At 40.1% G+C, this 72,089-nt stretch overlaps 1 protein-coding gene across 1 annotated transcript; it reads right to left on the reverse strand.

The window, feature by feature from the left end:
• Positions 1-11,115: 11,115 nt before the first annotated feature.
• On the reverse strand, positions 11,116-53,353 carry LOC121303531. Its single transcript, XM_041234285.1, has 16 exons — positions 53,086-53,353; positions 40,292-40,478; positions 39,244-39,408; positions 37,829-38,001; positions 36,669-36,782; positions 34,037-34,228; positions 33,358-33,448; positions 33,113-33,238; positions 31,092-31,165; positions 18,904-19,000; positions 17,951-18,091; positions 17,699-17,734; positions 17,267-17,430; positions 13,509-13,625; positions 12,590-12,781; positions 11,116-11,663 (listed from the first exon to the last, which is right to left on the reverse strand). Exons 1-16 carry the CDS (start codon positions 53,143-53,145, stop codon positions 11,598-11,600), a joined length of 1,995 nt encoding a protein of 664 aa, XP_041090219.1. The 5' UTR covers positions 53,146-53,353; the 3' UTR covers positions 11,116-11,597.
• Positions 53,354-72,089: the final 18,736 nt, after the last annotated feature.

Here is a 72,089-nt window from a genome sequence, read left to right on the forward strand (position 1 = left end):
TAATGCATAACATGGAACTCAAAAACCTTACATGTTACACAAACATGCTTTTCCTACCATCCTGTGAAAAAATGTTGTCAGAGGAGGGAGTGAGTGGGTTCAATAGCTGGATCTTTAAAGAATATTTTGAGAAAAATTAAGAAAAAAAAAAACAATAACTATTTTGTTCAAGTAACTTGTACCTATAACACATTATTTTTTTTAAAGGAACTCCATCAACACTGTATCCAAGGTATAGCAGGAGAACATTCCCCACACCAGGAGAATGCGAAATCTAATTGAGGAGACCGGTCCTTAGAAAGTGCTACTGGTAAGTTCTCAAAAGATAACTCTGAGCCCTGTTTGAGAGTGCGGAGTGTTACTCTTGTGTGCGCTAAGACACCAGTGAGGCAACATGAAGTAGTGTAAGCTGCCTTTTTGACAGGCCCTCAAACTATAAGAAGTCAGACGTGTGAGTCAAGAAGAGGTCATTCATCCCTTATGGATCAAAGCTCTTCCCGTTTCCCTCTTGTGGAATAAACAACCACAGGCATTCAGAATGACCCCCCCCCCCAAAAAAAGCTTTGAGCTCACATATTTCACAGGTGCTTTCATTTTCCTGAGTGAGAAAGTGCATGCAGACCTCTCTGTTCTGAACTTGTTTACCTTTAATTTGCACATACTGTACACCTTTCCTGTTCAACCCTGTCCGGGCTGCTGTGGAATACTGCAGCAAACCAGAAACAAATCCAGGTTACCAAATCATCTCATTAAGAACTTGATCCTGACTCTTGAATACATCTCATTAAGAACTTGGTCCTGCCTGTTGAATACATCTCATTAGAACTTAATCCTGACTCTTGAAAACATCTCATTAAGAACTTGATCCTGACTCTTGAATAATTCTCATTAGAACTTAATCCTGACTCTTGAAAACATCTCATTAAGAACTTGGTCCTGACTCTTGAATACATCTCTTTAAGAGCTCGGTCCTGACTCTTGAATACATCTCATTAAAAACTTGGTCCTGACTCTTGAATACATCTCATTAGAACTTGATCCTGCCTGTTGAATACATCTCATTAGAACTTGATCCTGACTTTTGAATATATCTCATTAGAACTTGGTCCTGACTCTTGAGGTAATATTATATCAGGACATCCTCAGACACACGTGAGTGTGTATTATTGCATTTGTTCTTTAAATGCAACTCAGCCATTTGAAATTCAATTTCACAAAAGTACATGTAGAAAGTATTAGTGCTTGAGCTGAATATGCTGCTGAAGTGCTGCCCTGAACGTGCCCTGCAGGGTAGGGGTGGTGTTACCCCTAGCAAGGTGAGAAGAGGTGCAGCGCTCCCTCCACTCCTTCAGTTCTGTTTAATTCCAGGTTTCACAGCTATATTGATGCAGTGATTTAGGACCTGGTTGAAGGTTTAATAGGTTTGATTTAATAATTAAGATAAGGCTGCAACAAAGACCTGGTCTGGTAATGCCAACATTGCTTCCCCTTTCCCAATGGTTTGTACAGTTAAACACATAGGCTACACCAGCCAGGATGGGAGTGCCCTTGGCCAAGCTCAGCAAGACCCTGCTTTAGGCTCTGTTTCTGGCTTGTTTTTTTCTCACCTGAGGCAGGGTACGGAGAATTGAGAGCTAGGGTGGCAGATGAGACAGATAGACAGATGAACAGACTGAGAGGCTGGGCATAACTCCCAAGGAGATGTATTACTTCTTGACAATAATACAGGGCTCCCCCTTTGTCAAACCGTGGGGTAACTCGAGGTGGTACTTTCGGTAACTTTTCGGCGGTACACAATACTTTCTGTTTCCAGCAGAGTGCGCAAAATAGCGTTTACTAATTTGTATATCATTTCGGCAGTACTACGTGCTGACGTGACGTGGGCTAATCTTATTGTACTTTTTTTTTTTTTTAACGATATTTGTTTAATAATACACCCTCTTGGCTACTGTATTATTTTCATACTGTATTTTTCAAATACGTGCAATTTTTTTAAACAAAAAATCTATGTTAAAAAGGTTTCTGCTCATATGAATTGCCATTTAAATAGCAATGTTATTCATGGCAAAAGCACAATAGTGTGGAAATTATTTTACAAACCTACAGTACTGTACAGTACATATGGCATAAAAACAACATATATATAATGTGACCAATATTGAGGCACAACAACACCAATATCATAATTGATGCCTTCAGTTTGAGCACCACGAAACTATAAATGCTATACTTTTTGCCAAGTATTCAAAATAAACACCTGCAATTGTTTTGGTCCAGTTAAAGCTTCCCATTCAAAGCTTTGTGTCTGAATTGTTTCTCATGGATCGAAGCCCTGTCTTTAGAGCACACCCTTATGAACTGTGGTGGTAGAACCCTACAATCTTCTTCCCTAGTCTTGGTATCCTAGGTAAAGCACAGAATGGGGTTGTTTTCAACGTATTTCTTTGACAGTGAACAGTAAAATCTGTAGTTTCCTAATCTTACCACTAAATGGCACTGATTAGTCAAGCAAACAGCAGCAGTTTGAGAGATGCTAGCAGCAAGGAGTTTCAAATCACAGAGAATACTTAGCTATTCTCTTACTCTACAGTGCCGTCACTGAATATGAGGATGTCTAGTTATTTGAAAAAAAATCTAAAATAGATCGCCACTTTGCTGGGTTATATAAACAAAGTACTACTGCTTCTCTTCCGTAACTAACACCCAACAGTGTTTAAAGACACTCAAATAAACTGCAGAAGTTCATTGACACTTGTGAGCCTTCAGCTCCTGGTTTTCTCCTCGGAGCATGCTGGAGGTGCTGTGGTTATTTTTGGATATACAATATTTGTCTTAGGGGTTCTAATCAATTCAGAGCACAGATTCAAAGGAGAGGTAAAATGTCTGAGAGATACAAATGGCAAAATCATTTTGCAAAGGACGATATGGACGACATGCCCCACATGTCAACCTGTTCCTATCCAGTTTTAAATAACTTTAGCATAACGGAGGCAGAAGTTTTAAAGAGACTAGGAGCTCTATAAATAAACAAATCCCCTGGGCCGGATGGGATCCTCCCAATAGTACTCAAAGAAATGAAAGAAGTCATTTACAATCCGCTAACCAAGATCATGCAACAGTCTCTTGACACAGGGGTTGTACTAACAGTCTGGGGAATTGCAAACGTAAACCTGATCCGCAAAAAGGGAAACCAAACCGAACCTAGTAACTACAGACCAATAAGCCTGACTTCTATTATATGTAAACTCATGGAAACTATAATACGATCCAAAATGGAAAATTACCTCTATGGTAACAGTATCCTGGGAGACAGTCAGCATGGTTTTATGAAATGGAGGTTGTGTCTAACTAACCTGCTTGACTTGTTTGAGGATGCAACATCGACAATGGATAACTGCAAGCATATGAAATGGTTTATTTACATTTCCAGAAAACTTTTAACAAAGTCCAGCATGAAAGATTAATTCTCAGACTGAACGCAGTAGGGATTCAAGGAAATGTGTGCACGTGGATTAGGGAGTGGTTAACATGTAGAAAACAGAAAATACTGATTAGATGAGAAACCTAAAATGGAACAAGGAAACCAGTGGAGTAGCACAGGGATCAATATTAGGTCCTCTGCTCTTCCTAATCTACATTAATGACTTAGATTCTGGTATAGTAACAAAAATTGTTAAATTTGCAGATGACACAAAAATAAGAGGAAAGGTCATTAAAAATGATCAAGACAGCATTCAGAACTGGGCAGACACATGGCAAATGACATTTAATAGAGAAAAGTGTAAGGTACTTCACGCAGGCAATAATAATGTGCATTATACTAAAATTGAAGAAGGCATCTATGAAAAAGACCTAGGAGTTTATGTTGACTCAGAAATGTCTTCATCTAGACAATGTGGAGAAGCTATAAAAAAGACTAACAAAATGCTCGGATACATTGTGAAAAGTGTTGAATTTAAATCAAGGGAAGTAATGTTAAAACGGTACAATTCATTAGTAAGACCTCATCTAGAATAGAGCGTTCAGTTCTGGTCACCTCGCTACAAAGGATATTACTGCTCTAGAAAGAGTGCAAAAAAGAGCAACCAAAATTATTACGGGTTTAAAAGGCATATCATAAGCAGACAGACTTAAAAAATTTAATCTATTCAGTCTTGAACAAAGAAGACTATGCAACGATCTAATTCAAGCATTCAAAATTCTATAAGGTATTGACAGTGTTGACCTAGGGGACGTTTTTGACCTGAAAAAAGAAACGACCAGGGGGCACAAATGGAGATTAGATAAAGGGGCATTCAGAACAAAACATAGGGGGCACTTTTTTACACATAGAATTGTGAGGGTCTGGAACCAACTCCCCAGTAATGTTATTGAAGCTGACACCCTACGATCCTTCAAGAAGCTGCTTGATAAGATTCTTGGATCAATAAGCTACCAACAACCAAACGAGCAAGATGGGCCGAATGGCCTCCTCTCGTTTGTAACCTTTCTTATGTTCTTTCTCTCTCTCTCTCAATTCAGATTACAATTAAAATTAAAAAAAGGCTTTATTAGCACGACAAAATAAAATTAGGTTTTGCCATACACATTAATAGAGACACCATGTTACCCCCCACATCTCTGCTATAGAGGTAGAGCTTTGATCATTAATAATCTGGTAGCTTCCGTGTTGTGGCACCGTATGGCCTGTATTCCACAGAGCCTGTGAGTTGGAGGCCTTGAGCCTTTGCTTTCTTGAGACAAGTAGGGGGGCTGGGGTATGACAGACACATGTTCGTGCTGGACACTGGAAAACTGGACCTCTTCTACAGTGGCTTGCTGCATGCCTGAAGCCTATGTAAGGTGGAGCGGGCTGTGGAGGCAAACAGTATGTACTGGGGCTTAGAGGAACCCCTGGTTAATAATACAGCCCTGAGGCTGGAAGTGCTGGACTCGCCTAGCTTCATCGCTGTGCTGGTGAGAGCAGGAGTGACCAAACTGGGAGCCTTGTGGGGCCCGGGGATGGTTGGCTGGAGCAGCCCTGGGAACATGGCGGCTTTGCTGGGGATGCGATCGGTGAGATTAGTGGGGGCATTCCTGGATCGGCTTCGCTCAGCACTGTCAGCCCAAGCTGTGCGTAAACTGGACGGGGTGTTTTGCTTCAGAGGAACCCTTTCCCTCGCTGATGGTGACTCCCACTTTAGATACTCAGCTCAGACAAGGGGCGCTGCTGGACCCTGCCAGGCTCAGCAGTTTCTCCTTCTCTGTGGCTGAGATGAAAAGCCTCCTGATACACATCGGAGGGAGCAGCTGGGGGTGGTGAGGATGTGTGGCCAGCATGGTGGGCTCTGTACAAGCCCCCTATTCCTAAGAGATCTGGAAATTTGCAGTGGAGGAAACTCCACACCATCATTACCATCAATTCTTTTATCACTATAATAACCCCTGGAGCATCAGACACATGTCCTTTTTGTGTGGTGAAGGAGAGAGTGTTCCATGCCTACATGGCCTCTCCCTGCCTACAGCCTCTGTTCACACTGCTAGACACCTTCTTTCAAAGACCATGTGTTTCAATGAAGGAATTTTTATCATGGGAGTGCAGTACAGGCAGAGCCAGAGAGGTGCATGTCAGCTTACAAATTTTATTTTGGGACAGGCCAAATTGTCAGTTTTAAAGAGCAGAAAAGGGAAAGTGGCTGGCAATGATAACATTACCCTGTTCAGTATTTTTAGATTATTAGGCTGGAACACAGTTTCTTTAATATAGAGCTTAACGTTGAAGCAACAAAACTCAGAACCACTCAGACTGATCGGAAACCGTAAAATAGAAAGGAAAATAAGAAACCTAAACAGCTATTACAATTACATTTGAAACTATTCTCTTTGATTGAATCAAAAACTTTTTTATTAATCCAAGACAAACCAAAATGAATGGATACAATAATGATCACATGTATAGTGTATTCAGATGTAGAGGCTCATGTATTCCCTCTTCTGTAAAGAAGGCTCTTGTGTAAGACGAAGAAGTGGTGTGGGGGATTGAATGAGATTCAAATTGAATTGAGACGGCCCCCCTCCCACAACCACACACACGGCTCCTCGGCTTGCAGCATCTACATTATAATATCAGCTGCCATCTCCATGACCCTCTCACTGTCTCAAGTGCTGCAGAGATAGGCTGTTGCCATGGGTACCTGGTTGAGTCTCCACTCCAGCACTGAGCCATCACTGAGGTGAGAGGAGACAGCTCAGCACAGACCCACACTCACCTACATTACCTGAAGACACGTACTGGGGGCAGGAAGCTGCACATAATACATGTCATATGTAACTCTACTCTTGAGTAAATGGTGTTCTGTAATGTATAAAGAGCCAGCTCTGTGTGGAAAGTCAGTTTCAGTCACAATGGGCATGACATCAGACAAGACTGATGGAGGTCTGAAAGTAGGTGCTCTGTGGAATGTGCTTTTATATTAGTGATGTCTAAACAGAAATGCTACTGACAATTTCTATCCTCATTTTAAGGAATGTGGTATGAGTTGATAGTGTTATGGCAGATGTTTGTAATTCTTTTGTCTAACCCTTGTAGATAGTGTAGTTACAGTTAAACACATCCACCCACACCGAGAGGCATACATGCACACACACGCAGAGAGACAAACACTTGTTCTGACACAGACATGCTGAGAGAAAAACACTCAGTCTGCCATGCTGATTTGCATTGGCTATTGGCTCTGCAAGAGAGACTACCGGTCGGAGTTCACTGATCTCTTCCAAGTATGCTCTGAGGATGGCAGATCGGAGATGGTTTTCCTTATAATGTTGGTATTTTGCTGCTGTGCTACAAAGTTCTGCCTTTCAGACTCTGACACATCTCTGACATGACTCCATCTACATCAGATCAGGCTTGTAATCAGAAATATCAGCGCGATCTGTCACCATAATAGGGATTACAGGATAGTACTGTCGTCAGTAGTAGCCTGTAATCATAGAATTAAGAATAGGGTTTTATAGGGAAATATCAGTTATACTGGTGTGTGTATATATATATATATATATATATATATATATATATATATATATATATATATATATATATATATATATATATATAGTAGCGTTTCAGGGGAACAAACAGAGCCAGTTGACCGCAGCAAGATCTCATTCATCTGTTTATTCATTCAACATCAGGACGCCACAACACAGCCCCGAGCTGCTCACAGGCAGCTCCTAAATAGAGATCCCCCCAGAGCCCTGTTGGCTCACATGCACAGGGGAACATTTACATACACACTGATCAAGCGCACAGACCCTCAGTCCCGCAGAAGCAGCTGACTGGCGGAACCAAACACAAATCACAGAGCAGCAAACACAGACCCAATCTACACACAGCTGCACTGTGCACGTGATACCCCAGGCAGTGCTCGAGCACTGCCTAGACACAAAACACCCTTTACTCACAGATTTACAGGGTGACACACAAACAGAGGGAATGACAGGACAGCACACACACACACACACACACATATATATATATATATATATATATATATATATATATATATATATATATATATATATATAGAGCCCTCATTTGTGGAATAACTACAGCACTCTATGGATGTTTAGGATGTATCATTTTATAAAAATTTCTAGTAGTTGTCCTCATAAAAAAAAAAAAAAAAAAAAGTTCTCACAAGTAGAAAAACCTGTGAGCTGTTTGCTTGTAGATTTAGAGACATCAAAGAACAGCTTCTTGGAAGGAATTCAATGTTGCTGGGGTGGTTTTGCAACTTTCTGGCTCTTTAACCCTTAATTTCCTGAGGACTTCACTCGACTCCACCAGACAATGAAATGACTCTCTGAATTGGCCACCGAAGCAACTTCCCCTCTCCAAAAATAATCTGAATTCATACGTAGTTATTAATGAATCATCTTGTTACCATAGAAACAGCTTCCTGGATTAGAGACAACACACAACTTGCAGGCAAAACAGCGGCTCCCCTGCTCCATGACTGCACAGCCATGCTGACACCCTCGCTGATCTAGATGCTATCTACATTTTGGCATTCTGACCTTTAAAATTTGTAAACAGGAATCAACAGTAATTGTCCTCACACCACCTGCTGGCGTGTTCTAATTCTGACAACTTAATCTTGTGCCCATATTGAGGGTGGCTAGCTACAGTCACAAAATGTTTGACTAAATATCTCTGCATCTTCCCTTTCAAGTACAAAATGTAACTACTGTATTACCGTATGGGTATTTACCTCTTAAAGACCCAAAAACCTGGATAAGATAGATCAATGCTGCTTGCACAGCCTGCGACGCAGTCATGGTCCGTCCCGGGGGCATAAAAATACTGTGCTCACAGATCTCAGGGTCATTGTTCCCTTCAAGAACTGACCTGACAGGAAAGCCTGGTTCAGACACGCAGTTGCACAATTAACAGGTGAGAGGAGAACACAAGGGCTTGAAATGAGTCATCTTTTCATTGTTTAACAATCCTGCAGGGAAAGTCCTACTGTATTGTAGGTATTGATTTGTTATAATTTTCTAACAGTGCATGAAATTACAGAAGATAGGTGTTAGATCCATAATTGTCTAAACGAAATATGAACTGGTTACATTCTAGATATCGTTTTATAAATAAAGTCCCTGAGATCCAGACCCCTCTGCTATGGCAGTGCAGTAATACTAAGGGGCAGCTGCCATTGTCAGAATGGTACCACTCTGGAAACATGTTCATATTTTTACACAGCAATGACATCATCACATCATCAGTACAGACTGAGTGCAATATTTGTTGCTTTTCACATAAGCACTCAGCTTCCAAAGTAAAAAATCATTCTTTTTGCGAGGGAACTTTAAATCAATGTTTATTTTTTTACAATGATTTTTATATATATATATATATATATATATATATATATATATATATATATATATATATATATATATATATATATACACACACACACACACACACACACACACACACACACACAGTACCAGTGAAAGTTAGAGGACACCTGCTTGAAACCATGTTTTTCATTATCTATGCTTTTAACTGTATAAACTTGTCTATACATTATATCTATATGTGTCTTTGTTAGATGAGTTCTCTGAGTTAACTAGCATGTTACCTAATTAACCTTTTGTCACAAATTATTGTTAACAGATGAGGGTCCATGATGACTATATAGGTAGCATAGGCACAAGTTTGTCATTCCTGAATGTAAGGGAGCAGAAAATGGCAAAATACGCTCAGTTAAGCAAAGAAAAAAAGACAGTCTGTAATTACTTTAAGAAATGAAGGTCAATCTTTAAGATTAATCGCAAGAACTTTGCAAGTGTCTGTAACTGCTGTGGCCAAGACCAACAAACGATTTGAAGAAACTGGCACTACTGAGGACCGAACAAGGTCAGGCAGGCCAAGGGTGACCTCAGAACCAGAGAACAAGTTAATTTGCTTCACAAGTCTGCGAAACCGGCGATTAACTGCCCCTGCAATACAAGCTCAGCAAAATGCTATTAGAAGTACAGATGTTTCAACATCAACTGTTCAGAGGAGATTGCGTGAAGCTGGCCTAACTGGAAGAACTGCTGCAAAGAAACCATTGTTAAGAGTGCAGAATAAGAGGAAGAGACTTACCTGGGCCAAAAAAACACAGAAACTGGACGTTTGAGGAGTGGAAGTCGGTCTTATGGACCGATGAGTCAAAATTTGAAATATTTGGGTCCAACCGCCGAGTATTTGTAAGATGCAAAGAGGGTGATCGCATGAGTTCTACATGTGTGGTTCTCACTATCAAGCATGGAGGAGGCAGCGTCATGGTCTGGGGTTGATTTGCTGGTGACAAAGTTGGTGATCGCTACCCACAAGTGCCCTACATCTCTGGGAATTGCTGCAAAAGAGCGGGAAGACATGTCGGGTGATTTCCTGCTGAAACTTGTTAACCGAATGCCTCGTGTTTGTGAGGCTGTTATTAAGGCAAAGGGTGGCTATTTTGAGAAATTCAAGATTTAGAGACAATTTTCAATTTTCTTGAACATTGCTTTGATACTCCTTATGTTTTGTTTCGTATACTGTAACGTTTTCAAGTATTTACAAAAACGTGTACGGCGTAAAACATTGTCAAAAAAACTAGTTTCCAGTAAGTGTACTCAAACTTTTGACTGTATATATATATATAACAACAATTCATATATATTTATACAGTTCTTATATAACACCGATAGTTAGGACTCTTAAGATGATGTTTAAAGAACGGATTTTGACCCACCACTTTTATCCCTGAAAATGTCTTTGTTTGATTGTTTGAGACAGCCACTCCGTGTATGTGTCCTATGATGTCTCCAATAATGCACTTGAAAGCAAGGCTCCTACACACTCTCAGGTCTCTTGTAATGATCCAAACAGAGATAGAGATATTCACTCAGCAGATATATTCATTTAACACCTGAAAATGTGTAAACCTGGGGGTCTTCATTTCACTGAACGGTTGATTCTCGCAAGTGCAAGTGAAAATCCGAACTGTGTTTTTATGATAAAATGCAGGCTGATAGCAGCTGTGGAAACATCAGTATAACAATTCTGTCATGAGTGTGTAAAAGGCGTTCTGTAATGAGTGTGTATGTTTTATTTATTATTGATCTTTGATGAAATGTAAGTATCAAACACTAGACAAGACAATTTTTGTACTGTATCGATAACTATCAGCAAGGCAGAATTTATCAAATACAGTACTTTAGTTTATAATTCTTTCAAAAAATGCATTTTTGTGTCTAAAACTGTTTCATGGTATCCAGTCTGTGACTAGTGACCTCTGAATTCCTGAACAACAGGTGTACTGTCTAATTCAAAATCACCACTAAAAAAAGCCTTGTGTTTCACAAAACAGTTCACTTAACACACTGCTCTGATGTATAGCTGAGAGAAAATTTTCAGAGGGACCCTGTCTTGTTTTATATTATGATCGCACACACGCAGCAGCAGATCCCAGCGTTGCGTCAGTTAGGAAGGTAATGTTTAATGAAAACAGAACAGGACTGAAGGAGATGAGATGGACAGCAAATGAGAAAGAAACAACAGGGATCACAGAAACATGACGCGATGAGAGAACCTACACAAGAAAAGATTAAAGGGTATTTTTAATTGGCAGTGGTAGTAAAATGCTCAGGACAGTGGCAGCAATCCGAGTACTCTTTGCTTGTAATCAACACACTGAACACCTCTCATCTGAAGGCATTTAATAGCCTATTCACACCACCTATATAATCCATGACCATCACGTTAAAATATGTTGTGTTGGGGGGTGGAATCCTTTCACTTCTTATGGTCTATCCTTTGTTCATGGCTGCATTTTTCACTTAAGTAATTACAGATGTGCAGATAAATACTCAAAGTCCAAAATCAACCCCCTGCGTGTATGTGTGCATGCTTATTTTATATTGTGCCGCGGCTCTCCGGTTCTTGATCAGGGTCTGTGCAATGGTTAGGGTTGCTGCGGTAAGGCAAAGATTGTCTCTTAAGGTCTTTCACTGAATTGCGTCCGACTCATTGTTGTGTTCCTGGAAAGGCGGTTCCTCCCCTGTCCTCCTCCTCGTCTGGTTTACTACAAGGCATCAAGAGCTTTGGAGACTTGGCCAAAGACATCATCCACACTGCCCTCTGCATTCATCTGAACGAGGAGAGAGGCAGAGGTTAGAGGGCAATCTGTCATATAACTGAAACGTGAGGTATGTGCACATACTCTGGTGAATGAAATACTAAATATAGCAGTTTATGTTAACTCCTAAAATGTCATGATGGAAAACTTTCTGTTGGATCACACAGACCCAAAAAATGACAGACAAATCAATTATACTTAGAGAAAAGTTTGTGAAATTAGTGACGTCTACAAAAAGTTTGACTGCCTAAAAAGGTAGATGTTTACATGTATTTATGTATATTAAAACAAATGTTAACATATCTATATATTATTAAGCTAACACCTTTTCATACTTAATCAAAATCTGTTGATTTATATTTGCGTATTAACTGATTACAGTACTGGAAAACTGGAGTCAAAAGGAACTAAAAGAACACAGAAAAAAAAAACCTTGCTTTAGAAAGAGCAACATAATGTCAACTACCAAACTCTCTGAAAACTTTGGATGCAACATGATGCACCTCATTTGTGCATTTGATATGAGGGACAACTTTTTAAAACTAAACGCTTAGAAAGGTTTGCATATAGAAAACTAAGGGCACCGTTTGATGATTCCTTGACTAACCAAGCAAGTTCCAGTGTATACAGTGGGAGTGTTAATTAAGTGAGCTGCTCAGTGAAAGAACCCACAAAACAGCATGCTCAGTTCAGATCCTCCTGAGCAGCTCAGAGCGCTACAGGGCACATTTCATCAGTGATGTGACTTAGCAGAAATATTTTCGTGCAGTGAAAGAACCCACATAACAGCATGCTCAGTTCAGCTCCTCCTGAGCAGCTCGGAGCGCTACAGAGCACATTTCATCAGTGATCTGAGTGAACAGAAATCTTCTCGCTCAGAGCAGCTCAGTGACTGAAGGCCCCCTGTGTCTTATACAGGAGCCCCAGCTGCAGCCTACCTTCCTGACGATGCCACGGCCCTCGTAGAAGGCGATGACAGGCTCGGTGGCCTTGTAGTAGGTGTCTAGGCGCTTCTTGATGGTCTCCTCATTGTCATCCACGCGGCCACTGGTCTCTCCGCGCTTCATAAGCCTCTTCACCATGGTTTCAGCACCGGCATCAATGTACAGCAGCAGAGTGGGTGCACCAATCTGGAGAGTGGGGCAAGGGGTAGTGCCACTCAACACACAACTCTACAATCACCCCAGGGTTTCTATAGCATGCTCACTAACAGGATTACACCAGAAGGCTTCCACTGCTATCCTTATAGCGGCTTTTCAAAATTTGACAAACACAATTCACATGAAGACCTAACTGATACTGCTGGCACTAAATACAATTCACATCGACATAACTGATCCCGCTGGCATTAAACACAATTCACATCAAGACCTAACTGATAACTGTGGCATTAAATACTCCTGCACTGTAACTGTAGTTTTGTTATTTGGTACTGTATTTTCTCAAAGCCTCTATAACTGTAGCCCCACAATGTAAATGTAATCCTAGGATTCATGTTGCTATGGTATTGTAGCATTATCATATTTTCATATCATATTCATATTTTATTTCTTATAAAATAAGGAAACTTTAGTGCAGGTAAGGGCAGTTTAATCAGATCTCTTTAGTGCAGGTAAGGTTAGTTTAATCAGATCTCTTTAGTGCAGGTAAGGGCAGTTTAATCACAACTCTTTAGTGAAGTTAAGGGCAGTTTAATTACCATTCTGAGTTGTTGTTTACTGCTTTATAACATCCTTTCGGAAAAAAAATGGAGCAAACTTTCAATATGTTTACAGAAAACCTTTTAAATCTTATAGAGTTGCAATTTTGATTTGACCACATCCAGTTCTGGATATCCTTGCCTAATGCCACACATACCTTCTTCTCAAACTCCTCTCCCTGCTTGACCTCGCGGGGATAGCCGTCGATCAGGAAGCCCTTGGAGACGTCAACCTTGGCGATCATGGCGTCCTTCAGCATGTCCAGAACAGTGTCCTGCAGACCAAGCACAGCCGGGTCAGGGTGAGCTACATTCACCGTGGAACTAAAGATTCACAATACCATGTTGAACTAGCTTGGTTGCCTTACTTTGCAATGTAGTCGTTCACACTACTCAGTACTTTGCCACATTGCTGTTTTACTCATTTTTAAAATGTTTGCAAAATGACGCAGAAAGATAATTTTCTGCATACAAAAATGCACTTTTGGATGACTGGTATAGTGTTAGAAAGTGGTACATCATCATAATGTGGTATGTGTACCAAAACTTGACCGGTATAATGTCAGAAAGCAGTACTCTGTCAAGTTTTGGTAGAGGTGCGATCTGATGGTTGTTTTTCTATTGTGAAATTATACAATCAATTTCTCTAAAATGAAAAAACAATTCACGACGAACAAGACAAAACGAGAAGTCCACCACTAAGTAGCACAAGTAAAAAAATGTACAAGACCCAGTGTCTTGCATATGATAAATACTATTTATCTTAATGGAGGAAAAATCTGATAAATTACATTAAAAATAATGTAAACGACTTGAAATTATGATAAATTAAATTAAAAAAAGGCAGAAAACAGTATAACATAGCAGATTTGAATGGGCACTTCCGTGTTTTCTTAGCGAAAGTTGTTTAGGCAAGGCGTTCCATAAAAGCATCAAACCTCTCAAATGTACAACATGATGTAGCCGAATAATATGATTCTCAGGAGGGTTTGTATCCGCTTCAGTGTTGAGAAACACCTTTCTGCCTCTGCTGTAGTCATCTGAGTGGTAATAACTATCTTCAGTAGCTTTGTAATCTCCAGAAGTGTTCTGTCTAAGTTGCTATATATCATCAATTCAAACATATATAATGCATTTTTTGTCTTTTTAAAAGCTTTCATACCCTGTTTGTAGGTCAACATGTAAGGAAGTCTTACTAAGCAGTGAATATGCTGGAACTGTTTCCTCTAGCACACCATCCATGAAAGCTGGCTGATATTCATCAAAACAGTCACTCTGCTACAGTGCTGCAAAGACGAGGATCTTTCTGAAGGCAAACCGGTCCTTTGCAATAATGTTACAAATTTACAAGGCAGCTCTGTCATAATCTTCTGTAGTATTTGGCCCCCTTTGTCTTTTTAGCATTAGTGGCAGGTTCTCAGGGAGGCTGGATTCCAGTATTTTAACAGATGCTTGGATGTCCTAAATGCTTTGAATAAATTAAGTTACACATGTAATATTCCTTGCCTGGAGTTTCCCATACAAAATATCCACCTTCATTATTATCTTTTTGGAACAAGTACAGAAAGAACAGAAACTCTCTGTCCATGAAGCTATGGGAAAAACCATTAGCTTCTCTAACTATGACACTGTCAAAGTCTCCTGAATTAATAACTGTCTGAAAACACTAACAGGTGATTGTGCTTTTCAAACACTGTCCTTACTGCGGACTACCAAAATTCCACTTTCTTTGAGGAGCAGTTCCAACTTCATCCAAAACAACAGTTTTCTTTGGAGAGCTAGAGAAAAAAAGTTGAAAAACTGGCTGCTTGTCTCACTACATTGAGTTGATGGGTGTAGCAATGGACATCATGTGCATTTGGATATTTTTCCCTTGCAGACTTCCAGACTCCGCCAGCCTCGCCACACATTACACTCGCTCCATCATAGTTCTGTGCAATTATTTTCTTCTGTGAATATGGCACCTAGCTATTGCAACTAGTACACTTTGTGAAATATTTCTAATGTCACTGGTTTCATCAACTTGAATAGCGACATAATCAGTCTGTCAATTCTTTCACAATGTGTTCCCTGCAAACCTCCAACATGCAGCCTAGAAGTTCATTTTGAACAGTCTTAGAGGTGCCTTTAAAGGCTGTGGCCATCTTCAAGTGTGTTTCCACTGCTTGATCAAACTCTGAAACAAAACCTACCATTCCAAGAAACACTTCAGGATTGGAAGATGCTGATGATTCATCAGGACCTCGTCAAGCCAATTCAAAAGCGCCACAGAACTTCATGCATTCAGTAATGCGTGTAAGCGTGTGTTGGTTTATAGATACTTCTTCATTGTGCTTCTTTATGGTATTTCGATAAGCAGTGCTAGGCCGGACAGCAATATTCCCTCTCCTAGATGCATTTCACATGTCTTATGAACTCCTGAGTTCATGTTTTTTTTTATTTAGAGGAGAGATGTTGCAGTTCTGTAACTCTGGTTCTTGACCATGCTGCATCAGTGTCACCCCGAGTGGAGGCAAGAAAAGCAAAACAGTGTATGGCTGTTTTTACGTGCAAAACCCCATGGCCTAGCTTACCCCATGACTGGTTACAACCTTTTGATCTGCAGTTTCTGCACTTCCTCCATTGTAGCAAAATTATTAGCAAGCAAAAAAAATCTACTGTATTCATGTCTTCTGTTTTTGATTTACTTACAATGTTAAAACATGGCAACAACTTACAAACAAAAAAGGTTAAAAAACAAAAACACACCAAATGGACTCAGAAAATGATATTTGTATTTTTTTATTTTTTAAATTTTCAGGAACCTTCACAGAAATTAACTGCAGCAGATAATTAATTGCAGTTTGGATGGGGTTGTTTTGCATATTAAAATAACCATTAAATGTACTATGAATATTGAAGGTACAAAAAGCAAACAGCCTTTACCAAGCAGATTATAAATCATTAACATGTACGTAGAGTGCAATTGTGCATGTAGATTGTCCTGCTCGCTATTCTGCTGCATATGTGTTGTGTAGAACGTTGGATTCCACTTCTCTTATATATGACAGATAATATTAGTTTAAGTCCTGTCGATGTTAAAAATTAATATAGGGGAAAAAAACTACGAGATCATGCAAATAAACTATATAAAGAGACAGACATAATGTGCTCTAAATATATTTGCACTGCAACACACAGAAAATGTTTCTTTAACTCATCTAAGATCCTGTTATGTATTTTCCATATACTCCCCTATGGGTTAGTTCCCATGATCAGTCTAGCATGGTCCACTTGATCAGATCAGCTAAACTAATTCACTTTCTGATCTACTTCGCTGCAATTGGTACTCATTTTGTTCTGTTCCTAGGAGTTCTCTACTCCTAAAGTTAGTACTGGTACAACTGGCCCTGTGGCTTTTCAGTTTAAAACAATGGGACCTGTGACCAGTAAAGAAAAAATAAAAACAAACTGTATTTAAACACAATATATATTTTTTCTATTAAAAAAATATTTTAAAGATAGATAGTTATTTTTTCGAAAATCCAATCTGGTACAGTATCCACCAGATTAATAATAATAATAATAATAATAATAATAATAATAATAATATAATAATAATAACAACCAGACTGCTATTTTGAATGTTCAGGCCTGTGTCAGTTTCATTCAGTTGCTGAGCTGTACTGAGGTTTATAAAATAAAGCCTTTATAAAGTTGGATTTATCACAGAATATACCAATTCTGTACTGGGTAAGAATGTCGTAAAATATACAGACTTGAATCTTTAAAAGTGTGGCAGTCATTTCCACTACTGTATAACAAATAACAGGCATTTGTGTAATGGCCTGAGAGGCATTGATCTGCATCTAGTGGACACTTTGTGCAAACGCCATCTCTGGGGAAAAGGGGAGGGGGTGTGGTTTGGGTCTCTTACCAGGGGGACGAGCTCGCCCTTCTCCATAATGGCGGACAGCTTCTTGCCTCTCTCTGAGCCTGAGCTGACCTCTGCCCTGAGCAGGTCACCGGTGGACAGGTGGGTGTAGCCATACTTCTGAACGATCCTTTCGCACTGGGTGCCTTTGCCAGAGCCGGGACCACCTGCAAACAGAGATGCACACACACTCTCCTGTAATAGTTTTCAAAATACTAAACCTTTAGAAACAGTTTAAAACCAGTGATTTCATTTGAATTGCTCATCCCAAAAGAACTGATATTACTACTTTGTAATTATGTATAAATGCATGTTTATAAATGCAAATAAACAAGCACCCTGCATAATAAAAGAGCACCCTGCTGTGTTAGTCCACAATTGGCTATTCTGAGAGTTAAAACAAGATGGAGTGGAATATAAATCACTGCGACTTACCGACTACGAAGATGATCTTGCTGTTCTTCAGTTTATCTGGAGGGAGACACAGAGAGACCATTTAATGTAATTTCCCCCATAAAGCAAAACAGAAACACTGTTTAAAAAGTCAAAAACAGGGTGAGGTCCTGCTGTTGAAGCCTCCTCCTTACAGCGAGGGAAAAACTTCACTGCTCACAAACAGCAACAACTTCCTCAGTGTCCTGCGACTCTTAGCAGAGCCTGCGACTGCCTGATTCCACACAACAGTACCTGGTTCGGAGACAGACCCAACCTTTGTCGCTAAACCAGAACAACAACTGTTTCCCATTTTGATGGCCGACTTCCTCTTTTCTCTCTCCTTGCTTTTCTTTTCTCCAGAGCAAATGTTGTCAGAAACAAATAGAACTGCTACTTAACTTTTTCCTCCCCACTCTGGCTACAGTCAAACAGATGTTGCCATGGTTACGGTTGCTAACCTGACAGGCCTAGCCCACTTCAAAGGAACACAACTTGGCAGCTGAGTTGTGGAGGGCTGGACAAGGTTAAGTTGTTATTCTGTGCGTTCGCAGAGTATGTAGTCTGAAAAATATTTTAACTCTGCATTTTTATATAGTCTATTTCTTACAAAAAAGTTATAATACTAAAGTTTATTTAGTAACTTTGTATTATAATGTAACCAGAATAACTACACCACATTATACTCTGTACTACATAAAAAAGTGTCCAAAATAACTTACACAACAATTTATTGCACTGATACAGCACCATATTTTGTACTGAGACACTATACAGATTTATACTGTATTTATTTATTTATTTATTTAATAAAACCAATAAAGAGATTTCTTCAGGTTTTGAAATATTACTTTAGGGGGTTAAAAGTTTATTTTACTTTTATACTCCTGCCACCCCAAATTGTGAATTTTTTATTTAAAAAAATTAAAAGTCAGACAATACAGGGTGTCCCAATACTTGATAGTGGGTCGGAAGGTGCAGGAAATGTGTCACATATAGCTGGTCATGTTTACTTTGAATATTCTTTTTTTTTTTACCTGACTGAAATAAAACAAAATCTGTCTCCCTTCTGGGTTCTCCCACACTAGCCATGCTAAAAAAAGCCAAAAGCAATACTGAAAGTATAGAACACATCTATTATTAATGAACAGGTGCCAGCATTTCAGCCATTTCATTGCAGGAGTACCAGTGGTGTAAACTGAGGTTACCCAGTGTGGGTGGCATAGCCTGGATCACAAGCCAGGCAGCAGCAGCTTCTCTCTGGGAACCCGATCCTGTGGTGTGGGCTGAGTAATCATACTCTCCCTGAATTCCACAGGCGATACAGTCAGTCAGTCTGTCTAAATTTACAAAACCACCCTCCAACCCTGTCTGCTCCACACCCTCAACTGGGGGGCTAATTATAGCAGAGCTAGGGTGGGGCTTTTTTTCCCCTGGATTATTAGCAGCAGCCTGACTGCTTACACAGTGATATGTATTTTGATACACCTGAAACTTTTTGTAGTTTCAATACTCTGTAATAAAAAACAGTCCGATCTAGTATATTTTATTAAATGTCCTGAATCCCATCCTCTTTTGAAATATATCTAGCGAGTAAAAATATATTTTGGTAGATGTGAAGTTAGCGCATCTAAAGCATTCCACTGTGTGAATTTGCTTTCAAAGCATATTATTTTAGTATACTTTATTTTCCCTACATTGTGAATGAACACACACACTGGCACACCTCACAAGACCTGCCCTCCAGCACTGAAAGCCCAGTCTGTCCATCTCAGGGTCACATGTTTACCTGCTCAGTGATAATTCATAATTTAATACTGAGAGAGACAGAGAGGCAAGGTTGTTCCTGGTCTCTTTTCTAACATACCTCAGACAAACATCCAGTCAAGCTGAGCAGTCTCTTGTAAGATTTTCTCCACTGTGTACACAGTACTGTCCCATAGCTGCTGCTCCACAGTACATTCTTGTTTTGTGGAGCTCGTAAATTAGGCAGGCTGGCAGTACTGAAGAGTGACAGTTCTAGCTGATTACTCTAAGACATGATTTCAGCAGTGATCACCCCTTTAAGCCAATCACCTCTTTACACTCTGGAACCTGTCAGCTGATGTAGATGAGGTATCGCCCCCTGGAGGACAAAGGCCATCCCTGCAGGTGTCTGCTTAAGCTCACGAGTGCCTATCCAGTAGGGGACGTTGCAGGAAAGCGATTCCCTGACGATTTTGCTGCCCTAACTTGCGGGAGATGCAGGGACAATGCAACACTCCCTGTGGAGTCTTTTTATGGAATATGTTAATCAACAACCATGCCTGGGCACTAAACAAAATTAAACAGCAGCAGTCAATTTATCGAAAATGAGTTTGAGAAAACTGTCGGGCAACAATCTAGTGCATGTGCCAGGTCTATAGGATCTACTGTTCTCATTTTAAGCACACCAAAGTGTCAGTGAGTGAAAGGAAACCCTGTTACTCTCTGATGAATAATTCACAACTCCTGAATCTCACTTACAATGTTACAGACACCACAAACGAAAGCTCATATTTACCTGCCATGATGAGCTGATCTGTGTGTAGAAATCCTTCAACCTGAAAACAGAAAGCATAAAGTAAAACAAAAACAGCAAATATACAGCACTGAAGCTACCCAGCACCACAACCCTGCTTCCCGTACACTAGCACTTGTTGGCTCAGCCTATCAAATAACACGGAATGAGAAGGGTACCAAAAGGTCACTCACTGTATCTGGTTATACCTTCTTCAGTGTTAGATCCTTACAAGCTGGGGTGAGACAGGGTGTTTCATAAGTCCCAGAACACAGACTGGCAGTGGATCGGGTCCAGGTTCCAAGGACCAGAAGCACCACACAGTCGTGACTACCCGCCCTGAGGTGGCAGAGTCTGTGGCATTCATTAAAGAGATGGACTGGAAGGCCATTGTGGAGGAGCTTAAAGCCGCAATGCACACGGTCGGCAGGAACATGCTGAGGAATACGTCATGGCTCTGTGTGCCACACTGATATACTGGATGTGGAACCACTGCTGCTCTGAAACTTGTGCAGCACCCGGGGTCTGTAAGGGTTAAGATCTGATGCAATGTGTTTCCAAGTTGTAGCCCATGCAGAATAATCTAGGGGAGTGCTTCAGCTCCTCTCTCAATATTAATAGCCCTGTACAAGTGTAAACTGACCTGAGTGTGAAACTGAATCCGAGACACTTACAGATTGCAGTTTTTGTACTGTAAGGCTCCACAGCCACCCCACTCTCCTGTATTCATACCTATACTTCATAAATACTTTATATAATGTATACTGTCCACACAACTGTGCAAAATGAGGCTGTAATTCTATCAAGGGTTTCTACTTACATATAAATCAGGAGGGCACTAGCCCAGACAGAACAACAGCCTTACATGTACTGTTTTGGTGTATATTATTTGTTATAATACACGGTGACATAAGTTATAATTTACTATTAACAACTGAAGAAGTGTTGGGAGTAACACTGAATTTAAAAAATGTAAAACAACTAAGAATCAGAGTAGGAAATTCACTTGGCTTTTTTGGAGGGTGGAGTTGGGTGACTCCCTTTGCTTTCTGAATCAGTCTATACTACATAACGTCCCACGGAGGGCATATGGCCGAGGTCATTTTTCACCAAATTTATCTTGCTTATTGTTTTTCTAAGAATATTTGCATTATTTTTCTCTTCCACAAATGTCTCCCTGTTTTCTTTAAACTTTAAATTTGCAGGCCATTGTGTTTGGTATTGATGGTGGTATTTATTTATTTTTTTTAATTGAAGTCAGCAGTTTTATCATCATCCTTATTATACACAGGTCTCACGCCACCACTGTGTATAATAAGACTGTAAAACAAAGAAGTTCAATGAAAATGATTGCTCACCATGTATTATACACTCACCACCGCTTAGAATGGACACGTTTGTGTTAAAGTGATTCACCTGCAGTAAGTGATAAACTCCCACACAATAACCCGACGTTCAAAATGTCCCCCAGTCACCAGTATAGTAAACAAAACAAACACGCGTACATGTGCAAAAAGTACAGTGCAGGGAGGCTACATTACTGCTACATTAGCGTTTCCAGTGAAGAACTCTGTGACATGCACCTGGACGATCTTTTTTTGCAAGTATGGACGGCAATCCTTACGTCATCTCTGCCTGTTTCAGGCAGACCGTCCTGGTCGCCAAGGTGGCACAGCTGAGAATTCTTCCTCTGACATTCCCTCTGGTCTTGAGAGTTTCAGTTTCGGTTGTATTTTCGTCAGCACTCTCCTCCTCGACTACAAAATTCCCAGCTTTTTTGAAGCAACGTGACATTGTTTGCTGACTGACAGAGGTCCAAGCAAACTTCAGTAAGCACACAGTACCTAATAGACATTTTATTTACACACTGATGCTCATCTGTTTTCTCTTTTCAGCCATCCTTGCTATTGCAGTCAGTGCTGTTTTTTCAAACTGTAAACCTGACACTGCATACAGGGATTAAATAGCCAAGGTACAGTACAGGAGGAATCGCTCAGTGACGAGGTGCCTTTTTACTGAAATCTATGTGAATGGCAAGGTAACGAGGTGAAAACAGCTGACTGGTGGATTAGTAAGAGCGATTACTACAGTATAAGCAGTGTGTTTATTATTTTAATTTATTATGTGAATGGCACATAACGAGATCCGAACAGCTGAGTTTGCTTGAACTATACGGCATGCTTAATACTGTATAAATGATGCCTTTGTTATTGAAATAACGGGAATGACACATGCTATTTGTCCGATATAAACGGCTGCCCAAAACAGCCCTGTATGGTGTAAGTGATGGATACTACATATAGAATAATAGCAGAGGTGCAGGGAATTATAACAAAGCCGCTTGCTTCATTTTTATATAAAGCAGATTTTTAATAATCTTGAAGAACTTTGTTTCAAATTTAAGAAATTATGATTTCATCATTTCTGATTTATTTTGCATGGGCTAATGAGCAAGAATAAGACCGACACACTTTCAATGTATTACGCAGAAAGTCATCATTTATGTTTGTTTAACTATGTAAAATGCATTAGTAATGAACAGTGTGTAAGATAATACTGTATGTTGTATGTAGGGTCAGACAGTCAGTTACAAACACAAAAACACTTGTTATGTTTAATAGTAGTTCCTGTGTACATAAATCAGGATTTCTATGTCAAGGGCAGAATGGCTCTTATTACAGTAGTCATCATCTTGCACAGTTTGATACTGTCTGGTACTGTGAAATAAAACAATGGTCAACAACAGTGCTCACAGTCGTTGAAGCTGAAGAGTAGAGTTTCAGATCAATATGTAATCCATTGTTTATTTATTTATGGATTTTAAAAGCTTGCTTTAGCTCTCCTTTAAATGTTAGAAGTTCTATGTGTCGAGTCAATTTATTTTGTGTGTAAAGTATTAGCATTGTTACATTTTGAACCTTTGTATTTTGAATTTATCTTGCGGGAATGTATAATGACACTACATTGAATTATCCTGGTGAACACAGTTTTAATAAGTCACAGCAAACTTTAATCAAACATTTCTGTTTAAAAAATATGGGACTTCACTACTGTAGTACTTAAATTTTAGGATGCAATTGTGAACCCAGGGTGTATTTCAACAAAATAAACATCAGGTGAGTGCCATTCTGATCTATAGAACAGATTTCATTAAGTGATGGATTTTGTATTTGCTACAAAGTCGAATGACAACAGTGATGATGGAGGAACCACAGTTAAAACATATCTAGCCAGTACGGTATGGAAGGTTCTGCATCAACACTCCAGCAACAGGACTCCCTAGCACTCTACACTAGAGACAGAAAGGCACTACTGAGACTCACCTGCACTGTAACATGCTTGATCTCCATAAACTTGTTACCATTTTAATTAATTAGCACAGTGGCAGTATTTATTTCGATCAGTTGCACAGACCCCAAGAACTGAATATAGTAGAGCTGTTTTAGAAACTGACAAATTTTACTTGTGTTTTCTGAACTATTTCTGAGATCGAGACCCCACACCTGACTGCAGCTAGTGCCACTGTCCCTCTCCTTTAAAATATCTTGTGGATCGAGCGTTGAGTCCAGCTTATCAAGATGACCTTTGTCTTTTAAATGCCAGCCCTCGGTCAGCTGTAGGCCTCACTGACAAGCTGGCTTGCCTATTTTGGACTCCTGGCTGGAGGCACCCATGGCTCCTTGGGATTCTAAATATGTCCCTCTCGTAAACTGATTCAGATACCTGCTCCCTCCCCAAGATCTGCACTGTACATTGTGCCTTTAGATAAATAAATTAAACAATAATTTAAATGAAAATCAAGAAATGCAATAGGAGTATACTATTTTTGGAGTAATATTTTTCATTTCTCATAGGAATTAATGTTACTAAAAGCAAGCTGTATTTATTGAGGTGCTGTTTTTGGAAGTGTGAAATTAGATGAATGATAAATCAGCTATAGTGGTGAATGAATTTCTGTTTTTATATTATTATTATTATTATTATTATATAAATATCTGCTTTGTAGTAAAAAGCATTGCTTGCCTTTGAATTTCAGTGAAGGTTCTACCAGATCATTTTTCAATTCTGACCTAAAGTCATTTAACCCTTACAATATTTAGTAACAATGCATTCCATTCCATTAAATATGACCTTAGTAATAAAATAAAATCTACAAATATCCAATACAAAGTCAATCTTATATGAATGCTAAGTGGTTTCCTTCATTACAGCCATTACGCCCAGTCACTCAAAGGAGATTTTCGTCTCTCCTGAAGTTGTGTTAATGTGCATCTTGATTAATGGAGGTACAGTATGTTCGATCCAAATGCAACTGTTAAGGGTTGGGGTACTGTGGCAGAGCAGGGCTCTGCCCTTGGAAATACTGGCAGGGATGGAGTTAAATGCTCCTCCCTGCCCAGGTTGATTGCCCCAGGTGGGAGCAATCAACTAATGTAATTATTCAATTATCATTTAGCCACCTCGCATAAAAGGAGGCCTCAGCTTCCCAGTAAGGAGGAGGTAGCTGAGGAAGCAGGTTGGTGGTTGTTGTTTGAGATTTTTCAATTTTGCTAAATCCAGTGAAGGCATTGCCCAGCCTGGAAACCTTTATTTTTGTGAGGTTTTGCTTTATTTGTGTTTCAATCCATCTGTTTTGGCCCTTGTGCCCTTTCATTTTTGTGTTTATTTATAATAAGTTATTTTTTTGAACTGCAGTCTGTCTCTGAGCCTCTATCCACTCACCAGCCTGCCACAGGTACATATTACTGTTATTATACACAGACCGCTTGTCTAAAATTGCTTGACTAAAATTCTCAGGACAGGCTCAGATTTGTTTGATTAACAGGAATCTGGCTACTTTTTAAATAGCACAATAATTCATACTGTACATGCAGAACAATGTCTTTGGAATGTTTAATCTGTAATCAGGAACCAACATGGGATTAGATAAACTACCTCAAACTGCGCCATCTAGTCCAAATATTCCCATGTAACCGCTTCATCATGGCTTTGAACTAGGATCTAGAGGGCATTGAGTGCACAGGATTTTTCTTTTTTGCAACCTAATCTCTCTCCCTAGCAGAATGTGGATGTTAAGTGTTTCATACCTAAAACCTTTACCTTGGGATTGGTGCTAATTATGATACTACTATCATTTTAACAGCTTTTTGAAAGTACCAAAACAGCTTAAATTATGAAATGATAACACCTCAGAAGCAATTTACTAGTTATTAGTTTTCTCACAATTTAAATGTAATTCTAAATCCACCACATCCATGTGTCATAGTTTCACTCAAAGCTTTCACTTGGAAGTCTATCAAAGAGTTTTCATTGAGTAATAAGAAAAATAAAAACTATTGTGGTACTGCACTGAAACCCCTATCATTGTGTGTGAGGCTCCCATGATCTCAAGCCACTATCTCACACTTTTATCTGAAATCCATTGACAAGGAGCATCCTGTAATAAAAGTGTATAGTATAGAGCAGTTACAGACAACAAGCAGAACTTCAGAATAGTACACGGTCCATACAGTCACACAGTCCATATACACTAAGAGGAAGGAAGTGCGTGGAAACCACATACACAAGCTGCTCAGTACTGCTGCTTCTCTAACAGCACTGGGCTATAAACAGATCTGTGGCCCAGAGGCAGCTGCATATTAATAAACCATGCCAATAAATGCATGCAGTTCAAGTGCATTACCTGACACGCTGAATGCTTATGCAAAGAGCCCAGAAGGCCCTATACTTATCTCAATATACTACCTATTGCATAGCAATATTCCAGGGTTTTTTGGTGCTCCTAATTGTAAATGGACTGTGCAAAAGATGCATGGTGAGTGTCTCCCACTAAATCTAGCACAGCTCCAACAGGGTAAGGGCGATTTAACATCTGCCAGTTATCAGTCCCATAACTTACCAAATGATTCAAGGAACTGAGTAAAACCTTTTGTTAGTAATGGTCTTTTGAGAACAACTATCATTTCCTAAACAACATTCTCTATACTATATATACAGTATGTGTGTGTGCCACATGTGTCTATATATATATATATAGTATATATATATATATATATATATATATATATATATACATAATATATATGGAAAATACACGCAGACAATTGCCTCCTAATACTGCCCTACAGCTGTCATCAGGAAGCATATGACAGGAGAGAACAGAGTGAAGGGTTTCACAGAGGCTCCTACCAACACATGCCTGCTATATACCTGCACATCAACAACACCCAAACAGATATTACTAGCAAACCAAAACACACACACACACGCCTGCTATATACCTGCACATCAACAACACCCAAACAGATATTACTAGCAAACCAAAACACACACACACACACACACCTGCTATATACCTGCACATCAACACCCAAACAGCAATTACTAGCTTGGAAAAGCAGCTCAAACATCCCCTCTTTTCTAACCCCCTTCCCATCCTGACCTCCAGCCTCCCAGAGACGGGGAAAGACTGCACTCCGCCTCAGCCTGTTCCTCCTCAGCACTGACCTCTCAGAGAGTTGTGAGCTCTTGTCCAGTGACCTAGGCTGCTCCCGTCTGTCTCTAAGCTGTCGTAGTTGCTGCATGCACCCCCCTGCTTCCCTCTCCAGGCTTTATATAGAACTAAGGAGGCTCAGCCCTGCTGCATTATGGGAAGATGTGTGTGTGTGTGTGTGTGTGTGTGTGTGTGTGTGTGTGTGTGCGTGTGTATGAATCTCCTTGTCTGGGCGGTTATCTGACTCCAGGGTGCTGTTCCGCATATCAATTAGAGAGAGAGTTGTGCTGCAGAAAGCTGCTTCATGCAAGGTGCAGGGTGAATGCAGCTTGAAGATCACTAGTGCATGAAGCTTCATGCTACATCTCGCCTTCCCTCTCCCTTTTTAGTTTCTGCTTGCTTACACACACACAGGTCTATAAAATCCAAAGCCTTCTAAATCTAAATACTGCGATGATTACAAGTGCTGACAAGGGCATTTTTGTTCAGATTGTATTTACTGTATAAAAGGCATGAGAACTGCTGTTGTTTCGATCAATTGAACTGCACCCGGTCTCCGTGAACTCTTTTGCTTTCGGTCCCCCAGTTACTCCTAATTCACTGCTGTGTGAGTCTGGAGAGTTATTGATTTTCATAGTCCCAGAGGAAGGCAGAACATGATTGTACAGTTATGCTTTTTTTAAAAATCAATATTACACACGCTCATGGATCCTGGGTCCATGAAAAATCACACTGTTTGTTGGATGGGAAAAATGTAAATGTGCATGTAAAGAATTAAATTATGTGAAGACTGGAACTGTTTTAGGCTACCAATAATCAGTATAATAATTAGCATGAACAGTAGAACGTGCTGAAGTGTAAAATGCTGCCAATCTCACTGCTGGGTAGATTGTCTATAGAAAGTTTCCAGCCCAGAATAAAGAAAAGGAGACTCTCACTCTAAAACTAGGAGGCCTATCCTTGCCTGTTCTTGTGAAATATTTTTTTTAGCTGCATGGCTATATTTGGTCCAATATTGGATTTTCAAACATGTTAATGCCTTTTGTGCCCAAATTATGAAATAATTCGGGAAACAATCTGACTATTCACATCTCCTAACTGGTCCCAAAGAAAAGTGTTTAAACATTTACAATAAAATGTCTGATATAACGTTTAAAAAAAATGTTAGGATTACACAAAGATTATTTAAAAAGATATATCATCCACAAAAAGAGAGAGGCAAATAACAAGGCCTTGACGTCACACATTCAGTGTAAGGAAGAACATCCTTCCTGGTTTTGATCATCAGTGTATTATTTAAGAAGAAGAAAAAGAAGAAGAAGAAGAACAACAACAGTCATCATAATCTATATGTTAGATCGTGTCTTTCAATATTACACTATAGTATCACAGATCACATACAGACATCACAGATCACTGAAATAGAAACAAGCACACAGAATGCATGATTAAAAACATTACAAAGTATCAGGTCACAAATAAAAAAATAACATGACAGAATGTATGCAACATAAGAAAGAACAGAATGCTTTATATTATAGCCTAGTAAAATGGGTGTATAGTGTCTTATTAAACACTGATATGATATTAAATAACTTTCGCTATATTGTAAGCTTTTACAATTATTTTCAGTAAATCGAGATGAACGCAGGATCGATGATGCAGGCAGTTTGGTCAGCTGTCATGCTAATTTTCAATTAGTTTACTTTAGAAATGTCTTAACTGACTCAGCACGTTATTATCATGTGATAACATTCTTTACAAAAAAAACAAACCAAAATGTACCCGCCCAAAACAGTTCATTTCAGTACAAAGACTCCAGTGACTGTGTGCTCCAGAGAGCAGACGCTTACGCAATGCAAGGAAAAGCTGCGTCAGGAACATTAAAGGCTGAAGTATTGTGGAGAAATAAAATAGGCTACTATTCAAGATAAATAACAATGAAGAGTGTGTGAAAAATGCCATTTCACCAAAAATAGTCGGTGCACTGAGTCCACCCTTCCAAAAAAGAGAATGGACCGCGACCACCCTCCACTCTAGAATAAAATAACATGACTACTGTTTTTTAAAAAGGCAAACCTTAAATGAATTAGGATGGGTTTATATTCAGATCATCTACAGAATCACATTAGTGCTTTACGAAGTATGCTGCTCAATTAGGGGCTATTCTGAGAGGTATGTCCTGAGATGCATGGTGTGTGCAGAGTGCCAGACCGGTATTAGTGCCTGTGGGGGTGAGACAATTCCCCCAGCACAGACTGATGCCTGTTTTGCATAAATGGCTCATTTCAATACAGGTTTTGTTTGTTAACATTTAATAAACACAGCTCTTAATAAAAAGTAAGTGGTCTCTCTCTCTCTCTCTCTCTCTCTCTCTCTCTCTCTCTTATATATATATATATATATATATATATATATATATATATATATATATATATATAAAATTTATTTATTTTTATTTATTTATTTATTTATTTATTTTTTATTTTCAGTTTGAGTTGTCTGTTGCATTTCCAAAAATTCAAAAGCAAACTCCAATGCAGCTGCTCACTAGATGGACACTTTGGCTGACATGTGTCTATAGCAGCACAATAGAACTAGAGAGGAGCTCCTGAACTCAACAGCAGCCACTGCATAAAAAACACTCAGGGTGACCCATGTGAGCATCACAAAAAGATCAAACAAAATCATTGGAAGCAACTAACTCTTGTTGGGAGTATCTGTGTGTGCTCACCTGTAGTGCTTACACAGTTAACAAGGTAGAAACCTTGACATAGTACCTGTAATGTTTAAAGATATATTCAGAACAGAAGAAATTGTTTTAAAGGAAAAATGTTACTGCAAGAGTATTTATTTTACCCCCAACATTCACTATTCTGCCAATCTATGCCCCTTTGGAGTTCAGATCAGTAAATCTGCTATGTCTGGCTGGTTGTGTGTGTGCATGTCAGCGAGTCACTGCGAGCGACTGGCTGGTTGTGTGTGTGCATATCAGCGAGCCACTGAGAGTGTCTGGCTGGTTGCTGGAAAACACTGATTAAGGCTGTTGCAGGATGATAAGACTTTCTTGCCTCGACCCACGTCACATGGGAGGAAATTAAAAAGATACCACTGCTGTGTCTATATACTTAAAAGCATCGTTTTCATTATGAAAGTATCCAAATTATATATAAAAAGCCTGATAGCTGCCCTGTGACCACATCACTTGAACATGACAGTAAGAAACCAGGATGGAAAGACACAGTGGAGACAGAAATAAACAGTGGACTAAGTCAGTCCTCAAAGCAGCAGAAAGATGAAAGTAAAAAGGCTTTTTAGAATTCTGTGATGTTCACCTGATGAAGGCTTTGCAGCTGAAACGTTGGTTTCTTTCTCAATACATTTTGAAAACTTTTAGGAGTGTGCAGCTTCCCTTTACACATGAGGAAGAGCACAATAAATAAAGAGCTATAATACATATCTCTATCTATATAGTACATGAAAGTGCATCACTTTGTCAAGCATGGCTTTTCTATACAGTTTGGGAGCTCGGTTCTATAGCAATATTAAATTTAAATGGTCTGTATTAGAATCTGGGAAGGATGTAAACCTCTGCCTGTATGCACATCATACTTACATTCTGATATACTGCATCTCTAGAAAAGTGTTTGTGCAATTGTGATGAGACTTGTCAAGGACATTCTTCAGCACAAGTGATTGAATCTGGGGGTTCAGGGAGCAAGCCGTATAGAAATAGCCAGTAGGCGGTTAGTAGGGGTGGGCACTGGTAATTTCTTCCCCTCATAAAACTGTGAGCCCGATAAAGATTGAATGTAAATTGAAAACAAAATTACATTTAAAACAGCAAAGTTTTTTGAACTGTTATAAAACAGACATGACTGTCACTCCAGCCTAGAAAATGTAATTTATAGATACCGTGTAGCCTGTAAAACAAACTTGCTCTACATTTAACGTGAATGAATATTCAGATTATCTAACAGATAACTAATAGATTGTCTGTGTTCTGTCAGTGATCTAATATGGTAATGGTCATATAGTATTCATTCATGTTGAGTAATGCACATTAATTTTAACTATTGTAATTATTCAAATTAATTAATTGTTTAAATTAATTATTAAATACACTAATGTAATTGCCCCACAGTGTTTAGTGCTGGGTGCAGGCTGTGCACAGAGATCTTGTGTGTTTAGTGCTGGGTGCAGGCTGTGCACAGAGATCTTGTGTGTTTAGTGCTGGATGCAAGCAGTGCAGCAGACTAATGGTTTGTGACTGTAGGAATGCAATATAATGAGCTCTGGAAATGTTTCAGGGTCCCTTGGTTAAACTCTGCCCTTACAGGAATAGTGCTGTAACCACCCCTTACCTGCCTCTCGGCATTGTCAAACTCGCCCTCTTCTTCTTCGTACTGCTCCTGCAGAGGATCAGGGTCTGTGAAACCTGGAGGACAGGCAAGAAGGCAGGAGAGAGACAGAGATTAGACCTGTGCTTCCCAATCAGGAACTTCCTAAATGCAAGGACCACTGCAATGTAACCCTATAGGCCTGGTTCTTTAAAATAATTGTATCCAAGTACAAAGTAGCATACAATAACAATATGCTCATTTGGAAAAACTAGAAATAAATATTTAAGAAGGTTAATTTAATTTCACCTAAATTAACAATAATAATCTGTACTTTTATATAGTGCCTTCCATAGTAGACCACAATCACAAAATGCTTTTCAGAGGTAGGCTGTGAACTGTGCATTATATGCAGAGTCACTTGCAATAGGACATTGTTTTAATATCTCATCTGTAGGATGGAGAACAAGGGTGTTAAGTGACTAGCTCAGGGTCACACAGTAAGTCGGTCAGTGGCAGAGGTGGGATTTGAACTGGTGACCTCCTGGTTACAAGCCACAACATAAATTACAACTTTTCCACTGCCAAAATATGATAACTCCAATTTGCTTTGTTCATTTTATGAGTTTTTCTCAGTGCTTGAAATGGAAGTTGTGCCCATTGATGGCTGACAGCTAGCATTTCTTTTTGAAGCCAAAATGTAATGGTCTGACTGCAGCTTGGTCATTGGAATGAGTCTGAACTCCAACACCTGAATAATTACCAGGAAGCAGCAGCGTCGCTACTTGAGGAACATCATAGGGTAAGTTGCTATGGTGATTAATTAGCATTGATAACAGCCTAGTTTTTTGATATATTTTTTAAGTCACTGTATGTGTGACAGTGTCCATATGGACTAGGTTGAGACCAGAAATCAGTTTCAGAGCTGGATTCTAACCCAGAACTCCAGGTGTTACTATAACATGCATCTGGGTCCCTCCTCTATGTCTCTGCGGCAAGGTGACAGATAGGCCGTTCCTACCTGCACGACGAGCGCCCTCTCCTCGCCCTCAGCTCTTGCAACTTGTACGGTCCCAACAATTTTAAACACTGACATGTTACGCACCCCAACGTTTTGTTCTTTACTAGAAGCCATTCAATTGTGTGGTGGAAATACTGCATTTGCTCTGTTGCCCAGCAGTCTGGTGGATCTGTTGCAGCTGCACCTCTGTCGGTGGCATTGCAGCTTTCCAGACACCTTTCTGAAGCACCTTTTCCCATCTCACATACGGCAATCTTGGGGTGAGAATCGGCACTCTGTCTTATTTCTGAGTCCTCTTCCTGAATCTTTCTTTTCGTACCACCGCCCTTTATCCATGTTAACAGGCTAATATCTAATATGAGACTCAACACAATCGTTCTACGTTTTTAACTGAAACAAGTCTACAAGCTGTGCTATTGAGCAATTTCCCATGCTATTTTGCAATGCACTGGGGGAGTTATCTGAAGTCAACCGCTAACAACTGCTTGCTAGTTTGGATAGAAAAGGGGGTGGAACCCAAGCCTTTGCTTGTGATAAGTTTCAGTGATGAAAGCTAAAACCGGTCCATTTACAGCACTACATTCGGAAAGTGACGTTAGATAAGTCTTTTGAATTGAGACGTGCCGGTACTCAAATGTTTGGAACTGAGAATTATCCCAACATCTAGCATTGTGTTAACTAAACCACATCTCCATTTTAAGCCTGCTTCTATGTACTGGGGACCAGTTTGTGCAGTGCTGCATGACTATACAGTAATCAAATCGAATCAATTGATCATCATCAAGTTGCCCTGTGGTATTTTGGAACCTGTTACATTTTCTACACCTCACTTGGCACAACCAAGTAGCTCAGTATTTAAACATTTACAAAACAAAAAAATGACCCACTGACTATGAGGAGACATGTCTCAGGAATCATTAGTGCTAGAGAGCAAAGACATTCTGAATCTGACGGACACCCAACTCTGGGATTTATTTTCCAAGCAAATCCTGTCAGCCACACATGGAATGACCCTCTGGCTTACCTGTAAACCTGTATCTGTGATTGTGGGACCTAACACAGTGGGTCTGTTCAATTGAAACCCCTATTGGGGCTGACAGTGTAGACCTCACACTCACAAAGCATCCTATATGTTTAAACTGCACAGGGTCTAAAAAAATAGATCAAGTATGTTAATATCAGGTTTCATGTTTTTTTGTTTTTTTTTAGATTTAATGACAATCAAGTTGAAAGTGTACTTTCTCTTGCAACAGGCAGTCCCTCCCTTACCTTCCACTTTGATTCCCTTGGGGAACAGCCTCTCTTCGACTGTGGCACTGATATCGGCGAAAATATCACCCTCCTCCCGGTCAGCATCGATCTGCAAAGAGAAGCGGAGTGCAGTGAGGAGCTGATTTCCTGAAGGCTAGGTATGCTAGCCTTTTACTGTGTTGGAAATCTATGGTTTCATCATTTGTCTTTCTATGTTAATTCAGTATATTAAATTATATCAAATATAGAGCTCTGAACTGCTGCTGTGCTGCAGGTCACATGATCTGATCCTGGTGCCTTTGTTGTGCTGCAGGTCACATGGTCTGAGCCTGGTGCCTTTGATGTGCTGCAGGTCACATGGTCTGACTGCAGCTTGGTCATTGGAATGAGTCTGAACTCCAACACCTGAATAATTACCAGGAAGCAGCAGAGTCGCTACTTGAGGAACATCATAAGGTAAGTTGCTATGGTGATTAATTAGCATTGATAACAACCTAGTTTTTTTATATATTTTTTAAGTCACTGTTTTAATGAGTGATAACAGAAGTATGTGTGACAGTGTCCATATGGACTAGGTTGAGACCAGAAATCAGTTTCAGAGCTGGATTCTAACCCAGAACTCCAGGTGTTACTATAACATGCATCTGGGTCCCTCCTCTATGTCTCTGCGGCAAGGTGACAGACAGGCAGTTCCTACCCGCACGATGAGCGTCCTCTCCTGGTAGTACTTGGCGATGAGGCCGATGTTCTGTTTAAAGGTCTCCAGCCTCCTCTCAATGGCGTGGGTGTTGTCGTCAGGGCGACCCTGCTGAGACGCTCGCTTCTCCAGGCGCTGTCGCAGCTGAGGGTTCGAACAGGCCAGGAGCACCACCAGGTCAGGAGAGCCGATCTGTGAGGGGACACAGACTGACAGGGTGAGACACACAGACAGACAGGGAGAGACACACAGACAGACAGGGAGAGACACACAGACAGACAGGGAGAGACACACAGACAGACAGGGTGAGACACGCAGACAGACAGGGAGAGACACGCAGACAGACAGGGAGAGACACGCAGACTTACAGGCTGACAGGATGAGACACACAGACACACAGGCTGACAGGGTGAGACACACAGGCAGACAGGGTGAGACGGGGAGCCCTGCCTCTATGTATATATGGTGCGCTTTTTTTATGTTTTATTTGTATTGTATTATTATTTGTAGTTATTTACTATCTGAGACCGGCGAAAAAGCCAGACTCAGAGTGTAGCTGGTGTGGGTGGGGTTGAATCCCCATCCCTGTAAAGCTCGTGGGAGTGTGGCTTGAGCCTTAATAAGGTCATTGTTTAATAGGTAATTAAGGCTCCAGCCACAGATATAAAAGACCCACTCCAATCTCATTATTGAAGGGTGTTCAAGACTGGAGAACGAGTGAAGGGTTAGGAGGTAAAGTTATTAAATAGAGATAACAATTGCTAGACCTGCTTGCTTTGCACCAGCACAGCATGCCTTTTTGTTTGTGTAGTTTTGTGTTTGTTTAAATCTTTTATTTTCTATTACTTATTAGAAAACGATTGAGTACAAACAACCAATCAGCTTCCAGATCTAGCGGGCTTCTATTTTGCATAGATCCCCGCTGGAACATTGAAGTGCTTAATTGTGAATTATATTTAAAATCAATCCGCACAATACCGGCTTTTTCCCTTAACATTCTATTCTACAACTAATTTGATAACATAAAAAAACTACTTAAACATACTTTCTGATGCTGGTCTAGAGACGAGGGAAATCATGTCTGTGACAGGACAATGTAATGAAGGCTCAATTCACAGCTACTGGACAGCAAATCAACAGCGAAAACACAATTGGGCACAATTCTGTCATCTGCTGGATCCAAACAACACCCTCCCTCAAAACCAGCCAGTCAAACTGCCAGCCCTGTTTCAGTTCTTTCCGCACCAGCCAATCCACTGCCTGCCTGCTTGAATGAAGCCCCGCCTCCAACAACAAGTTTCGAGTCAGACTCAATACTACATGGATTATTCAACAGTTGTACATGCCCAGATAAATTATAATAAGAAAGAGTAAGACCCCAATAAATAAATAGGTTAGCAATAATAATAATAATAATAATAATAATAATAATATTTTCTCTATGTGTATGTCGTTTATCTATTCTAATTATGTTAGGGACTATTTTCCTCAGCGGAATGTTAACTGGCGAAATATCAGAGGTTCAAGGTAAATATAGGTTTTAACATTTTTTTTTTTTAAAGAGACAATAAATAAATAAATAATTTTCTAATAGCGATAGAGCCCTCTCGATGCGGCTTCTGCTCGGGACACAACTCCAGTCACGGTCATCCACCACACGGTTTGTCTAAGACCTTTTTGTATAATTCTTTTTATAGCACAGCTACTGCACAGTGTAATACTTCTTAATACCTATCACTTCAGGTTTAATTTAAAGAGTTATATTACTGTACATGACTGATAGATGCAGAGGGTACAAAGCTTTCAGTGTTTTCATGTTCTTTTTTAAGGCCTATTTTGTATCGTTTACCGATTTTAGTTAAACATTGGCACTCAAACAGGCTACATTTTTGTAATGTTTACACCTGGCTGCGCACAGCAGTACCTGCACTTTTGTGCTAAGAATTTCACCCCTGCTCCTAACAACAGAAATCACCATTTGTGCTGAATAAAACATACTTAATTATAAACTCTGAGGTTACGTTTTAAGAAACTTAGCTATGCTCAGTCGGGACAAGTCACAGCTGGGTTTTATTGGATCATTTAGAGAATCTCCCTGGATTGCATCCACCTCCTGTTTGTGGTTATCTTGGGGTTACTCTAAAAAGAAGTGGTTGATGTAATCCTTGTGGATTCCTCGGTACTGTTAAATGAAAACAATCACCTGCAACTTATCCTGGTGAGGTATATGGTGATGAAATCAACCAGTAAATTATATAGACCACTGTTTCGTCTAATACCTCCATCAGGTACCACTGTAAGAAACTAAGTGAAGCAGATAAATGATTTGACTAGAGACTTCTTCAAATCTAATATTCACCAAACACAGCTTCATTTGAAAGCTTCCCAATGAAGTGACTGTAAGAAGGTTCTGCCTCTTGGCTATGCTTGTATAATAGGGCAGAGGCTGGGGAAGAACCAGGGACCCTGCACACTACAAGCAAGCACTTTAACCAATATGAACAAAACCCAGGCTCTTCTGCATTCATGGCTTTAGCCTCATCTTATCTCACCGACAGGGGAGAGAATCTGCAACGCAGTGTATCACACAACACTGCCCATCACACTTGAGGGGTTGAGCGAGCCTCTCTACCTGCTCCTCGAAGGTGAAGGCCTGTGCGATCTCCCGCGGGAAGCCGTCCACGATGAAGCCCTTCGCATCCTGATGCTTGATGAACTGCTGCTTGAGCTCCTCAATCGTCGTCTCCTGAGAGGTGGCAGAGTAAGACAGTGAGATAGAGCGATAGACGGAGCTGTGCAGCTGAGAACATGCCACGAGGCTGGAGCAGGCTTACACACGACACAGAAAGACATGTAGGTGAGGCACTACTGCCGAACTACTAATACTGTAATGCTGCAGTAGAACTGGACATACCAACACTGTGCTTCTACATATTCAATCAACCCTTACCACCTAAAAAGTACTCATACTAGTTAATTAATTACATGTCATTATCTTTCAATGACAATAAAATGCGTACTGACGCACGTTTTTCACTTCCTTGATTTGTTAATGCATGTTAGGGTTGAACAATAACAGATTATGATGACATTATTGATCATTTGTTTAGTCTTGGTTATTTATTGTTAATGCTGGGACAAATATCTGCTATTCTGTGATTTTTTTTTCTTTAATAGTGTTACGTAGTGTTATGTAGCGGCTTTGATTGCATTTTACAAATGAAAGAATATTCAAATAGTCTGAATTCTGAAGGGATATCCCAACAGGAAAATGTTCATTCCAGCTCTATTTATTGTACTGAAAAATTGTTTTTAAAAATCAAATATTATCATAATCCTGTTTCTAATCAACACCACTGTTTCCGAGATGTTTCCTTCCACTCTCTTCCTGTAGACAACAGAATTTTCCATGAAGAAACGTAGAGCTGTTAGGTGCCATATAATTAAAACGGACATCTGAAAAGTACTCAGTACCTCACTCTACTGTGGAAGAGAACAGAGGTATTTTAAAAAGTGAAAATCAGGCCGGCAAAAAAGAACAAGAGTGTGTGAGAATTACTAACTAGGGAGAAAGTCAAAATGAATGACAATAGTCTATAATTAAGAATGTATTTCTAATCCAGCCTTCTAGCACGTACAAGCTTTTTTGCACAAGTCTGGGGATATCTTTTGCAGCTTTTCTCAATAGATCAGTTTTAACTGACCCCAGTGAATCATATTCAACACTTATTGTAGAGGAGAACGTTACCGAAATGAGCAGACGTCACATTCTGTTCAGCAGACAGACAATACCTGGGGAGCGAGCTCTCCGTTGGCGATGATTTTTGCGATCAGCTCCCACTTCCTGTCGCTGGGGGCGTGATGTAGCATCTGGTTGCGCAGGATCTCTCCCACAGAGACGCACATGAAACCGTAGCGCTGTGCCATCTTGGCAGTCTGTGTGCCTTTTCCACTGCCAGGCCCACCTGGCCAATGAGAAGAGAGAAAGAATCTATTAAGGGAAGGACCCAGCGAGGGGGAACACGGACAAGTATCCAAATCAGCACTTCTACTACTGAGTGAGGCGCTGCAAACGCAGCACTGTCTCCTTCCCTGCTTATCACGTTCGCAATCACTGTGACTGGCTCTTTTTGTAATTACTCAAATCTTACATTATTCATTGTTTTCATAAGTTTGTGTCAAAGTGCTTTGCACACACTGCTTTAAAAGACACTTTGAATGCCTACATCACTTATGACAGGCCACCAGAACTGAACAGCAGCTCCTGAACACATAGTTGGAGCACCTTAACATTTAAAAAAAAAATACTCCGAGTACAGCAAAAAAAAAAAGCAAAATGATGCCGTAAGGGCTGGGTGGTGCACTGGAAGTCGCTAGCGTCTCATTTGACGTCTGGAGGTCTGGGTTCGAATCCGATGCGTGAAGGTTGGTTTATACTTCTCAAAAGCCGTATGTCAGCTGCAGACACTTCTATGGGTGCGCCAGAAGGACTGAAGACTTTTTGACGCAGCAAAGTGGTCGTAGCTGTCGGTCACACTTTCAGCCAGTCTGCTTTACTGCCGGTGTTGACTTGTGACTAGGGTTGCCAACAGGCTCCACAGTCCCGGGACGCTTTTGAGACAGGATTTTAAAATTGCCCAACTCATGAATGAAGTGAATGTGTAAATTGGTACACATTTTTATGAGCAGCAAACATGTACTGAACATCTGAGCAACATTACTGATTTGATGGGGAAAGTAATTGCATACAGAAAATAAATATTGATGTTAACTTATTAGTGACTCAAATATATAAAATGAATAACACCACAAATAAAAATACATTGTATTCATTATTATTGTTATACAAGTGGTTGCTGTGCATGGTAGCCTATGTAAGCACCAATATTCATTTTAGCAAAGGTTTATTTACGCTTTAATTTCATTCAGTTTAGAGGCAAGTTTAAACTCCTGTTCTGTTGTTCATGTTTATTGGGTTCCTCAAAAACTTGCTCTATTGCGCTTCAATGGCTTGTGACTGTGCAACAAATGTTGGATTTTTTCAACATCATCCGACCCTGTGCGTTTTGAGGTCACAAGAAAACGAGGTCGGAAGTATAAACCAGCCTTTAGTCAGATAGAGAAATAAAGTGGGAGCACTGTATAGCAATGAATCTGCTTCTTTGGATTAAAGTCTGTGGTGATACTGTGCACTGCGAGTCCCTCACCGACGACGAAGATGATGGGCGGCCGTGGTTTGGAGGGATCGAAGACGTCGTACTCCTGGATGAGTCCGGTGGATTCTGTCATATCCGAGTCACTCTCGATGGAGAACTGAGCCTGGATGGGAGGCAGGCGTTCATACCGCCTATAGGGGCTTAGAGGGGCTGGCTCTGGGGAAGCAGGAACACACTGCATATATTACAGGGTTGGGGTTTATATTGACCCTCCCTTATTAAGCATGGTATACCATGGTAAACTGTGATGGGAAAACTGAAAAATGACTGTGTAGATTTACTGACAATAACAATAATAATAATCCACCCTAATTCAGACCCAGGCTACACTGCTCCATTTACCCCCTGATCCTTTGCGATCTAATAATAATCAGGCTGCTCTTTCATTTTCTACATTTTCTTTTTCATCTTCCATTTCGGTTTGATAATTTCCACATTCATAAGGTAACCATATGGCTCTGTGTTCAGTGGGACAGTTCAGACTTTTCAACTCACAACCCAATGCATTCTGGTATGTTTTACCAGTCAACCCAATGCATTCTGGTACATCTCTGGTACCATTCTTATCTTTAAGAGAAGCAGGACTACACTTACCTGAATGCACTGGGTTGTCAGTTGAAAAGTCTGAACTATCCCAAACTGTCCCGCTGAACAAGCAGCCATATGGTCACCTTACACATTCATTGTCACTATTATTGCTTAGGGTATTTTTTTAGCAGTCATTTTAACATTTCAGCCACTAGACATGCTTAAAATGAAAAACCCACCCCTTCAATTCTCTGATTGGATAAATGCAATGTCAAGACAACTACAAGACAAATGTAACGTAACACAGCAACACACCTGTCGTGTGGTTCCAAGTTTTTTTTTTCAACCAGTGCGTGCAAGTGATCTAGCGACCTATCAGCGCAATCAATCCTTATCGTTAAAGCCCCAGTAGCATCCACAAGACGGGCAGATCTAGGTTGTTCACTTGGGCGGCCCGTCCAGCTGAAACGGCCTAGGGAGAACTCTGGTCAGCATCCTCCAGTGAGTTTACCTGCTCTGAAGACGGTCTTCTTGCTCTGGCCCCCGTTGATGGGTGGCAGGGGCTGGCGGTCCTGTGTGATGAAGGTGTCCCAGCGCACCCTCTCAGGGCCTCCCAGCTCACGTGCTTTCTGCAGGCAGCTCTCCAGGTACCCCAGTGGGTCCTCGGGCCGGTGATACATCAGCCCTGTCAGCATGCTCTGTGTGACAGAGTCTGGGGTTAGGCAGCTGTTCTGCAGCAGTGCTGTGTGAGAGTCTGGGGTTAGACAGCTGCTCTGCAGCAGTGCTGTGTGAGAGTCTGGGATTAGGCAGCTACTCTGCAGCAGTGCTGTGTGATAGTGTCTGGGGTTAGGCAGCTGCTCTGCAGCAGTGCTGTGTGATAGTGTCTGGGGTTAGGCAGCTGCTCTGCAGCAGTGCTGTGTGATAGTGTCTGGGGTTAGGCAGCTGCTCTGCAGCAGCGCTGTGTGATAGAGTCTGGGGTTAGGCAGCTGCTCTGCAGCAGTGCTGTGTGATAGTGTCTGGGGTTAGGCAGCTGCTCTGCAGCAGTGCTGTGTGATAGAGTCTGGGGTTAGGCAGCTGCTCTGCAGCAGTGCTGTGTGATAGAGTCTGGGGTTAGGCAGCTGCTCTGCAGCAGTGCTGTGTGATAGTGTCTGGGGTTAGGCAGCTGCTCTGCAGCAGTGCTGTGTGATAGAGTCTGGGGTTAGGCAGCTGCTCTGTAGCAGTGCTGTGTGATAGTGTCTGGGGTTAGGCAGCTGCTCTGCAGCAGTGCTGTGTGATAGTGTCTGAGGTTTGATAGCTGCTCTGCAGCAGTGCTGTGTGAGACAAGGGTGGTCACCCTAGTAGAAGGCAAATAATGGTTTAAGATAATGAAATCCTTCTGAAATCCTACCTGTCGTGCACTGACCTTGGCTTCTTTAACGTACTATGGTACCAGACACAATTTTAAAAGTGAAAACACGTTTGCTGTACCATATATTTCTTTCAGAACTGCACTTGCGAGACCTACATAGCAATTAAGACATTCTCCACTCAGCCTTCTGTACACTGGGCTTCGTCAGAAACCAGGCCACATTACCAGGAAGCTTACTTCACTTTCGGTAGCTTCTCAGGGAAGCAAAACACATATTTGCATTGTTGGTGTTTGTTCTACACTAATAGCATTTGAATAGGAGCACATATAACAGACAATATTGTTAACGAGACAAGATCCTTCATAATAGTGTATAGGTGGTAGTGATAATGTTGCTCATGCCAATACTAGGTAAGGAAATGGATTCAAAAGTCTTGGTTTAGTCTTTTTATACAGGCAGTATTAGACCCGCAGCACTGAGAAGGACCCACTGCTCTTAATTAAAGGGCTGGGTTGGATGACTCAACATGACCGCCGTCCGTGAAACAATTCAAGGGCCAGGTCATCATCCCACTACAGTGGCATTGGAACAAAATTTAAAGTGGGGGTGCTGAAAGACATTGAACAAAACTGTAACCCCTGTATATGATGGAAGCCATGCAAAGCCTGAGGTGCTACCGCACCCCCAGCACCCCTAGTTCCAGCGTCCTTGTCCCACTGCTACCAGCAATACTTCCTGTCTGCTTGTGCAATGCTTTTGTAGCCACGGTAACTTAAGATGGACTCTTTGAAAACACTGCCACTCAGTGGCTGTAAATGGAAGTGTTTACATTTGAAACTGTCTGGTATGTATTTTTTAAAGCTGCTCTGAACAGGACATTCACCTCATCTGCAGTATTCAGCAGGTTTCATTCGACTTTATGAAGCACTTTATATATGATATGTGGAATTTCACATGCACTGGTGTTGCAGGGGGTGCTGGTTAATGGTTACATTCTGGTGTACATGATCTATGTATGGGGTCAGGTCCCCTCAGCTCAGCTCAGTGCAGTGTTATCGTATGGGGCCGGGTCCCCTCAGCTCAGTGCAGTGTTTTTGAAGGGTCTGTAGCTCTCAGCTCTGATGCCACTCACGAGGGAAGGCAGGTGCAGAGGAAGACTCTTTCAGCAAAGAGCTGCTTCTCTCTCACTTCTCTTCTTGTAATGCTAATCCCCGGCAAACCTCGGAGGAGGGCATTTACATGTCAATTGCCAGACAGGAAGGCAAAAAAAATTCACAAGAGCAGGTGCAGAAATAGCAAACCACAATGTGGTCTTGCGATTCTTCAGCTCAAGCTCTACAATGCTTTTTCATTCAGGGTTCTTCCTCATCTCAGTTTCAGGGAAGAACAACACTACTTGTGGCATTCCCCTGTTGCAAGATGGTAAAGATGGCCCATCTGACAGGCTTTGACAGGGGGCAGTTGAAAGGTGCTTGGTTAGCTAGCCAGTACTGTCTAAAGTAGAGAAGTGTCATCAGAAATGGGGATTTCTACCTCCAACATTTCGAGGACTTAAGCATGGGAAGAACATTTTTAACACCTTGCAGACTCGTTGTATCATATTACTGGCTGTGACACTACACTCTGTTGACACTGTTATGGCAGGTGTTTCCAGTGTAAGATATCAAATGCTCAAAATTGACCTTGATAAAACTTGTCAAATATCCATTACCAATAAATACTAATAACATTATTGCATTGATTTATGCTTTATTACCTCGAATGGCAGCAGGAATCATCTCAATGTGCAAGACTACAGAATTCATATTATTATATATCATATTATTCATATATCATATTATTCATATAAACCCAATTATTTAAAGTTCATACACAGATGTAATTCATGCATTTATATTTAATCTGTTTGATGTTCTTGATGAGTTTGTAATAAATTATGAGTTACTTTATTCCCAGATCTGTCCTCTGCCAAGCTATCATGAGCTAGCAGCCCCTGCTTGATATGTAAAAGACTGAAATTGAAAAGGAACAGTGTTCTCAAATACTATAACATTCATGGCAACATTCATGATTTTCCCATGGTTATAGTATGCATGTTCCATAGTTCACCATGGGTTGCCATGTTTTTCAATATGCTTGCCTATGCTTTACCATGCTTTATTACAATTTGCTAGCCTTTTCCTATAGTAAACTTTTTAAAGATATAATACTATCTATAGGAGTCAGAGTGGCACTGATTTTGACAAGTTTACCCAGTTTAGCCTTCTGTGCGCTCAGATAGATCGGAAACTACAGCTATGGCCAAAAGTTTCCATCACCTAGAATTTTAGGGTTGAGACATAATTAAAAAAAACTACATTATTATTATTAATTCATCATTTAGCAGACGCTTTTATCCAAAGCGACTTACAGAGACCAGGTGAGCTATGCATCACAGCTGCTGCTGCAGAGTCACTTACACAGGACCTCGGTTTTACATCTCATCCGAAGAACGGAAATTATATACATGTAATTTAGATATTTCATTTAACATAATATAATTAAAGAAACTACAAAATGATATCGCAAAAGTCTACCGGAAGCCATAATAGCAGTACAGCATCTCATGTTAGATTTCGTCAAGTATATGGAAAACTACAAAGTGGTATGCAGTTCAATATGTTACCGTAACGTTATTCAGCAGATTTCATTTGACTTTATGAAGCAAAATTAGTTAATTCTATAGGATGCAAAACTTTTGGCCATAGCTGTAGACTTGGCTGACCGGTTTGTTTACACTATCTAAGCTAGTTAGAGCTGCAGCACATAGGATTCCTCCCCCCTTGAATAATTCTGACCTCTCTGTCACTCTGTGAACTACACCCTTTCTCCTGGTACCAAGGTCCTTGCTCCTCCCCCTCCTCCCCTCCTATATTGACTGTGCTGGGGGGGCTGTCTGTTTGTTTTTGCCAGTAATCTCCATGAGGACAGGAAGCCTCTTTCTGCCCTGGTTCAGAGCAGGAAGCAAAGCCCTGGCTGGCTGCTAGGAAACTCTACATCGCATTCACAAGTAGGACGACAGAGACGCAACCTGGCCAGCGACACAGGCTGAGGGGCGACACACAGCCACACTCTATACACAGGGACTGAAATACCTAGTGCAGTATATTTAAAACAAACTACCAAAGCACTGGGTAAAACTAGGGTGGGTGTGTCAAACGGATTTGAGTCCCCTAATTCAGCATTGATTTTGTCCCTATGTTTTTAATGATCATACTAATATATAGCGGTGTAATACGACATGTACTGCGATATGCAGGTCAAAATACACTATGTATCACAACATCTGTGATGGAATGGTTGGCTATTTATGCGATGCATGAGAATATCAAATGACAATTTGATGATGGACAGTTTTGTTAAAAAAGACACAAATTAAATGAGGCAGAGCATGTATTCATTGCAACTACATGAAACACTTAGGCTTGATTTAACAACCATTTGGTGAACTAAAATGATCTTGTATAACGTTCCAAACGATAGATTCCTATACCTTATTATGATAAGATATACTATGTAAAGCTACAGACTGAATCGCTACACCCCTAAGCAGCTTCATTCCAAATTTCTCTAACATAAGCTATCAACCAAGGAATGATAACAACTCTGCTGTAGACGGTTCAGAGGTTCCACTGTGTATACATTTCTTCAATAAATACTTCTCAATTATAACTCAAATGTATACAATTACCAAGTTACAGAATTAGCGCAACGATTAGAGCATGAGCACTATGTACCTACAAGCACATCATCTGTGGAGGCACAGCCTCTTCAGAGTCCTAGCAATCCTGCTGCAGAAATGCAGGACCGAGACAAAACACTATTCTACCAAAGGCCAGAATGTATTTTTATATTTGATTTGTGGGCCCAAGGATAAATCACATCTCATGCATTTATTGTTTTATTATTTCTGAAGGTCAGTGTACAGTGCAGCCAGCATGCATTACACTCTTTCTTTTGTATGGGATTTGAAAAGCAACGGGCTACAGCTGTAATTTAAGTTTTGTAAGCCATTCCACGGCATCTTGAGTAGCTGTGTGAAGTCCACTTGTTCCACCAGAATCTGCGTGTACTGGGCAATCCTCAGTGAAATGCCTGATGATTTACTCACCGCATTGGCAGCTTGCTGAGTTACTGATCTGCCACTTGTGGAAGAGATATCCACACTTCTCATGTGTTGTTAGGACGCGGTTGAGAAATACCGTGCTGCTGACAGCGCTCCACTGTCGTTGGGGAAAGGAGAAACAGGTTCGATGGGAGGGTGGTGGTGGTGATTTGATGTCAGTGTGCAAAGGATGATCTGGATCCAAGATATTCTTAACTCCGTAGGTGTTGCAGCATCCTGTCGGATGTTTGATGGCCACGGCAGCGGTGTAGATTTCAGGGAGCTGCTTCCCACACACAGCGCAACATTGATATGGGTATCAATAGAGCCCGGCGTGAGAGCTGTTGCACCAAACATACACGGAGTACTCTGCCGTAGAACGGACCAGGGCCTACGTTGATGTCCGAAGGGTCCCAGCATCACATCCCCAGGAAGTTTCTGCCAACTTTTGAATGATGTTGACTCCTGGATTTTGTCTTCTTGATGGTGGTTTTGAGGTGATGGAGATAGCCGAGAGTCCGGGCTAGGGTGACTCCGAGGTATTGGGGTTCGTGGTCATGGTTGACCTTGAGCACGGACGTCTTCCCCGCATTTGGCTTCAAGCGCTACGCTTTGCTGTACTTCGAGTTCTGTCAGGTCCATCTCCAGGGTTCACTCCGCTTCCTCAAATCTGGAAGCTTTGGTGGTCAGCGCAATGTCGTCCGCATAGATGAATTTGTGAGACACTGTTGATGGGATGCTGCTGGTGTAGATGCTGGATGGACCCTAGTGGGAGCTCATTATTCAACCTCCGCGTGTGTCTCTTTCAATCACCAAGGTGAACACTGAAAGTTTGGTTGCTCAGCATTGCTGTGATCAGGCAGATTGTGTGAAGATGACAACCTTCACATGGTCTTCCCTGTTACGTGGTAAAGCACAACAAATGTCATCACGTTGCCGACCGAACGTCTTAAAGCAACCTCCCAGTCAGAAAAACAACAGCAATGCATTACAATAAACTGCTGTTAAGATTACAGCATGAGAGCTTACTGGGTCTCCTCACTGCAATCGCTTTGATTAATGAGAACTCAAGTTTCGTAAACTAATTTAAAAGGATATGGGGAAGACAACCATGTTCCATATTCCATGTTTAATCCAACATGCAATAGTAGACTGCGTTGCAGATGTGCAACCCAGAAAACACCACGACAGCTTCACCTTTATAGAAGTGTCCCATAGAAAAGCATTGCGAAGTTAGTGAAAGCATGGTAAAGCATAGCAAACCATGTTAAATGCATAGTATAACCATGGTAAAAACAGCTAAATTACCATGCACAAAGGTACACTTAAACCTCGCTTAGCTGAGCTGTGTTTACAATGCACAGAGATACACTTAAACCTGGCTTAGCTACGATGCGTTTTTCCAGCTACCAATTCCTGACCACTGTAGACATCCATTTATATCCTCCACTTCCTCAATGTAGATTTCTAGATCGCTTTCAAAGGGTACTCAATTAACTGTATGAGGTAAATAGGTATTATGTCTCCATGGTTACTGAACTGACATAAGGAGATCACTTTACAGACCTTCTCAGATTAAATCAATTTTAGGTGAGAAGCAAATAAATCCAATTTTACAATTATAGGACTTGCTTGAGATATAGTTTACAGATGAATGAATAAAATGACACAGAAAAGCAGTCAATTTGGAATGGAGCGTTATAAAGAGCTCATTTCAAATGTATTAGTACGTTTGTAAATATACTGTGTATAATTTCATTACTGCCCTACATATGCTGACTAAATCCTGTTTGTAATATTTTGGGAGCTTTGGTGATGCGGTCGGCAATCACTAACATTTTACTCCTTTCACATCTAGCGTTTGAATCCAGCTACTGAAGTTAAATTAATTTGGTGGACTCAGTAACATACATGATTGAGATGTTTCTAGGACTATCATAATCAACCAAAGTTTCTCTATTATTTGTTAAAAAATGTACAACACATTGGTGGTCGTTTATTTCATGCAGTTTGTCACAAGGATAGGCTTGCGGTGACGTCCCCAGACCCGGAAGCTGACACACACACACACACGCAGGTACTGCTGGGTGAAAGCGCTGCTGTGCGGATTTATTCAAACAAAAAGGTTAAACAAAACAGTCTCGAACACATAAAACAATACCTCGGTCAGGCTGGGCAGTTGCCTTCACTGACCCTAGATACAGGTACCGTGCTGTTGCTTCCAGAAAGCCTAGCAATTGCTTTTCTTTTTCTTTCTCCCATCTTGTTCCTCTTACTTGAACACCCACCCCAACACTGACAAAATAACAACCTTATATACACGTGCACATAAAAATAACTACAAACCCTCAAACAGTAACTGAATTAAACAATTTCATAAGGTACATCGTAACTTAATAAGAAATGTAATAATGTAATATAGTATATGCAACACATAAGGCAAGCAACTGAACAGAACAACATTTTTTTAAATCACTGTATCCCACATAAATCCTTGCAAAGGTGGAGAGACGGTTTGAAAATCAAACCACAGGAGTGGCGCAAACAGTAAACAGGATCACTTGACCACTTCAACACTTGAACAGGATCATCACAGATGAAACGGCATAAGCAGGTGTACTAACTTTAATCCAATCAAGTGGACTAAACTTGCTTTATTAATTCACTATTTAGATGCATCAAGAGGATTAAATTTGGTACACTGCAATCGACGCACACTGAATGAACCCCAAGTATTTTCCAGAACATTCCAGATAGATTCAGTGCTGAGTAAACTTGGAGTAACTTCTAGAACTTTCTAGAACTTTCCAGTAATATAAATAGTAGTATAAATACAGGGGCCTTAAGCCCACCAGTTCAGTTTAGTTCCAGCTGCCTAAGTGGATACATATCTGCATTTTTCTGAGATGGCATCAAGAGGCTGCAAGTATCCAGCAGACGCATTTTGCTATGTCTGCGGCCAATTTATCAAGACAAGAGCGAAAAAGTACTCCGTGGAAGCATCTGCTAAGATGTGTGAGGCCTACAAGGCATATTTCGGCATGCCTGTTGGGGATCGAGACAAACCCTGGGCACCTCATTTCACCTGTGAGCACTGCAAAAAAACTCTGGAAGGTAAGATGGACAATTGTTGCTCGGAATATTATGCTATAAAATTTGTTAAAATTTTTAAAATTGTAAAAGTTTTTAATTTTAAAATGTTTTACAATTTTCAATGTTATTGAAAAAATATATCATATATGAAAAATGTTGCGAGAATCTCTTACACATTAGTCAAGGGTGAAATAAATGTATTTTTGTAGGATGGTACAGAGGGGAAAAGAGAGCCATGAAGTTCGCTATCTCCTCCGGAGAGAGAGCAGCCGTCTTTAGAAGAGAGCAGCAAGTCAGAGAGCGAGGAAGACGTTGTAGATCCAAATGACAATTTCAGAGGTGGAGCTGAGGAGAGAAACCCATACTACCCCAACCAAAAAGACCTCAATGACTTGATTAGAGATCTTGGTCTCACCAAGTCCAATGCCGAGCTTTTGACGTCTAGGCTCAACCAGTGGAACTTGCTGGATGAAAGTGTGCAAGTCGCAGGTCAGAGGAAGCGTCACCAACCTTTTTCCAGCTTCTTCATCAGTCAAGATGGGCTCTGCTTCTGCCACAATGTGACCAGTCTGTTCGAGGCAATCAGAATCGCCTGTAACCAGAATGAGTGGCGCCTCTTCATTGACAGCTCATCCAGGAGCCTCAAAGCCGTGCTGCTCCATAATGGTAACAAGTACCCGTCTCTTCCCCTGGCTCACTCGGTGCACCTCAAAGAGGATTACAACAGCATCAAGACCTTGCTGGACGCCTTGAAGTATGATGAGTACGGCTGGGAGGTCATAGGAGACTTCAAAATGGTGGCATTCCTGATGGGTCTCCAAGGCTGTTTTACCAAGTTTCCCTGCTATCTTTGCCTTTGGGACAGCAGGGACACCAAGGCGCACTACCACAGGCGGGACTGGCCACAGCGGACCGAGTTCTCTGTGGGGAGGAACAACGTCATGTGGGAGCCACTGGTGGACCCCTGGAAGGTGCTGATGCCACCACTGCACATCAAATTGGGCCTTATGAAACAATTTGTCAGAGCTCTAGATAAGGAGTCGGCAGCCTTCAAGTACCTTCAAGACTTCTTCCCTAAGCTGTCTGAGGCAAAGGTCAAAGCCGGTGTCTTCGTCGGACCACAGATAAAGAAGATCCTGGAGTGCAATGAATTCCCCAAGAAGCTCACTAGTAAGGAGAAAGCGGCTTGGAACAGCTTTGTCGCAGTGGTTCGGGGCTTCCTGGGCAATCACAAGGCCGAAAACTATGTGGAGCTGGTTGAGACTCTGGTGAAGAACTATGGCACAATGGGCTGTAGGATGTCCCTCAAAGTCCATATCCTTGATGCTCATCTTGATAAATTCAAGGAGAACATGGGAGCGTACTCGGAGGAGCAAGGCGAGCGCTTCCACCAGGATATACTGGACTTTGAACGCCGCTACCAAGGACAGTATAACGAGAACATGATGGGAGACTACATTTGGGGGCTGATTCGTGAAAGTGATTTACAGTATAATCGTAAATCTCGAAAAACTACTCACTTCTAAATCTTTTGTAGTCATTTTTGTATTACTTTAGTATAAATACATGTTAATTTGGATTCATATGTTGTTTTTTTCTGACTTTATGTGAACGAAAAGACACAAATTCGCCCATTTTCTCATTGGAAATAGGTAAATTTCAAAATATCACTGTCCTGGTCACAAAAGCAAAGTTTGTGGGGAATAATAGCCATTTTCTATACTTTTGAGGCATAAGCAATTAGGAAATAACACTTACTACCCAGGAACAAAAATTGTGTTACATAGTGTTATTATTATTATTATTATTATTATTTATTATTATTATTATTTATTATTATTATTATTATTATTATTATTATTATTATTATTATTATTATTATTATTATTTCAAAGAATCTTGCCAGGGCTCATCCCAGCAGATCTCAGTTGTTAAAAAAGAATTGCTTGGGACGGCCTTTAATTCTAGTAGAAAGTACAGAAAGTACAACACGGATACATCAAAAACAATCTTCACAGCTAAAATCTTGTGAACATATCATATGGCTTCAAATTTATTGCTCCAACACTGCCCAGAGATGTGTGGTATTGCTGCGTTCTGTCAGTGTGGTTCTCGGCTCAGGTGTGTGGTATTGCTGCGTTCTGTCAGTGTGGTTCTCGGCTCAGGTGTGTGGTATTGCTGCGTTCTGTCAGTGTGGTTCTCGGCTCAGGTGTGTGGTATTGCTGCGTTCTGTCAGTGTGGTTCTCGGCTCAGGTGTGTGGTATTGCTGCGTTCTGTCAGTGTGGTTCTCGGCTCAGGTGTGTGGTATTGCTGCGTTCTGTCAGTGTGGTTCTCGGCTCAGGTGTGTGGTATTGCTGCGTTCTGTCAGTGTGGTTCTCGGCTCAGGTGTGTGGTATTGCTGCGTTCTGTCAGTGTGGTTCTCGGCTCAGGTGTGTGGTATTGCTGCGTTCTGTCAGTGTGGTTCTCGGCTCAGGTGTGTGGTATTGCTGCGTTCTGTCAGTGTGGTTCTCGGCTCAGGTGTGTGGTATTGCTGCGTTCTGTCAGTGTGGTTCTCGGCTCAGGTGTGTGGTATTGCTGCGTTCTGTCAGTGTGGTTCTCGGCTCAAGTGTGTGGTTCTCGGCTCAGGTGTGTGGTATTGCTGCGTTCTGTCAGTGTGGTTCTCGGCTCAGGTGTGTGGTATTGCTGCGTTCTGTCAGTGTGGTTCTCGGCTCAGGTGTGTGGTATTGCTGTGTTCTGTCAGTGTGGTTCTCGGCTCAGGTGTGTGGTATTGCTGCGTTCTGTCAGTGTGGTTCTCGGCTCAGGTGTGTGGTATTGCTGCGTTCTGTCAGTGTGGCTCTCGGCTCAGGTGTGTGGTATTGCTGCGTTCTGTCAGTGTGGTTCTCGGCTCAGGTGTGTGGTATTGCTGCGTTCTGTCAGTGTGGCTCTCGGCTCAGGTGTGTGGTATTGCTGCGTTCTGTCAGTGTGGTTCTCGGCTCAGGTGTGTGGTATTGCTGCGTTCTGTCAGTGTGGTTCTCGGCTCAGGTGTGTGGTATTGCTGCGTTCTGTCAGTGTGGCTCTCGGCTCAGGTGTGTTGTATTGCTGCGTTCTGTCCGTGTGGCTCTCGGCTCAGGTGTGTTGTATTGCTGCGTTCTGTCCGTGTAGCTCTTGGCTCAGGTGTGTTGTATTGCTGCGTTCTGTCCGTGTAGCTCTTGGCTCAGGTGTGTTGTATTGCTGTGTTCTGTCAGTGTGGCTCTTGGCTCAGGTGTGTGGTATTGCTGTGTTCTGTCAGTGTGGCTCTTGGCTCAGGTGTGTGGTATTGCTGTGTTCTGTCAGTGTAGCTCTTGGCTCAGGTGTGTGGTATTGCTGCGTTCTGTCAGTGTGGTTCTCGGCTCAGGTGTGTGGTATTGCTGTGTTCTGTCCACGTAGCCCTTGGCTCAGGTGTGTTGTATTGCTGTGTTCTGTCAGTGTGGCTCTTGGCTCAGGTGTGTGGTATTGCTGTGTTCTGTCAGTGTAGCTCTTGGCTCAGGTGTGTGGTATTGCTGCGTTCTGTCAGTGTGGTTCTCGGCTCAGGTGTGTGGTATTGCTGTGTTCTGTCAGTGTGGCCCTTGGCTCTGGGACCATTTAGAGACCTATCCACTGTTGTACTGTCTATGTCAGTATGTGGCCCTTGGGAAGTAGTTAGTGACCACTGCTTATCGAGAACTATAAAAGCACTACACAGACATGTAACAAAACACAACACATGCTTCATTGAAAATTCTAATTATATCCCCTGGGGGTGCATACTGCTGGGGGATATACTGTACTGGGGAGATGGGCGCCTCTCCATCTGTCTATCTGCCCATTGTCACACTGTTTCTACATATATCTGGAGAACCACATGTCCTGCTGTGACCACATTGTATTTCATGTATTATAATCCCAGGGCATATGTCTGTCTGACTGTCTTCCTATAAGGCAAACTTACATTATGATTGCATCTGGTTATTGACGGCATCATAATTTCTAATGGATAAACTTGTCACTTGTGTTCTTCCTCAATGTGACACTCCAGTAATCATCCCCTGCCCTGGCTGTAACAGCTGATTGCCATGACCTACACCCCCATGTCATGTAAAAACCTAACATCTGTATGCACACAGGCAGGCTATGCCATATATCTCCAGATACTCGCTGCATTCTGGTCTAAACAATATGCTTCCAAGTTTCATCACAACTGGAAAAGCAGTTCTATACATACTCTATACAAACTCTTCAATGTGACACAGGGAGATGGTAAAGACAGACAGGCAACTGTTTAATCCTCATATTCTGACCCTCTGAATGTGTGTGCTACACAAAGGCCAATACCAAGTCTCACCCTTGGACCATCACATGAATCTGCTCTAAAGTAAACTGCTTTCCTCCACGACTGCCCAAACCTTCTCCAGCACACAGGTGAGACCTATTACTAGATGTAAAACTCTGCAACAAGTATGGTTTATATCAGCCGAGCAGGTTCACATTGATACCTTAAATTAAAAGTCAAGTATTTCGTATTGTGTTTACACAGTACATTTTTAACACGTCGATACAGGTTCTTGGTTTAAAATATGAAATATTATAATATTACAATTATTAAACATTTAAAATAAAATAATTCTTAACGTGGTCAATATGGGCAAGGAACTACACTATGGTCTATCTACTGAAACTACTGTAGGGTTTAGACAAACAGAGATTTGAAAATGCACGTCTTACCTCAAAGAGTTGAGGGATTTCTCGCTTCGACAAGTACTCTTTGGCGTCGCTTGTGTTCATATTCTGTTGCTTTAACAGTCGGTCCCGATAGTCGCAAAACACCGAGATTCAGTTAATATGTAAATTCCCACCCTGAAAGAGAACTTTTAAAAAACTGGCTCGCCGTGCCCTCACTTGCAAATCATATCACTCATCCTCTTCGCAGTCTCACTCTATATGCGTTGCCTAATCACTGCACACGCCTCCCGTGCGGTCCAGTTGTTGACAAGAGAGTAAACACTTTTGTAAAAACAGACCCTGCAGTTTTATTACGTTCTGACAGACAGCCGTCGATGTAGGAGATCTTCATTTGCAGGCTTGGTCCTTTTTTTGTTGTTGCTTCCTTTTTATTTAATGACAACTATGGCATATTGCTGCCACCTACTGTATATTTTAAGAACAGTTCAAACTGTTTTTGTTTTTTTTTCTTCTAAATTGTTTATATTTGCCTCTGCTGTGTTATGTTAAGATGTGGCCGATTTGAAAAATTGGGTTTTACCCATTGTTAGAGACCAATAAGTCCATGTTGAACAGATTAGACATCTAGTTTTCTCTGAAACGTTATCAGCATAACACAAAGGTGGGTGTGCCCCTTGTTATTTAAGCTTATCTTCCAGACTATAAAGTGAAATAATTAGGCTATAACGCCCTACTGCTGCAGGTTCTAGGAAAGACTTACCATTTGTCCAGGAGAGCGAGGCAAGCTTACCTTGAGGAACGGCTTGTGTCCTGACAGCTGATACTATTATGGGGAATGTAAACAAACCAGACTGTTTACAAGGCCTGTTTTCCGATAAAAGATCAAACTGTTGTAGAAATAGTTCTTAAACACCAAAGGAATTATGCTGTAGTGCCGGTAAAAAAAAAAAAAAAAAAAAAAAAAAAAAAAAAAAAAAAAAAAGTATTTTGCATCAGTCAACTTCCTGTGTTACTGTTACCCTCATCTTATTATCAGCACATTGAAATGTCCCAGACAGTATATAATAGGAGTCAAAGGGGACATGCTCCTGATAATATCACATTGGTGATATCAGTTACATTAATCTTTCATGCAACTGATTTAAACCCCACCTAATATTATAGGGGTAATATATTGTGTGCTAAGAAGGCTAGCATTTGGTTGCTTTACAGAATTCTGATAGATAACTATGGTAGCACAAGTGTAGCATCCAGAACACACTAGCATGTATATACTTATTCTCGTGTTTTCCATTATCGTGTGTTGTACATGCACTAGATAACAGGCTTTAATTTTGTATCAGGTTTACAATTTGGCATGTTTACATTTGACCATGGTTATACAATACTAGGCATCCACCATAGTTTACTGTCTTAGAGTCATTTGCTCCTAATAAATGTCTATTATGATTGTTTACAAAAAAAAAAAAAAAAAAAAAAAAAAAAAAATAATAATAATAAAAAAAACCTGTGCTAACAACAATTTGGAGTAGTTTGAGTTCCCAATAAGAATTAACAAATACATTGACCCTCGTATACTGTACATGTAACCCAGCCCCAGGCTTCTTAAAATACCTCTTTGATGCCATCTGTTGGTTAACTTCATTGTTGCAATTATATCATTATACTACTTTGACCCAGTCATATCTGCCTGTTGCACTAATGACCCTAAGGATAAGTGTCACTGTGTTGGATAGCTATTGGAAACTTATATTGCAACATATTGTAATGGCATTAATGGAAGGAATGACATTAATGTTACTTGATTGGGTTACTGATTTTTCTGAACAGGTTAGAAACTTGTCTAGTTCAAAGCCCCTGGAAATGTTAGCCTCTTCAGATGATAGCTATTGTTGACAACAATTACATGGCCAATGAAATTATTGTAGCTAAAAAAACTGTTTCTTAAAAGACTCAACAAAGATGCCGACTGCGTTTCCTTTGCTGCATAAGATGTATGTGTCAGGTTAAGAAATTGATGTGTCTGTAGCTTAATGTGCAAATTCCTTCTCCACTCTGTCACGGGTACTTACTCCTTTTCGTCGATCCATGCTTCATGACAGAAGGAGAAATGTAGTTGTTTTGGCTCATGAAAAAACTATCACTATGAGTCTGAACATAGAAAACCTATGCTTTAATTATATTGCTTTCATTTTTTTTTTCATTACTTTTGGTAAGTGGAAAGGAAGATATATCTGTATAATAGTTTAAATAAAATGAATGGAAAGTCTGTTTAAATTTAAAGGAATAAAAAATGTAGCTCAGAAAAAGAGGTAGAGATAAAAACTCCATCCCAAATGATGTACACCTGTAGAATATGGATGGCAGAGATGCACTGAATACATCTAAAAGAATACTCAGTATTTGGTGAGTCACTCTTAAGAGGTCTACTGGCCCCCCCAGTCCTAAAGGATCTGGAGCGGGGTCAGTAGGGCCGATGGTGTTGGGTGCTGTCCCCCTCAGTTCTTTGTTCAGTAAGAAAATCCTCTTCGCATTGAGATGTCTAACACAGCAGGACACTCAATCCATAATGAATTCATAAATTATTAATATTTCCTTTCTTCAGTGGTGATCCAGGTTAACACAGTTCCTTTTTAAGTCATTTAAACAATTATATATATATATATATATATATATATATATAATATATATATTAGTATATATATATATATATATATTATATTTCCAGGTTAATATAAATTCCAACAAATAACAATTCTTTGTGGTGTTTTAGCTGGATTTAATTGAGATCTGGGATTTTTCAGTTCTTGTCTCCTGCTCTCTTCTTCTCTGTCTGAGTCAATCTCACTGTTATTACCAAACCTACATGCAGTACATAGCTCTTTGCTTTAATAGCAAGACTGGGGCACCCTAACATCTGGGAATTCTAGTTGTAGGGAGTCAGTCTCATTACAGCTCAAGTTCTGATCTCTAATTCCCATGGTCAGGTTCTGGGGCCGGTTGCACAAAACGTCTTAAATGCTTTTTTATTGAGGCTTTAGGCTTAAAGTTCAAGCCCCAAACAAATAAGATCTGTTGCACAAAAAGTCTTAACTTGAGCCTGGTCTTAAATTTAAGGCATCTTTTAAGCCTCCTCTTATCAGGCTTAAATGGGGGAAAAAAGTATCTGTTGCTATAGAAGCCAACATGGCAGCAACACTGATAGCTTTTGTTGAATTTTTAAATGAAAGTTCATTTTGTAGGGAAATGGTATTTAAGGACAGACACAGTCCCTTAGATAATTTAAATAACATTGTAGTTTTTGGAAGACTTAATTTCCACTGCGAGGACATATTAACTTAATGGAGATGTTAAAAGATGACGTGGAGCCTGCAGCTAACAGAAGCCACAGCATCCCTACAGTCATTCAGGTTGGGTAGCAATTCATTTCTATGCCACTGGAAGTTTTTAAAATGTTGTTGGAGACTTCACAGGGATTCACAAATCCTCAGCCAGCAGGATTAAAAAAATGGTAGTATCATTCAACCCTTTCATGAATGTTTTCTGCACAAGCAACCATCCTTATCCAAGAGACATACATTATTGTAAACAAGTCAAACTGTGATACATGTATAAGAGACATACACTACTGTAAACAAGTCAAACTAGTTTTAAACGATATATGAATCTGTATGTTTTTTGCCAGTTTCGTTGCCCCGCTGAGGTCAACAACACATACATTTAAAAAATGTATATGCAGCTTTTTGCAAAATATAAACAAACTAAACATATCAGTAAAAAGCTGGTCTGTGAAAGTTATCAAACAGTTACTTTTTAATGAATTTCATTCCCGACTTGTCTGTACTCATAACAGCCACATATACGTTACTGTTACACAAAAGCATGATAAAAAAAGTTATATAATTTAAGAATACAATATTTTCAAGCAATGTATAACAGATTGACTCCACTAGAACAATGGGATTATAAGAATACTCCCGATTGAATACATTTTTAATTAAACAGTATTTGAAAATATATAGACACTAACCAACTTATTTTTAATTTACCTGCTGCTACTATCACCGTAGCATCCTCTATTCCCATCTCTGCACAGTTCCTCTGAAAATGGGACGTGTTTCCCTATAAATTATCAACTATTACAAAAGTTAACTGGGAACGTTTTTCAGAAGGGCCGCCTCCAGTGTTTGTTTTTTTTTTAATAAATTTTTTGTGGCCTCAGTCAGCAGATTTTTCGTTGTTTTAAATGTCATTTTAAGTATGATTTACGGCTAGGTCGATGGCATTTACCCATTCAGTAATTTCTTGTCAGGCTTTATTTTTGTCGGAATTTTTTAATGACACCCCTGGCCCTTACACAGACAGGATCCATGCCTTTAGAAGAGCTCTTACACAAACAGGAGCCATGCTTTTACAAGAGCTCTTACACAGACAGGAACCATGCTTTTAGAAGAGCTCTTACACAAACAGGAGCCATGCTTTTACAAGAGCCATTACACAGACAGGAACTATGCTTTTAGAAGGCATGCTTTTATAAAAGTAAAAGTACAGAACTGTACCCTAATCTGTTCATCGGTTCTACTCCTGTATTGGATGGGCCAATTGTGATGGCTGCCATCACATTACCACTCGCCTTTTTATGGATTCATTTAAAAAGTCAACAAAATTGTTAAATGGGGTCATCGCTTTACTCATGGTAGAAAAACAGATACTATAGTAAGTAATTCATTGTTACTATAGGTTTCCCTATCTACCAGTGACGGTGACCTCCATGTCCAGTTTCTGAGCTCAAAACGAAGTAATCATGAAATGGTTCATTGAGATAGCTACGCCTCGTACTGGTGCAGATAAAAAGTATCCTAACATTTTAATGAACATAGGCATGAACATCTTTATCGTGCAGGCATGGCTACTGAACTATACTATTACTCTTTAGCTTTATATGGGTTTCAAAGGTTCACTGAAAGCTATCAAACGGTCAATGAAGTCCAATTCAGTTTAGAAGAATCTCAAGCAGTTTTAGAAGGGATCTATTGGAAACGCTGTTTGGCTTAGAGATTTAAATTAAAACAAATAAGTGTAATTTGCCCCAGATTAGCCTTTAGTAAAGATAGACCTGCAATTGAATTTAACTAAGAAACAGTAAATTACCGTTTGCCTTGGGCACTCTGATCCCAGGTTGCACATGGATACTCTCTCGATCGTGCTGACATCTCCTTTGAACCTATATAAAAATACCTTCAATAACTGAATTAGCAGAATTAGCAAAACTTTCTCCAGACATTCTTCTCGCCTCCAGATTCTTGTGTTAGTTCACATACACCACTGTTAATCGGATTTTCATTTAAAATGAAATTACCACCTACATCGGTTTAATCAGGCGGAAATGCACAGCAATTATTTATGCAATTATGTCTGTAATCTAGAACTCATTATATCTCTGTAAAGGTTATTGTAGTTGCCATCTGTTTTCCTCTATTTTTTCCAACTGGAAGATATTCTCCTTGAAGATATAAAATAAAAGTACACTCTTCTCATTATTTATTTTTCTTTGCACCATATCTGATGATCAACAAGTAAAACTCTAAGATGAAGATATTATTATCCCAGGGGCCACAAATGTATGGACAGTCAGTAAAAGTCATATTTTAACCCAGAAATCAGTAAACAACAAAAAATGAGTTCATTCATGGTTCCTCCTTGATACAAATGACTTAGACACACCAAGACCCAGATACACATTGCAAGATTGTTACATTAGCAGATGATACCAAACCTGAGGGAGTAGTGGACTCTGAAACTGCACCCCAGCTAATTCAAAAGGATTTGGACCTTCTGTATATAGGGGCAAACAAATAGAAATTCTTCTAACATTGACAGGCCTGTAGTTGTTGTTGACTAGCACTTACTATATTGACAGACATTCTGGCTGGAATACTGACAGTCACCAGCTTCAAACCAAAGAAGCAAATGACCCAATCTGCAAATGTGTCCATGTATGACCATAAGAAATAAATATCAGAAAAACTGCAAAAAATGTAAACCTCTCATGTATAGTAGAACCTGTCATATCCGATCCTGTAAGATATGATGCCCTCTGTTAACCAGTGGCCCTCTGGCACATGTCATGTGATCCTATAAACGGAAAGGTACGGCTGGAAACTGATAAATGCACATTTTATTATGGGTCTAAAAAAGTAAATTTGGGTTTGCTTTTTACATGCTGCCACTTCACACAACAGCCCAATTTAACCATGTTAGATAAAAGAAAACAAAGGATTAATATAATTACTGTAACAGTAAAAAGCTGAAACAAGATTTTTTTTAAACAACCTCCAAAGCCAGTTTGTGATTGTGAGTTAACACACAGTCAAAAAAAACAAAAAAACAAAAAACAAAAAAACCTGTGTGGGATTACTTTGGCATAGACTGAGAAATCACAATAAGAACTGTTTTTGCAATACTCTTTTGTAAATTGCCAGATCCTGTATTGCAGTGCTTTGCTGGAATCAGTGACAGTAAATCGGATATGTCAGGTTCTATTGTATTAACAAAATCTCTAAATGGCTGCTACCTTGTGTATTTTAGAGCACAGAGACACAGCAGGAAAGGATTGGGTTAATCTACCTTGCTACCCCTCTGCTTCGCACCATGCACTGTGGTGAAACCAGCTACCGGAGAACTTCAGGACTGCTCTGTCTCTCACTGCATTCAGCTAGCTCCTCAAGACCCAGCTATTTAGACTGCACTTGTATATCTCTTGCACTACTGCTCCTATTACGCACTGAACTTGCCTGACCAATGCACCATGCTACTGGATCCTCAGCTAATGCACTATCCTTGCACCATTGCACTACTGTGTCATTGTAGACATAACCTGTTGTGATCCAAACTGCATCCTAGTTCATATTGTATTTTACTATTATTATTTGCACTTACTATAAACTACACTGTATTTAAATATATACCCCCCAATATATATATATATATATATATAATATATATATATATATATATATATATATATATATATATATATATAACACAAGCTACAGCTGGATTTTATTAGAGCATTTTACGACACTGGCTGATCACCCTGGATTGCATCTATCTGCTGTAGCTTTAGGAAAACTGACAAATATTTTAAAATATGTTTTACACTATGAAAACAAATACATTCCACATAATCCCCATCCACCATTTATTTAAGAGATGCTTTTTATTCAGCTCAAACTGCTGTTGGAAATAAGGTGACTTCTGCATGACTGCATACAGCAAGCATGGATGGAAATAAGACTCCTATTTCCTAGCAATTTCACCCATTCCAGTTTTTAATACAAATTTAACTAGCCACAGTATATAGGTAACAGGTGTCTCTGATTAAACTTATAGTGAAATCAATGGATCAAACTGCTATGCAATGGGAGTCTTATTGCCACCCCTGGTCCCCATGAATGAGGATGGCTATCCTCTTGAGTGAAAAAGCCACAGCACTCCAGGAACAAAGTATTCTGTTTGTTTAACACATACAATACACAGAAAAGAAAGTACGTTGAAACCAAATTAAACAGCAGAATTTAGGGAACTACTTTCCTGTATCATGAATATCTAAAATAGAAACTGAGATAAAGGCATTTTACTACTTAATATTATCCTTTATCCTCTTAATATTGCAAACCAGTCCATTAGCACAGTGCAGTCATCTTAAACAGATAGTGCAGCAGTTCTAGAACCACATGTCAACAGAATCTCGCCAAGCGTGAAATCCTTCTCCAATCTCTAATCCCTCCCACAATCTTTAATTAAATAAGAGGGCAGTGATCAAAGGAGGGAGCAAACATTCATAATCCCTCCCCCAATTTCTAATTAAATAAGAGGGCAGTGATCAAAGGAGGGAACAAACATTCATAATCCCTCCTCCAATCTCTAATTAAATCATGGTGGAGTGATCAAAGGAGAGAGCAAACATCTTTGATCCCTCCCCTAATCTAAAATTAAAGAGAGTCTAATTAAAAATGCAGTTTCAAGGGCAATCTCTTTGGCTAAATATCTTTTCACGTATACTTATTAAATGTGTGCTAATTGCTCTTGTGGAATGAATATACTCACACAGATTGCTACTCGATTCACACAGGTTGGTGACATGAATGTGGGGGAAGTTGCTTGCTGAAAAACTGTCCCAGTTTCAAATTCTATCCAACATTATAAATACCCGTACAATACTATGAGTGACTTACTGGTTAGGAAAACAAAAATTAATTACAGTAATTATGCTGTAGGTCAACACAGGCAATAAAAAAGAGCAAGGCAGATGAAAATAATTTCAAGTAGCAAATTAAAACTTGTGAAGCAGGATAAATTGAACTGCCTATCACTGCATTCATTTTCCAAAATAATTAAACTAAGACTTTGGAACTGAAATGTAATGCATAATTAGTGCCAGAAAGACAGATCTCCAAGGAAGGAGTGCACATGGAGGGCTGTGAACTATCTGCATTTACATTACCACGGTGTAGGGACACATTCCTCTTCCATAGCTTGCAGCTTGTAGACTGGATTATCTGTCACCTCAATAAACAATTCTAATCATAAAACTAGAGCTGCATGCACGTTTTGTCAGAATTAGCAACAGTGAAACTAATGGATTGCATGCACAAGGACAACTAGTAATTGTTGAATAATATCTGTGATCACATTTGTCAACCTAACAATTTTATAAGCCCCCAAAGAATTGTGTGTAGAATATGGGAGTCAGAAAGGTCTTCTACTTTAATACCATAGCCATTGTAACATTCCATTTGGAAACTCTAGCTAAGATAAGGGACTTGGCACAGCCAGGATGCGAATCTGCGCTCCCCTGACTGTATGACTCACACTGCACACCGCATTGTCACCTGACACCTTTACCAGATGAGCCTTCCTGGGGCAGTATTGCAATAATAATATATTTGAAAAGTTGTGATACATATGCTAAAAGCAGTGAGATGCAACTGCAGCATAAAACTCGCATCTCAGTCTAATATCAAACTGGGCCTATCAGCAGTCTGCAATCCAATCCACAACTGTATGCATGTAGCATGTATAATTCCAATGCATACACCGCCTACCTCTCCTGAAAGTATAGTAAATTAAATTCAAAATGTTCTGAACCTACCATGGATTGAAGCAATGTGTTCTCTACTAAAGACCATTATAACATTGTTCTACAGTAGTTAGTTCCTCACAAGGGTTTTTCACATTGTCAATGTGAGACTAACAGGAAGATAGTGAGACTGATCTGATTATTTCTACATCATTATTTTGCTGGTTGCGTTTGTCTTCTCAGTAAACTGAGGGCTCCAGAGCTGTAGCCAATGTTGCTTTACATTTCTCGAAGCAAGAAAGAAATATGCAGGAACGGGTTTATTGATCTTGGGTTTTTTTGTGAGAGTCAAAGACTTTCTAGACTTTGATTTTCCTTGTTACCTCCCTGGGAGACACTGGGAAGTTCAGTTGTCTTAATATTTTTTTTGACAATAGTCAATATCTATTGATTAGTTCCCCTTCTCCTCCTCTGCTCTTCACTCTTTTACTTGTTAGTATTGCTTTTGGTACATGTTCTTTTTTATTTGAACTATGACACCGTGAAGTTTTATATATATAAAGGAGACATTTGTGTACAACATGTGGAGTTATTTAAAGTAACATGCTACTGAATATGATTGCAAGGAAGTAACCTTTATTTGATGTCAATGGCCAGGACTGTTCCCTAATATGATTATATAGACAGCGAGCATCTGTGTAAGAGGGGAATTTTGGCACATGTAGAAGTGAACGGATGTAGGCTGGGAAGAAATATAACATGCAAGTGTATTCATTTCCCCAAATAATTAAACTGAACCTTTGAAACTGAAACAAGTGTTGCTATAATCCTTCCGCTGTTCCAGAACTCGAATATGCATTTAAAACTCCACCTTTATATTGTTTCTATTTCTCACAAACCTTTCCTTAGTGCATTATCAACTTAATTGAAAAGAGGAATAGCTTGCTGAAGAGAATACCAAAGTGGCCGAGGTAGGTGGGTGATTGTGATGTCATCGTACGAACTGACTTGAGGTCGAATGGAATACCATAAAGGGTGTTTTTAGAGCGGGTGACTGATTGTGATGTCATTGTATGAACTGACTTGCAGTCGAATGGAATACCATCAAGGGTGTTTTTTTAGAGCAGGTGGAATGAACCACAATGCATTTTCAATATAAAGCATGGTTCAAACTCAATATGCTACAGTTACTCTCATGAACAGTGTTTCTCTGTAGAATACAGCAGATGAAACATGCGTTCTTTTTGGCTAAAGGATCCTCAGCAGTCTATTATCTATGGTCTGCCTGTGATCTCATCTCCAGAGTAATAAGCAGCACAAAGAGAACAAAGGAAAAAAATATAACTTATTTTTTCAAAACCTGAACTGCATCAAAAATAAAAATAAAGCAGAAATACATTCGCTGACATATCTTGATATTTTATTTTTCTTTGATGCTGGAATTCAATTTAACCTTTAACCCGTAATGGATTCATTTAGATATCGAGTAGCCACTAAACATTGACTTGACCTCATACTTGACCTATTGGAGCAATTCTGTATTACAGAGAATCAGAGTGTTGTGATCAAAATATGGGATGAAAATCTGATATATGAAACAACATGATTGCACCCTAGACATGGATCCTTGCCTTTGCTGGTCAGTATATGCACTGTATACGTTTCAAAAGAGAAATTGGCCTGATCATAATTTCTTGTGTACATAGGTAATGTTCTCTAACTATAAGGAGGCCTTTATTCAGTATGTATGGATAGATGGAATTTCTGCACTTCAGATGGCAGTAGAAAGTAATATTATTCCGGTCATATAAAAAAGCTGCAATAAATGCAAAGAACTGTTAACACAGACCTGCTTATATTTCACTTGTCATTTTTGTATTTTTTGTGTATTATTATATTATTTGTGTATTTGGTGCTGCGGGGGTGCCACTCAGATGGTCTTAAATAAATGCAGTATCCAGTGTTGAAAGATCCTGAGATGTGATGATATTAGAATCGAATGTTTTTCGGAAGAACTTAAAGTCTACTAAAAAAAACCAAACATTTCCTTATTTCTCAATAGCGTTGCAGCGTTTCTAACAAGTCCCCATTTTTCTATTCATATTTCTGAAGTTTTCTTAACTCAAGGGAAGATATTGACTTTAACTCAAGGGAAGATATTGATATTCCTGTCACAACACAATACACCATATATTTTGAAACAAAGTATTGCAATTAAACTGTCAAGAAACAATGGTTTAATTTCTCAATATTAGAACATTCTGGATTATTATTATTATTATTATTATTATTATTATTATTATTATTATTATTATTATTATAAGAAGTAAAGTAATGGGGGAGCTGGAGTATTAGGGAAAGAAAACATTGTGTTCGAGAGACTGGAGTGAGCAGCTCAAAGGAGTATAATTAAAAAGTTATTATTAGTGGAATCGGCTTGATTTCTACTTATAGCCTCCCAGTTATTATTTTTTACTGATGTTGTGCTCCTCTTTAACCCCTTCTTTACAAAGATTAGTGCATGTATTTATTTTATGTCACGTTACCGTCTGAGAAGAAAAAACAACTACAATGACAACAGCACCATCGCCTCAAGTTCAACCACCGCAATTATTGGATTGTGCTCAGGGTGACCGCCCTGTTCCTCGTTAATACCTGACTATAAAAATCAATACACCGGTTTCGGAGACCCTTTTATTCAATCAGCTCCTCCACTGGGGACAACTCGTGCACTTTGAATAAACCGTCCTAGACTGCGCATTGTAAATACTGTTGAAATTTGTCTTGACTGATGTGAGGGAAAAAGCATCACTATATCTATTCCACACAACCACTAGGGGGAGGCATCATGTGCTTAATAGGTAGTCAGTTAGCCCCCTAGCTTGTTAATTTCAACCCCTTGTGGATACCTGAAAGGGACACTAGACATACATTATTGTGGAAAGGATAGCATCACTGGCAAGGCTTGTTATTGTCAAGAAGCAGATCCCGAGACAGAAGCTGCAGTTTCAGAGCTAGTGAGCACGTTTAATAACAACAAAAATATCACAAACAAGGACAAAACAAATAGGTGCAGTGACCAAAATAAACGGTTTGAAACAAGACAACAAAAACTACTACCCGTTCATTTTTTCCACTTAACTAAACAGCAACAAATTTACGGCCCCAGCCACATTTCCACGTATGTTTCTGGCAAAGAGGAATTTAACCCCCTCCCTGCCAACCCGCACACACACACTACACATTGCAGTGGTAGGGTCTTCACCCTACCACAATTATCTACAGTCTCAAACATGTCTTCTCTCTAAGTTCACCTGCTACCCTGGATTGTACTCGTCCCCCTGCAACACTATGCCCCAGTGGATGTAAGAAATAGGCAAAGCCAGACGAACGCATAGGTAAAAGTTTTTTTTTTTTTTAACAGGTAGATTCCACGTAGATTTTGTTTTAATACAGCAAACGATGTCTCAAACAAGAATTGGGAGTAGGAAGAATGCACGCGGCATTAGGGGGGCATTAGAAAGATGTTTACAAATTGGAAATTCGGCACTGTCCACGCCAGGTGGTCAAAGCCCTGAACTGCCGCAAAAATGATTTAGAAAACCAACATTGCTAAAGAGAGGTATTGTAATACAAACTGACATTCTGTGTATTTTTTTTCTATTAATATTGAAAAGCAGACACCGGCGGCAGCTGGAACTGTAGAAAAATAAAGTATAGCAAGGCAGCATTGGAGGACTGTCAATCAAAGCAGAAATTCACAAATCAGAGCGAACAGATTCAAAAGTATATCTGTGAAGAACGAAGGCTCCCTCAGCGTAGCTCTCGCAGGGTAACTCGCACAGGGTAGTGCTGCAGAACGAAAGCTCTGATGTTGTTATAGTTGTTGTGTTTGGTGCAGTACTGTTGTATCTGGTTCAGTGTTTTTTGTATCTAGTTCAAGACCTGTATATTGTTGATTACCGATGTGCATGGCTCCTGTATAGGAACTCTGCAGAGCACATGAATAGATCTCTGGACCTGTTGGCTTTTTAAAGAGAGGTTCAGTAGTAAATGTGTATAGACTTAGTTGAGGCAATGAATGCTCCTGGCATCAGTTGGCCACTAACTGCAGGATGCCAAAGAGAGGAGAAGGTGCCCAAATCTGAGTCAACACGTGGCATCTCCCATGATTCCTTGGCTATAAAGTAGTAACAGAGCAGGCCAGGCCCTCAGTGTAATGTGCTATGGGATGGAAGGCTGATGTGACCACACAGAAGGCATGATTGGTGCATGTGTCTCTGGTGCATCGTTCAAGGCAACAGCAGAATTGGCTAATGTAACAATTCAGTGGTTGACAAGGGAAAAAAAAACATCAACAAAAAGCACAATTCAGGTTGAAAGAAGCCACTGCACAAAAGGGACAGGCAACAGATTTCATGTCTTGCGAAAAGAAATGGGCAGTCAAATCAAGAAAAACACACCTCAGAGTTCAGGGACTTAGCTGTCACCATGGCCCTCTGAAAACCACTTGTTTTTGAGAAAAACTGCAAGGTCTGCCTACAGTGGTGCCATTAAAGAAAGTATTGGACCGTTGAACACTGGTGTGATGTGGTCAGAAAAATCCTTTTTTACACTGTTCAGCACTGATGGAAGAACCAGGGTATGGAGGCAAACCCATGAAGCACTAGACCCCTATTGCATAGTGTCCACTGTTCAGGCTACTGGTGGGCTGTCATGGTCTTGGATATGTTCTACTGGTCTGGGAGAGCTCCTCTGATCATTCTGGGTGGTACTCTGTGGCATACCTCCAACATCATCGCTGACCAGGGTTAGGGTTAGGTGCACTCGGAAATGCTCACCGTCTATCCATATGCTGATGGCATATTCCAGAATGACAATGACAATCTCACTGTGCTCAGAGCCAGAATTGTGAGTGGTTCTCAGATCATATTGGCCTCAGGCACTCCCCCGGCTATCACAGACCCTGTCAACTGCTGTTGACTGAATGGTCCCCTTTCTCCACAGATATCTGTGAACAGCATACTAAAGTACACACCCATCTGTGCCTAGTGTCAGATATATGAGATGCAGAAAAAAAAGAAAACTAGAAATGTTCATAAGTCACATCTGCACACAAGTACAGTGAAAGAAACTTCATTCTAAAAATGTAGGTCTGAATGGGTTAAGGGTATTTGTTGGTTTGTTATTAAGGACTGGGTAGTTCGCTTGATCTGCAAATACCTGTAGCAGTTTTAAACATTCTATTAAAAAAACAACGAAAAGCCATGTATTTCAAAGTGCAAAAAACTTTATATAAAAATATTGAAAAATATAAATGATATACATCCCAAAAAAAAAAAAAATTGTAAAAGGCAGGAATTTGGACTGTGTCTCTAGGACATAAAAACTTGATATTAACAAAAAAGGGAAAAATTGGAAAACTATTTTTCATTAATATACATAGAAAATTATATACAAAAAACAAACAAACCGCCCTCTCGTTGTAAAAAGGTAGGCTTAAATTAAACGGTGTTCCTGGGCAATAGGAGCCAGGGTGTCCCACTTCTAGTGTGCAAGGTATATTTACATTTTGACTATTAAAATTGTAATAATAAAATACCTTATTTTGAATTCACATCATGTAGAACCAAACCTTTATCAAAATAATCAGACTAGACAATGTTTCTAGTGAATACAAAGGAACAGTTTTATCAGAAATAAAACTAAATAAAGGAAAAATTAAAGGGGCAACAACTAAACTAAAATAACACAGAAAGAAAGAATTAATTAAACTAAACAGTACAGAAAAGAAAGTATAAACAACATCACCCCGCTCCCGCAGGGTGATCAGCGATCCAACACAGTCTATGGGAAATTCCCTTAAAGGTTACAACTGCATTCCTGACAGCTATTTAAGATGAAGGTTAGTCTTAACAGGGGTATCGTTAGTAACACAAATATTTACTTTCGTTAATATTTGATAATCAAAGCATCGTTAAATCAGTCTCATATATATAGTTTTGGTTCAGAAGGCAATTCTCACTCTTGTTTCGTCCCTGCTTCAGGGTACGAAAGAAATGGCTTTGCAAAGAACAAGAGTCATTAAGTATTTAGGTATTCCACTGAAACAGCAATTCCTCCTCCAATATGTGCACTCTTCACCGGGTTATGTCTGGGATATTCCACCGCAAACTCCGACACTGCTAGCCCCATAGATTGAATATATTTCAATTCATGTCGACTTCAAATGGTCATCCAACTCTTTCTCTGGTGATCAATCAGGGCTAAGTTAGAGATTTGATTACAAATACTTTTAGGATTTTAGACATCTTACACAGCGGACTCCAACACCAAGGCAAACACTAGAATAGTTATCTGGAATTAGAGTGTCCGAAAACGGTGTCTCTGTTCCAGCTGGTTGCAGACTGGATCTCCAGATTATCACATTTCAAAGACTGGTTTGTTACTGGTTTAAACATATAAAATGCTTTTAATTTGACATTTTCCTAGTGGGCCGCAATGTTTAATGCAGCTGAACAGGTGAGCCTCAGGTAAAAAAGTTTGGGAACCCTAGCTGTAATATAATATGAACATGTATGCTTAGCAATTTAAAGGGTTTTAAACAGCTTGCAAAAATGGTTAATGATTTATGAATTAGGTCTAAATTGGTCATAACAGTAAATAAATACTATAAAAAGGCGACTGCCTTAAAAAATGACGAGGGTTGATAAGCCCAGCGTTAATCAGGCTGTAACAATAAAATCAATACAGTCAAGTTAATTAATGGCATTGGCAATGTCTGCAAAAAAAAGTGCTTTTACCCTTTATGAATATAGTCCAAGGTCTTTGAAAATACTGAAGAGACAACCTTTGTCCTAGATTTCTTTGCAAGAGCACATTTTAATACAGTGTAATTTTTATCATGTAGGAGAGTGGTATTATTTTAATACTGTACATTTATCTCACCATTAAGGTGGTTTAATCAACCTAGTTCACTTGATTAAATTAGGTTCTGGTGATATTTATATTATAGGACTTTTTAGGAAGCATTTAGTTTGAAAAGGAAGGATTTTAGTTTATCTAGTTTTTTTTATTTTATTCTTGCTACATAATGACACTGCATACATTTTTTTTCCTAAACACATAATACTTTTATAAAGGAAAATACTGTTTGACAAAGAAGAGTTTTATTGCAGGCCTGTGCTTCCAATGTCCCACTGAGCAGACCAGGAACATTCATTTGGCAATAAACGACCTGAACTTTCATGGCAGAATTTACATTTTCATTGTTTTAATTCAGGGGATTAAGACACAAACCGAAAACAAAACAAACAAAAAAAAAACACGAGGGATGTTTTTGTATCATCTCAATTAAAATGTCTACGACAATGACAGACGCAGAATATCACCATCAGCAGAAACCCTAGGCAACAAGGGAACCATTAAAAAATCCAACCACGAACGTACCCTTACTATCAAAGAAAGGCAACTTCTTCAGAGGAATTGATGGAGTACACCAGTCCCCTATGTTTAGTTTCATTATTATTATTATTTAAATGCATGGTGTGGGCCTGTTGTGTCTATCCAGACTGCTGTTGCTATCCTGGGAACTGATGCTCTTGAGCCAGTATTACAGCCGGAATCACCAACGCTGCAAGCACCTGCACAGCAACCCAACACGTCCCTTCTGCACTGTATCCTGTCTGTGCACTGCAGATAGCTGGCTGCATCCTGTGAACTGTCACTATCAAGCCAGTACCCAAGCCCAGAAGCAGCACTATCAGCTGCACCTGCACCCGAGCACGACACTCCGTCTCACAAACTACACTGGACTTCACTGGACTGTAATACTGTGTATTGGGGTTTGTTTATTTTGGCCAACGTGCCTTTTTGTTTTGTGTTATCTTTCAAACTAAGGACAGCTTCAAGGTCATGAGGGTAAATCTGTATCCCATCTGCTGAGACTAATTGTCCTACTTACCGGATCTCTCACCTACGCAATTCACACTTAGGCGTCTCAGATTTACACTGTGGTTTTGCAAGGATTTGAGCACTTCACCAACTCCAGCTACATGGTTGTGACAAAAGCAAAATGATTCTTGGTGATAAATCTCCCTCCTGACCTGTGAGGGAGCTGTGTAAAGGGAACAGAGTGCCCTGGACTGGATGGCCAGACAATTAATTCCCAAGGTTAGACAGAAGTCAGTCATCTAGAAAGGGGGCGAAGCTGCAAAACAATAAGTCATCGACCCAGAAGGGAAACGACGTGGCAGCCGCGTATTGGAGGTGCGATTACACTAGTTAACCAAGGGGTCATGCTTGACAGTACAAAAGGAAGCTTAGCAAAGTGATTTGTTCCTCTGTATGGTTAAAGCTGAACCGGAAGGAGGCCATGTATTGTAATTATGAGTGTTGTGTTTGTTTGTTTTGTCGTGTCCAAGGAATCACTTTGTTTGTTGTTACAATTGTCTGGCTGTGATTATTCCTGCACTGCGTCACCTTTGCACCTGTCCACAGTGAGCGGCCACATTGCCGCAGGCAGTCATAAAAACCGTCTGGAAACTCCCCATTACCGCTCGACTAGGCAGCGTTATATTATGTCTAGTGTAGTTGCCAATGGGTACTGGAAGGGGGTTCTTCATTGTGGATTTCAACAAGGCCCTCGACAGTGTCTAGCTGTTCCAAGTACATGCCCTCATCTTTTGGCTCAAATAGGGCCACAGTTTTGTCACTCTTAGGTTTAAAATGCACTCTGCGTTTAACATGGACGACTTGGCATTGTGGAATGACCACCTCTCTCCCAGTTTTTACTGTGGCATAGTCCTCCTGCCCTATAGTGACCCTGGTCTGAACAACATTTACTATAGCACTGGCTTTGTCTTTTTGGATCCCCATGGTCCTGCTAAGAAGATTGGCTACAGTGGAAATGGCTTCCTGTCCCCCACCTGAATGCCCTTTACTCAATTCCTGTATTACTTTGAATCTTAGCAATGCCCTCTCTAGCCTCATGGTACCCATATGGAGGGAGATGAGCGACCATCTCCTGACAGGTCCACTTGCACCTCGACCCAGCCGTCAAATTATAGTTCCCTGTTCACAGCAATTATATCAAGGCCTCCCTCGGTTCCATCAGGGATCTTACTTTGTCAGCAGGCAACTGTCTCTCTTTCCACTGACGATCCAAAATACTCACTTGGGCCCCTGTATCTAGCAAACCGCTTACAGCAGAACCATTTCTATGGCATTTAAGCAGACATTTCCCACTTACAACCTGGGCTATACTTTTAGAAAACACTTGTTCTTTATTGCCCGGGAGGGAAGGCTGAATTGAATCTCCACCCCCATCTTCCACTATAGTATGGCTACAGGCTTGATCATGTGTTAAACCATAAGTAATTTTTTTAAACCAAAGATCATTTTAATAAAAATAATCAAGTTTGCAGTTCATGAAACCTTTTCTCAACTGTTTGGAAAGGGGTTAGATATTTATTTTCACTTTTCAAAGCAGTGTTTAATCTAAAAGAATGTTTATTAACATTCAATGGCAGGAGTTCCATGCAGTTTAGAAACTCCTAATTCTCTCTTTATTTTCGTTAGAATGTGACAAAGCACACACATTCGTCTCTCCATTGTCGTGAGAATGTGACGAAGCACACACATAGCCCCCACATTCCTCACACTGCATTGTCTTCTCATGCTAAAAAGCATCTTAAATTCACCAAACACAAAGTTTTTCTTTTCCTTGGAAATATGTCCGAAAGCCGTACCTTATGCTCACGAGACTTCAGTGGTTAAGATCCCATTTGTGATGTAACCTCACGCAATTTTCTACTATAACAAAAGGCCGTACAAAGCCATTGCTTATTAACAACTGAGATCTGCTGGAAGTATATTTTCATGTACTGCCCCATTATAATAGTACCTAAAGACAACAGAGAGCTGTTCTCCCTTTTTCATGTCTTTGGTTTCATCAGCTATTATG

The sequence above is a fragment of the Polyodon spathula genome, chromosome 33 (genome assembly GCF_017654505.1).
Source record: "Polyodon spathula isolate WHYD16114869_AA chromosome 33, ASM1765450v1, whole genome shotgun sequence".
Lineage (NCBI taxonomy): Eukaryota > Metazoa > Chordata > Actinopteri > Acipenseriformes > Polyodontidae > Polyodon > Polyodon spathula.

Coding starts and splice junctions, on each gene's coding strand:
- LOC121303531 (XM_041234285.1), bottom strand. CDS start 53,145: ATGAACACAAGCGACGCCAAAGAGTACTTGTCGAAGCGAGAAATCCCT. Junction 12,782..13,508: donor GAGAGGAGTTTGAGAAGAAG/GTATGTGTGGCA, acceptor CCCACTCTCCAG/ATTGGTGCACCCACTCTGCT. Junction 11,664..12,589: donor GCCGTGGCATCGTCAGGAAG/GTAGGCTGCAGC, acceptor CTCCTCGTTCAG/ATGAATGCAGAGGGCAGTGT.